At 33.0% G+C, this 72089-nt stretch overlaps 1 protein-coding gene across 1 annotated transcript; it reads left to right on the top strand.

Moving 5' to 3' along the window:
• Positions 1-26280: 26280 nt before the first annotated feature.
• Positions 26281-37742, top strand: LOC123559806 (uncharacterized). Its single transcript, XM_053516701.1, has 2 exons — positions 26281-26848; positions 35273-37742. The coding sequence occupies exons 1-2, from the start codon at positions 26654-26656 to the stop codon at positions 36035-36037; spliced, it is 960 nt and encodes a 319-aa protein (XP_053372676.1). The 5' UTR covers positions 26281-26653; the 3' UTR covers positions 36038-37742.
• Positions 37743-72089: the final 34347 nt, after the last annotated feature.

Below are 72089 nucleotides of genomic sequence, written 5' to 3'. Positions count from 1 at the left end.
TTCAGTTGACAACCAAGTCGCTTACAACAAATTAAACTATTATTCATTGAAATGTTGTTCGTATTATATTATGATACTTAACATTATGGTAACGTTATATTGTGATAGCTCATGTCCGTTGGGTACGATTTGAGGGGACATGACATTCTCTTGTATATTTGTCCTTGTTCAACTTTCCCCTTCGGATTCCTCCTCCACCCCGACCTATTTAGCCCATTACCATTTCCTTCCCCTTAATCAATATTTAGCTTATATTGACATGTACTTGTTGGATGTTTGAAGCAACCCGTTTGAAATATTTTTCCATTACAGCTTCTTTTTGTTGCGTGCCTATTATGTAAATTCGTGGCTCTGGGGCTGTGTTTTTGGTGCTCTGTTCTTCCGAGAAATCTACCCTTATCTATTATCTTTTGTACATTCCGATGCTATATGCCCATCTTCAAGGCACTTTTTGCAAGTGATATTTTTGCCAGTTTTGTTTGTGTCTTGTCCTCAGTGGAATACCCGACCCGTATAGTGACCGAAATGCATAAATTTTGGAAGAGGGTCCTTGAGGGTACTTGCTTTTACAACACATAATCTATCACCTGTATCACAATTTGTTAACTTTCCTTTAAAACGTAATTTCTCTCTAAAGTATACAGTTGCTCTATTTCTAATCAGTCCATTGTTGAAAAAAGGAAATTTGTTGATTTAGTAGAAGGTGGCGATGATATAATGGCAGACAGAGGATTTATCATAAGGCACGTGTTGTTACCTAAAAAGGCAACTCTTAATATAGGCATTTTCGCATTGTAAGAACCTGTCCGCAAAAATCAAGGAAGATATCCAGTGTTAGAATTCACGTTGAATGGGCAATTAAACGTATTAAAATTTTTAAATTCTCAATGGAATAATTCCATTGAAATTGTAATACCTATTAAATCAGATACTGAAAATAATAGTTGTACTCTGTAATCTGCAGGGCAGGTTGGTCAAGGATTGATATTGTTTATTTACCTGTCCAGTGCAACTGATAAGATGGCAACAGATCAAAGATGATAACGCACAAGTGCTATCTGATTATTTATTCATTGACCTACATTTACTGTTATGTATTTACAACTTGTTCTCGGAAACCTGTTCTTTCAACACCGAATAAAAGTCATTGATGTAGAATTATTGAGTTTTGGTAATTCACCTGGCAAAAGTCTGAATCAAAGGGTATGTCTATTGTGTAAATCCCTTTGTTTGTGAATGTACCTCTAAGTTGATCTCTACAGCTGTTTCACAAAGTTTGATCAAATCATGTTTTCTAGTATTTGCTGTAATAACTTCCCTGTCTTTTAAAAAATCCTGTAAATATTTTACTTTCCAAGAATTAAAGTTATGATCCATTTTCAATACTTTCAATACACAGTGTTGATATTTCTCTATGTAATGCAAGCTCACTGAGCGGTCAAGATGACCCTTATTTGAACTCGGTCTAGATTTTATTAAAACAAACATTCTAATCTAATTTTATGATGATTCAGTGAAAACTGCAGCTCCTACTGCAAAAACAAGATTTGACCAGGTGAACTAGTTTTTGACCCAACATGATTCATATTTAAACTTGACCTAGATTTCATCAAAGCAAAAATTTTCATCAAATTTAATGACATCCTGCCTAAAATGTAGTCCCTGTTGCATTCACAAGGGTTTTCTTTTATTTTACTGGGTGGCCTATTGTTTGGCCCCAGATAACCCATATTCGAATTTGACCTAGATTTCATGCCGACACACATTTTGATCAAATTTTATAAAGAGCCAGTATAAAATGCAGTCCTTATTGCCTACACAATATGTTTATTTGATTTGACCTAGCGACCTAAATTTTGGCCTCAGATAACTCATATTTGAACTTGGCCTATACTTTATCAAGGCAACCATTCTGACTAAATCTTATAAATGTCCAGTGTAAAATGCAGCCCCAATTACATACACAAGGTTTTTCTTTGATTTCAACGGATGACCTAGTTTTTGACCCCAGATAACCCATGTTTGTACTCCAAATAGACCTCAAGACAAACATTCTGATCAAAGTTCATGAATATCAAGTGTAAAATTTAGCCACTATTGCATACACAAGGTTTTATTTTTATTTGCCCAGGTGACCTAGTTTTTGACTCCAGATAACCCATATTCGAACACAACCTAGATTTCATCCAGACAAACACTTTGATTAAATTTCATGAAGATCCAGTGTAAAATGCAGTCCCTATTGCTAACACAAGGTGTTTTTTTATTTGACCTAGTGACCTAAATTTTCCACAAAGATTTTGAATCAGTTTTGTTCTGTTCAAGAGCTTTAGAGAAATAGGATGTCTTTGCATTGTGAACTAGAAACTGCACTTTATTTCTAAAAGACTTAAACTGTTCCATATTTCTGTCTCGTGTATATAATTTAAAAGCTTTATCTCTTTGATTGATTGCCTGAAGAATGTCTGAGTCCATCCATGGTTCTGATATCTGCTTAAATCTTGTTTGTTTAACAGGTGAAATATTGTCTATTACAGATATAGATAACTTCTTGAAAATGTTCCATGCTTCATTCATATTATCATTCAATAACTCTGGATTCCAGTCTACTGATAACAGATTTGTTTAAAAATCTTCCTTATTATAATTTTTCAAAGATCTTAAAGCAATATTGTTATGAGAACCAATAAAAGATTTAGTACTTTCCCTGGTGCAGTAATCATGTTGTGGTCACTAAAAGATGTATGTATAACACCTGACTGTGATTTTTTTACGATCTGATCCCAAAATTAAAACAATAGTGGTTGAATTAGTAGAACAAATTGTAGTAGGTACTCTGGTCCACTGACTAAAATGAAACATATCAATAAATGACTTAAACACTGTAAAAGAGGATAAGATTTGGTAATAGACCCATCTGTATTAAAATCTTCAAGCATTAAAGTCTAATATTCTACAATGTTACTGTTACCGGAACAAACTGAATAATCTAAAATAGAGTAAAGGTTTTGCTGTGTTGATGGTCTATAGATGGCACCACACATAATAGGTTCGGATTTTGGTTATAACAGTTTAATCCAAGTAGCTTCCAGATCATCATGATTTAGGTCACTGCGGTTGTTGTCAGATTTTTCTGTATGTAAATACACACTCCACCGCCTTGTCTGTGACGATTCTTTCCCTGTATACAGTAATTTCAAATAAGAATTACAGAATCTGGAACAGAGTTATATAACCAAGTTTCAGTTACACATATGCTGGCTGTTCTAGATTTTCGTGCTACAAGATTAATTTCATGGAGTTTAGGTAAAAGACTTCGCACGTTTATATGTAAAAAGTGTAAACCACGTTTCTGGAAATGTTTATAATCACTTTCGCTGACAGTTGAATATTCAGTAAAAGAAACAGGTCCTAGGCAAGGATGAACGCCGCCACATAACAACAAGCAAATTGGCAATAAATCGTTCTTTTCTCTTTATCATGTAGCAAGTTGATTCTTTCCATTATGTACAGATTCACAAATCTGTTAAAATAAACAACATGTCCATAACTGACTGGTAAACATGTGACAATTTCCTAAATAAAGCTGTCCGAGCACAGGTCAACTATAAAAAACTGACAACCATATTCTTCAGAGAAACGCCTGGATATAACAACTGACAGCAGGATGGTCTTATGGCTTATTTGAATACTTGTCAATAGACATTTTCCCACTGTGTTTCTCTAATATAAAACATGTTTCCACTTGGCTTCATTTTATTTATTTGTTTTTCATTTGTAAATTATACAAAAATCTGTAAAAAGATCCTTTGGAAGCAAAGAATGCAACCAAGAAGAATAATAGCAGACTTGGTTTGATTGGGTCTGTTCATGAGAGGTAATGAAATGTGCAACACCTCTCACGCCCCCTAGCACTGGCTTAAGCGGAACTCTATTACACATATGTTGAATGGACTACATGATCCCAAAGGACCAGAAAATATAACAACAACACTTAATCCAAGTACGGGGAGACTTTTTACAACCGCCACACGGCACTTAAAGATTGCTGTTGTGATAGTTAAAAAGATCTGTAAAAAGATCCTTTGGAAGCAAGAAATGAAACCAAAAAGAACAATAGCAGACTCAGTTTGATTGAGTCTGTTCATGAGAGGTAATGAAATGTGCAACACCTCTCACCCCACTAGCACCGGCTTAAGCGGAACTCTATTACACATCAGTTGAATGGACTCAATGATCCCAAAAGACCAGAAAATATATACTTATTTGATGATTTCGTTTTGGATACAGCAAACAGTTTTCGGTGCTTCTCGGCCTAGAGTCCCTACCTAAATTTCAAAACCTCACACAAGTCTGTAACCACACACCTGAAATAAAGATATTGCAATATTAACATGACTGTGTGTCTTTCGTTACAAACCATCTGCAATACATCTCTAATATCTAGTCTTCCGTTTACAAGACCTGAATTTTGTGCTCTCCCGGTCGCAGAAACTGATGACAAAGAAAGCTAAATTTGCCAATTTTCAAATCGCTGCAGGAAATTCCCTGCAAATGATAGCCCCAACTGCTACACGGTTTCATACTGCGGTAACACATTAAAATCTGAAAATAAGCTCAAATATATGTGCCACCCTGACCGTTTTTTCACTTTTCCAGTTTTCCTGACGCCCCATCTAAAATGACAACTCCACTTTAAGCAAGTTAGCGGAGGCATGTATTTGCATCTGCAAGTCTTTACGTCATAATTTCAAGATCAAGGCTACTCAACTAATTTCTTTAAATAAGTGAATCTCAATTCTAGCTACTGAAACTTCGATTCTAGCAATTATTTTTATTTTAAAGTTCAAATATGCAACGTAAACTGCCGGCCAATTCGACACTAACAGCTGAGTTGTAAGTAATGATTCGTTTCTATCCTATACTATGTCTTGAATTTGAGCCTATGTATTTTTTATATTTAAATAGCTGATGATACTTAAATAATCTATATTTTTCATATAATAAATACACTTGAAGTTTCGGAAGGAACAGTAACTATTTCTCAAAAAAATGTTGTATATAATTACAGTCCCTGGTTCGTGGATTTTACTTTTTCCGCGTTACCACCGGCACAAATATTTGCCTTGAGTGGAGAATTGCGATGATTTTTTCACATTGAACGACTGTTGACAAGAGCGAAAAATCGCGATGATTATATAATACACCGCAATGAAAGGGTCACTAAATGCCCGCGGCGAGTCACGAGGAATAATCTCAGCGGGTCGCAGTGAATTGCGATGGATCGCGGTGAACCACCGGCAATCACCGCGAAATCCAGGTAAATTTTGTAGGTTAAATACATATAAACTGTCTACTGTTGCTACATGTATAATTGCATTCGTTTCTTTTTCTGTTAAAATGGGCAAATAATAGGGTTTAAGAACAAGTAAATAAAATTAATGTTGATACGTAATCATTCCATTAGTTTAATAATTTATCTATAATATTTAATAAGTTAAAATTTATTCCTATCTTACCTTTTGGATAAATTTCAAAATTTACACGTCGGGCTTGGTGTCGTAATTTTGTAGTTTTGAAGTTAAAATTTATTGATTTCCTGTAGAGGATAAATGTTTATATTCATTCGCAAAATAAAACAGAAATATAAGTTATATATAGCATTTCAAAAAAACTTTCTCATGTCATTGTGGAGTACCGAGGTTGGAGAAACAAAAATTGACCCGTTTCACACTTGCAGGAAGTGTCACTTTTCATACTGGTGATTGTCATTAATATTGTAAGAATAGTCAAATACTGTATGAGACACGTACTTGACACTTGACACTTTTCTATTTTTGTAAAGAAACAATTGCACAATGTGATATGTATTATCAATAGACATTATATCAGGCATTTTTTATAGAATATTATATAAAATATATAAAGAAATCGTTGTTTAAGTACTTTCTAAGTAAACCACTTTACATTTCGGCAAGGATGGTCACCTGTTTTTACAAAATTAGTTTTAAATATAATTTTATTATAAAGTTTTATTAAATCTTTAGGCACAATAAAAATCAGAAATAAGAGTCTTTGTGTTTTCGTTTTCGGCAAAAAGACCGACTCTTATTTTATCCAATTTTAGCTAGTTTTAACCAAATTTTACACAATTTTTACATGTTTTACATAGAATAAAAACAAAGGTAATAAAACTTTAATAAGAAATAACTTTAAGAAATTCAGTAGGAATCACAGGCAGTAAATATTATTTAAAGTAAACTTAGGCCAGCATTTGTAGTTAGATGTTAGGGACCTAAGGTGGCATAAACAACATACAGAGCAGGGTAATAGGTATAAGAAAGAAGTCACCAAAGGAAAATCCAGTAGTGAGGAAGTACAGTAAACAAGCAGACGACGACAGGCAACCGAAAGCAGGCAACAGGTAAACAGGTAAATTTTAGTTAAGAATTATACCGCGAAATTTAGGTGTCCCGTACACAGGAAATGCGTGTAGAGCTTTTATTATCCATTAGATTTGCTTCAGATTTTCCACTTCGATATAAAGATAGATACAGCTAGATTGCCAGGGCATTTTCATTAAGATATAAACATTAAACTAAACAAAATTACATAAAAACGGCCGATTTTCAGTAAAATTACCGGTAAAATTTCATACAGAGCGGTCGTAAATAGCTATTATGTCTTAAAAGTAAATAAATTGAAATTAATGCGAACATTAAATCTGGACTTTCGGCTAGAAAAGGCAAAAAAAACAGAATTAAAAAATCTTTAATAATAGAAAAATGCCGTCAATTTAAAAACATACAGTAAAGCGAAATTGTTAACCATAATGCGAATAGGAGTAACATATTTATCGATACGACATATAGGCATGGCGTGTAATCTAAAAATAAACCTGTGTGGACGTAAATGCATTGCTGTTATAAAGGTGTTTTTAAAGTTTTAATATATTTTAAAGGTTTTAAAGTAACGGGTGAAACACAATATAGGGAGCATTTAGAATATCACATTGTTATACATGGTTTTCATAAATTTCCTAACCCTTTATTGCAGTTTAACATTTACACTTCATAACACTAAATAATTTTCAAGCAGTGGCAAAAAACGCATCTAAAAAAAAGTCATTTTTGAAGCGTTATGTTGTTGCACTTAGAATTTTCCATATTTTTCAAATAAAATAATGGTTTTATATTATATATTTCCATGTAAATGTGTGTTATCAGCATAAAGACAATTTTTTAAGGATTATTTTGGTGTTTGATTTGTCATGATCGGATGAAAATTGTTGAAGCTGTCGAGAAAAATGTGAAATGGGTAAGATGTTATGCAGTTTTTCACTGAAATTCCTTCCTTTTGTTATAATGAATAACTGCAATGTTAACATTATTCTTTCTTTAATGTTTTGGTCTAGAATCATTTCTCTGTTGTAATAGTACTTAAAGAAAAAAAATCAAAATCATGTATTTCTGAAATTTAATTGTACGAATTTTTAAAATTGAAAATCAGGTTTTTATGAAAAGATGTAGAGTCCGTAACCAATTGTATTTTGTAGATTTGTAAGATATTATGAGAGTCTTTATTGATTTTTTCTTATCAAATTAAACTGTTGACATTAAATTTGTATGCTATTTCCTTTATTGTTAACTACATTTTTGCTGTAGCACCACTAATATGGTTACGGACACTACAAAACCCCTGTAGTGTCCGTAACCTGTCTTTCAATAGTGTAAATAAACATTTATAAAAATTTTATTTATAGTTATTCTTATGAAAGTAATAAATGATTTCACAAGTTAATTAATCAACTTTATTTTTCATCAACTTGTTGATGTTGCAACCACATTGGAAAACCCTTATTGTGGCATCTTTATATACAGCATCATTTTCTTTTGCTGCAGCATGAAATTGAAAGATGTCATAGCAAACATGGAAGCGACGAGAGATAAAGAATCACTACTTTTTTCAATATGGAAGGTTCACTGATGACAAATTTAACAAAGTCTATTAATAATTTCACTACAAAGGTAAAGTTTGTCTATTTAATAATGTTACTCGAAACTGTAGTGTCCGTAACCAGAGCTGAAAAAATTAAAACTTGCATCTTTTTACAGAAATATGAAAAATTATCATTTCAAAGTTTCTTATTATTGAGAAAAAACAAATATATGTATTTATTGACAAATATTTTCAGATATAAAAATATAGATACAGTTCAAAAGTGCTAAAAATCACGTTTATCATCTAAATTGCACAGATTTATATTAAAAATGTAAAGATGTGAAAATGATAATTAACAGTTATTCACTAAGACATTTTTCTTCAGGAGCATCATTGTTAAGATAATTCAAATTCATGTAGCTTACAATAATGTTTCTTTTCAAAATGTTTCAGAGTGGCGGTGTTATCTGGTTACGGACACTACAGAAATTAAAACAATGTAAAAAAACAACCAGTATTACTTAAATTTCTGTTTAAATTATTATACATCTTACAGTTCAAGTGAATAAATCTTTATGAGTATTAATGATTAAAAGTTATACCTAAAAACTTGCAAATGAAAGAAAAATCTTTTCAAGAAGTACAAAGTACAAACCATGTGATGACAGGTACATGTATATTCATTTAGATTAGATTTTATATTTATGTTATGGGCATATAGTGTTGCTGCTCTATGTATGTGTGTCCGTCAGTTCGTTCAAAATCTTGTGTGTCCAACTCCTCCCACCATTAGATTGCTCTGCTTCAAACTTTCATAGATGAACAACCTTGATGTGTAGATAACCATAAAAGAAGGAATTTCTCAGTGACTATTTTAACCACAGTTATGATACTATGATATTTTTATATAGAAATACAGAATATATCTAGAAAACTCTTGTGTGTCCGACTCCTTCCACACTATTAGCCTCATTTGATTCAAACTTTTCACAGATGAACAAGCTCAAGATGTCTATATTACAATAAAGCAAGGATTTTTTTCTGTGACTATTTTACTACAGTTATGGCCCTTTGATAGTTTCTGTTTTAATCATAAGGAATATAGAGAAACATTTTTATGTGTCCAACTCCTCCAACACTAGTAGCCTGATTTGTTTCAGAGTTTCACAGATGAACAAGCTTGATGTGCAGATGACCGTAAAGGGAGAAATTCTTTCTGTGACTGGTTTTACTTTAGTTATGGCCCTTTGATAAATTTTGCTATATGGAATATAGTACGATAGGGGAAATCCTGTGTGTCCAACGATTCCCAGACTTTTAGCTGATTTGCTTCTAACTTTAACAGATGAACAAGCTTTATGTGCAGATGACCATAGGGGAAGGAATCGTCTCTGAGTATATTTTACTGGTGGCAGTTATAATCATTTTTACTTTATAGAGAATGGCACAGTATGTCTGCGGATCTGTGTCGTATGGTTATAAAATCTAGTTTTATATTGCAATTTAATTGCTTTATACGTAGAAGCATGTCTGATTTCATTGTGCTTTTGTGATTCAGATATAGAGTTTTGATCTGATGAGGCAGCTGCAATGCTGAAACTTAATAGGCACAAAAATGCTGAATAGGTTAGAAGAGGTTAAATGGCAAGAAAGGCAGAAACTCAATCCAGGCCAAGGTGAAAATTAAAAGAAAAATGAAAGAGAAAGAAAGAAGGATTGTAGAATGAGACAGCGACAAGAAGTAGAGAAGAGTAACTCAAAACTAGATTAGTTAAAAAATCAGAACTAATATCAAAATCATATGATGAAGGAAAAAGAGTGGAAAGAAATTTATGTGTCTGCACAAACAGGATCTGTCATAGGAGATAAGAGACAATGTTGTTGCATTTATAGATGAATCTACTATGACTGATAATAGGGGTACATTTTCAACACCAAGACATCTGAAAATTTGAAACAAAAAGTTACAAAAAGATTATAGATATGTGAACTTTCGTTAGAAAATTCATAGTGTAGTGTCCATAACCATGAACTTAATTTCTTTTTTCTGGTTAGTGACATTCTTGAGTAAAAAAGTGTAAGTGTTAGTTGTTTGATATGAATACAAAGTATTGATAATAATGTATCACTTAGAGAACTTAATATTGCTTATTAAGTTACAAGATTTCATGAAAACAGGAAGTTTTCAGATTTTGTTGTTCTGTTTTCTTTTTCATTGGTTTTAATTTGCCAAGTTGTATATTTTTGTTTAAAGAATATCAAATTTAAATACACTTCCCATTCAGATATCATTTTAACATTATACCAAATAATTCATGAGTGGGTTTAATGTTTTTAACATAATCTAATGCAAAACCATTCTTGAGGTTTTTTGTAGTGTCCGTAACCAATTACTGGTATCTACCAATATTTAGGATTTTCTTGAAAATTAATCACTTTCCCTTTGATTTAAGTCATTTTGTTTAAACAAAGACAGAATTTGTGTTGATTTTTCATTAAGTTTTTATCATTAACACTTAAACTGAAGATGTCAGATGATTTGAAATATACATGTTTTTTAGCAACAAAGTAATATCCAACAATATGTTTCTTTTTTCAGTATCTGTACCTTTCCCAGTCCTATTTTTGCCTTGCATTATGTATTTCCATGTGTTTGTCCTACAAAACAGTAAAAATAGTTCAAGTTTATCAGAAATTTGAAGCTTTATTTTACAAAATGTACCACTTGTAGTGTCCGTAACCAGCAAAAATATGCACTTAATCAGCCTTTAAAAATTACATTTCCGATGCAAGTACCAGCAAACCACTTAAGTTGCTTATACTTCAAGCACTCTACTATGTAGAAAAATACTTTTTTTGCCAAAATCAAGAACTTATTTTTTCACCTCCAAGTGCAACACTACTGTTCCCTATATTGTGTTTCACCCGTAAGTAAATAAAGTAGTAGTGCATAGACTTAGTTCATTAGCAGTGGCAGTCTTTTTCTTGCGTCACGTAACAAATTTCACCAAACTGTTTCCAAAAAAAATATAACTAAACAATGATGCGAAAAAGTAAAATGACATTATAATTAGGCCTATGTTCAAGGTGCATCTATAGCTTATCAGTGTTGTATATCTCTGTGTTGTTTAAACGCTCCTTATTTAGTGGCAATTTTTATGATATTTATTTTGCATCCATGGAAAATTTATCTGTTATCATGATATATATTTCTAGTTTTCATTAAATCAATCATTATTATTGCAAATGTTCCATGAACATTATCGGGTGGGTGGAAAATCAATTCCGTTTTAAATGCAGATACTTTATATACATTATAAAATCATTTTCGATATTTTTAAATTTCACTATGTAACACCTTCTACGCTTTATTAACATGTAGCAAACTTGATCACTAAAATATTACAGAAAGCTGTAAATGTATGATTTTTAAACTCGTAATCTGATAATATCTGGAAAAAAATCACTATATAATTGAGCCGTGCCATGAGAAAATCAACATAGTGGCTTTGTGACCGCGCAGTCTAGACAGGATCCAAGCTGTTCGCTTTCATAACCTACTGCAGTAAGAGAAACAGTTAGCGGACAACACAGATCCTGATCAGACCGTGCGGATGCGCAGGGTAGGCAGGATCCACGCTGGTCGCAAAGCTACTTTGTTGGTTTTCTCAAGGCGAGGCTCATATTATGCAAAACTCCCGGAAAATAATAAAATATAAGATAACAAAGTGAAAATTTCAATTACCTCATCGTTAGTTCTAATAAGTCCTTAAATTCCTGATCTGTTTCTTGTCGTCACACAAGTATTTTACAAGAAAATGCGAAATTTGATTCGTCCGTTGACGAAGTGCCATTATAGGTTACTTTTTAATTCCAGCGTAATTCTATAACTTTTAAGTTAAAACACAATATCACAACTATGTTGAACAATGACTGTTTTCAAGTTTTTAATTTTCACGTGTACGTAATGCTTGACTAGTAACATTTTTATTGGTTAACGAACTGATCAGTGGAAATTTTAGAACATGGCATGAAACACTCAGATAAGTAATCAACTATAATTAAATTCATATCTCGGAATTAAAACAAATAGGCATCATTAAACTTGGGGCAATTATCGACCACAATACGTTGATGAATAAAATCGAATTTTCGATGTGTGATGTATTTTCGCAACTCATCCATCAACATCAATTACTTCAAAATAAATAGTGTTTTATTAAATATTGTTGCAATATTATTCAAAACCAAAATCATCTGGTTAAAAATGAATTAGCTAATTATAGTATACGAGTTCAATGAAATTACATAACGCCGAAATTTAAAAAGCAATGACAGTCTTTTGTGCATTTATGAAATGATACAATTTAATGGGAATAGTTAGAAGATATAAATGCTTGAAAAATACAAAATACTATTTATTTTCATCTTGTCTAAATGAATTAACAAATTATACAGTAGTACATGTATATATACAAGTTCTAAGACATAATGATATTAAATTTCATAATCCTGATGTTTTAAAAAATATAATCCTTGCATTTATTAAATCATATGAATTAATGAAAACAACACCTGAAATAGAAAAGTAAGAAGAAATAAATGATTCAAAAATATAAAACATTGTTTAATTTCTTCATTTCTTATCCCATCGTAGTGTTGAAATTCTAAATTAACTGTATACATAACAACAAGACACTGCATTTACCTGTAAATCGCGGCGATTCATCGCAATTCATCGCGAACCACCGGCACTTCATCGCGATGCGCCGCGACCATCATCGCGGGACAACGCAATCGACTTTATTGCATTTGGTCGCGGCGGACGCTGTTAAATGTATTGCGGAGATGCATGGAAAAACGCGCATCCCCGCGGCTCAGGAAATTGTCCGCGCTAGGGTCCAATCGCGGGGAAGCGCGGACTTTGAAAAATCCGCGAGCCAGGGACTGTAATATTTTTTTCATACTTCTCTATTGAAAAATGATTCTGATTTCATTTCGATATCTGAGTTGATTCATATGATTTGATGACTTACTTCTGTTCTATTTTAATTGTCTTTTACAGATTTCCATGCTGAAAATATATATTTCAATATTATTTTTGATATGATTACTTTAACATATTAAAGCTCCTCCCATTTTACATGTAATGTTTTCATAAAACATTTTCCATGCTCCTTCGTTTAATTCAATATTCTTTTAATACATTCGGGAATACTTAAAATCAATCAGTTTTAAACCTCCTTCATCATAATTGGGTAATAATATATCTTTTTTGATCTTCTTTGGTTTATCATACCATATAAATTTAAACATTACTTTTATCATTTCATTAATTTTGCTCTCTAGGGGTATTGGTAGAACTGTAAGCGTGTAGAACAAAGGTCTCTATAGCAGTAGCCATATATTACTTTGCCGAGAAGTTTTACTTTTCTTATGTTGCCATTGTTTAAGACAGTTTTCAAAACTATTTATCTTATGTTCCAGATTATTATCAAGGTATTTTTCAAAGTCATTCGAAGAGATCATTCCTCGCGTTTTTGCTGATTTCGGTGTATATTTCTGTTTAATTATAACATTTATGTTTTTTAACAATTCAACTTTTAAAACAGTAGAATTATCCATGTTTAACTGTAAGCTCGACACCTTTGTAAAATATGTTAATTAATCGTTCAAAGGAATTTTCTTTTTTAATCTCTTGTCCATTTATTTCCATGCCTTTTATTAATTTGTCTTTCGCAATTTAGTTGCTTAATGTTTTTATACAAATTATAAATAGCAGAGGTGACAGTCAGTTGACATTCTTGTCTTACGCCTCTTTTGATTTGTAAATAACATATCTAACGTGCAGATGCCCACTTCTTTTTTCCATTTTACAGATTATTTTCTCATCATTTCGTAATGATTTAACCCGTGGTAAGGTAATTGTTTTGCGATTAACTTAAGGCCTGAAAAATCTCAAATATAATAAATGACGTATAAAAGATTATGTTTTCTCAGTTCCGTTAGTTAAGAACGTTGCATTATCTGCAAAGAACGAGTCTTTAAATTCAGTTCCATTGATTATTATGCCTGTTATATTATTTTTACATCTGTTATTGCTATGGAAAGTATCTCGATAGTAATTATAAATAGATAAGAAGACCAGAGACACCATTGACGAACTCTACATTTTATCTAAACTAAAAATACGCAAGGTAGCCGTTGTTGGTAACTTTGTATATCAATGTAAAATGATTTAAGGAGGTAGGTTAACTTGTTACCAGGGTAAATTCAAATCAGTTGAACCGCAGAGTTTTTTTGTTTTTTTTTGTATTTTGTGTAATTTAATGTTTTAATTGCTACAATCTCAATTTCTTTATCTCTGTCCCTTTCAATTTCACCAATAGATGTTCTAATTTTTTGATGATATTCATCATCGGCTTAAAATGAGTTGTTTAGCTCAAAGAAGCCTGGTCCCCTACTTAGATTGTTTATGTCTACGTTTATATGTACCACGGAGTGATCCGAGAGTAAACCAGCTGTTATGTTCCACTTTGTTTTATAAACTTAGAAGACATAAGGAATGAGACAAAATATTGTAGGTTTCGAGTAAGAATGCTTCGTGAATTATCTCTTTTTAGGATATATTAAAGACATATCTTGAGTACAAAAGGGAGGTAATAGCGGAGCGGGTTGTCTCCTTTTGTATTTTTCAAATTATGTTTTGGACAGAAAATTTAAAACATTGAAGAAAATACCTATTAAAATGGCTTGGAAATGTTTATGCTTATATATGCCTGTCATACAAATAGAGAAAAGTGGAAACTTCACAGGTCGATCAACACGAATACAAGGCCTATTTAATATGAATTAAGTGTTAATTGCTATTACTATGGGGGTATGATTTTTCAGAAAAATATTCGAAAACATTTTTAAATTTGAATTTGCACGAGGAGCTACATATGTATGAGATCACATGACGTTCTGTTTATGAACAATGGTTCATTCATGCACATGTTAAATGAATGGATGTTACATGAGTTACTTTTCAGAATCCCTACCTTGTAAATGATGTAAATATTTCCAAAATTTACATTTGTCACTAAAGATTGTGAAACCATCTATTTAGAATCAAATTTTGGTAACATATTTGTTTAAATAAGAAATTATAATTTATATAGTAATTGATGGTATATATGTTGAGCGCAAATAACCAATCTGCGCTATTTACCAAACGCGCAGCGCATATAACAAATATTTGTACGTTGGTTATATGCGCAACGATTTACCAATCGTTGCGCAGGATAAATTTAACCTGCGCGATTTACCAAATGCGCAGCGCAAATAACAAATGTAACTTTATATATCAGAAATTTGCATTTCGTGTTTGATAAATCTTGCAGTTGGTCAATTTATTAATAATTATAGATGTCAAATGCTGAATATCTTGGTACTTAAATTATGTGTCATAAATTTGTTTCTACATCAGTAATTTCACGACAGTCAGTCACCAGGTTTCAATACCTCCGATCTTATACAAGATGCAATAAAACCCAAACATGCGTGAAGGTGTGATTTCCTCCAGCTTGCACAGGTCGTCCTCTGGTATGTTTTAGGCTATTTTTATAATTTACTACTTCACCCGAGCAAACACTTAGCAAAATATCGTTTTTATTATATTGAAATATCTTGAAATTTCACAATAATATTCTTTTTACCAACTGGAGCATATCTCTCAACATGTCTAAGATATAAGATGAAATAAAAAAGTCACAGAATTAAAAGGAAATTCTTACAGATCTTGTCTATATTATTATTATCATCATTTTATAGTACAAAATCGATTGAATAAAGAGTAGACCTAATTTTCATCAAAACGTAAACGAAATTTTATATTTTGTAGCTGCACAAGATATGTGTTCGGTGCCCTGCGCTAAATGAAAATCTGGAAATTACTCTGATAACTTGAATATCTTTTATAAATCATATTAACTTTTACTTTGATTTACGATTACAGACTAAAACTATAGTTTTTTTTTACAAATCTAAATGGATCTATAATGTTACACCAGTAACTTGCGTCGGAGGTCGGTCCTGCGCTAATAGCAAAGTTTGAAATTACACTGTATTTCAAATATATTTCATTCATAAAACATACTATTTATGTAACTTTCAAATGAATACTGTAAAAAATGAATAGAAAAAGAGTGATTTCTGTCATAACGAGAACGAAATATTACATTTTCTATCTGCGCAAATCATATCAACTTTTACTTTGATTTACGATTACAGACAAAACTATAATTTTTCTAAATGTATCTATAATGTTACACCTGTAACTTGCTTGGGAGGTCGGTCCTCCGCTAATAGCAAAGTTTGAAATTTCATTGTATTTCAAATATATTTCATTCATAAAACATACTATTTATGTAACTTTCAAATAAATACTGTAAAAAATGAATAGAAAAAGAGTGATTTCTGTCATAACGAGAACGAAATATTGCATTTGTTATCTGCGCAAGATGTGTGTCTGCGCTAATAATAAACCTGGAAATTACTCTGATAACTTGAATATCTTTTATAAATCATATTAACTTTTACTTTGTTTTACGATTACAGACTAACACTGTAGTTTTTCTTTACAAATCTAAATGGATCTATAATGTTACACCTGTAACTTGCGTGGGAGGTCGGTCCTGCGCTAATAGTAAAGTTTGAAATTACACTGTATTTCAAATATATTTCATTCATAAAACATACTATTTATTTAACTTTCAAATGAATACTGTAAAAAATGAATAGAAAAAGAGTGATTTCTGTCATAACGAGAACGAAATATTACATTTTTTATCTGCGCAAGATGTGTGTCTGCGCTAATAATAAATCTGGAAATTACTCTGATAACTTGAATATCTTTTATAAATCATATTAACTTTTACTTTGATTTACGATTACAGACTAAAACTATAGTTGTTTTTACAAATCTAAATGGATCTATAATGTTACACCTGTAACTTGCGTGGGAGGTCGGTCCTGCGCTAATAGCAAAGTTTGAAATTACACTGTATTTCAAATATATTTCATTCATAAAACACACTATTTATGTAACTTTCAAATGAGTACTGTAAAATGAATAGAAAAAGAGTGATTTCTGTCATAACGAGAACGAAATTTTACATTTGTTATCTGCGCAGATGTATGTCTATGTATGTTTATGCACGACGGGCGGTTATACGTCGGGCGTAATAATATGAGGGCGCATCCCGAGTGATTTTTTTTTTGTACGACGTATGAACGCCCGAGTGTATAAAGAGTGTTAAAACATGGTTTTGCTATAAATTATTTCGAGTCCAATACTAGTATGCCCTTAATCTAAAACAGTAGATAAATATACAAGCGCTTTTTCTTTGTCGCAGCAAAATCTTTGTCGTCAACGCACGTTAACGTGACGTCATTCTATCGTGAGAGTGTTTTAACAGAGGCAGGCATATTAGAATGAAACATATAAAGTGACAAAAATTTGCACAAGTAACACACCCTGATATAGTACAGTTGATTTCCATGTTTACTTGTTTACTATCACTGCTTGAAAATATTAAACTTAATTACATCAGACTTAAGCATACCAGTATTGCATTTAGAAGCAACTTTCATCTGGATTGTAATGAGATGCATTATCAGTTGTACAGGTTACTGAATAAATTCAACAAAACAGGAATATTTCTTTGCTATCTGGTCATTTGGACGTACGGGGCTACAATAGAAAAATGTAAAAGGGATCTTTTCTAAACTTTATTCTATTTACTATCTTTCACAACTATCAAATGTATTGCTTAATGCTTTGAAAGGTTAAGGAAATAAACACTATTTTCTAATACTGAACATTCACAGGAATTCGCTACAGACGATTTATCATCAAAGCAAGATAATATATACATTTTCATAGATCACCTGTCCATATAGTTTGCGCTTTATATGATCATCCTTTTCATAATCTGTAAATTTATTATAATTTTATCATATAGTCAGACCTGATGTAATACTATATGTTATGCAAATGTCAATTCTATATTTTTGATGTATTATGTACAAAGCTAATATAAGATATGTTCTGTTCTCTTCTGTTTATCAAGAGTTTATAGCCAACAAATGTAAACTTTGGTGCACGTTTTGATGGAATTTACTCGTTTTTCTATTTATTTTGCATTATAAAAGCATAAAAAAAATAATATCAATTAGAATTGTAAGAAATGACATATATTTGGTATATTGTTGACATTTCAGGAATTGCGATTAGTGCAGGACCGTCATCCCGCGAATTATGTAGAAGTAACTTTATATTCTAGCTACAATTTTAGTCTGTAATTGTAATAACAAAATTAAAGTTGACATAGCGTATGAAATTATCGGAGTAATGTTAAAACTTTGTATTAGCGCAGGACATACGTCTTGCACAGATAAAACATATAATTTTTCGTTCTCGTTATGACGTTTCTATCTATTTCTATTACATTTTTAAAAGGTACATAAATGATATGTTTTATAAATTAAATATATTTAAATTCAGGATTTGCTATTAGCGCAGAACTCACATCCCGCGCGGGTTACAGAATTAAAATTACATTTGTCTTTGCAAAAGCTACAACTTTAGTCTGTAACCATAAAACAAAGTTAAATTTAGCATGGTTTATGAAAGATATTCAAGTAATCAGGATCATTTCCAGATTTTTTATTAGCGCAGGGCAGACATCCCGCGCAAGATACAGATGTAACAAAATATTAATGTGGCAAAAGCTACAATTACAGCCTGTAATCACAAAACAATGATAAAGTTAGCATGGTTTATGGAAGATATCCAAGTTATCAGGATTATTTCCAGATTTTTTATTAGCGCAGGGCAAACACATCTTGCGCAGATAACAAATGTAATATTTCGTTCTCGTTATGACGGAAATCACGCTTCTTTCTATTTTTTTTTTTCTACTCCGAAAACATTTTTTATGAAGTTAACATTTTTTATGAAGTTACATAAATAGTATCTTTTAGAATTGAAATATGTTTGAAATATCGGCGTCAGTTCAGAATTTGCTATTAGCGCAGGAACAACATCCCGCACAGGCTACGGATGAAACATTATATTCAGATTTTCAAAAGCTACATTTTTAGATTGTAATCGAAAAACGAAGTAAAAGTTAAAATAGTTTATAAAAGATATTCAAGTTATTAATAATTTTCAGAGTTCTCATTAACGCAGGACACACATCTTGCGCACCTACAAAATGTAAAATTTCGTTCACATTTTGCCGAAACTTATTAGTTATTCTATCTGTCTCACTATAAAACATTAAAAAAGGATATAAGTATAAAAGATCTGTAAGAATCGTCTTTTAATTCTGCTTATTTTTGTTTTATTTTTAATCTTGGCCATGTCAAGAGATATGCTCACGTTGGTAAAAAAGAATTGCGTTTTTTTAATATGATGAAAAAAAAAAGCGATATGGTGAATTGTGGTAAGTGTGTGGCAATTCAGTCTTTTATGTAAGTCTCCTTTATGTTCTATATCCGGTATAAAATGACTGCGTGTGATCGAATGAAGTAAAAATACTTTAGTTATAAAAAGGACGATATGGCTATCCGAGGGAAATCACACCTTCACGCATGTTTGAGTTTTATTGCATATTGTATCATACTGCAGATATTGAAACCTAGTGACCGACTCCCATGAATTTACTGATGTTGAAATAAATTTATGACACATTTTTAAAACCAAGATTTGCAATATCAGTCTGTAATTGTTAAACAATGTAAAAGTTAGCATGGTTTATGGCAGTTATTCATGTTATCAGAGTAATTTCCAGATTTTCTATTAGCGCAGGACACATCTTGCGCAGCAACAAAAATTCGTTCACGTTCTGGCGAAAATTACTCTTTTGTACTACAAAACATTAAAAAATATCAATACGATCTGTAAGAAACGATCAATATATATTTGAAATATCGGTTTCATTTCAGGATTTGATATTAGCGCTGGATCAACATCCCGCACAGGCTACGGCGTTTAAAAGTTAAAAAAAAATAATAAAAAAATAAATAAAAAAACTTGTGTTATTAAATATACTTTGGCTATTTTGTATCATTTTAAAGTTTTTTAACACCTATGACAAATGACTCTTAATACCGTCGTCAACATAAATTTTTAGTCCATAAACTACCAGGGACGTGAGCATCTCATTGAAATTACCGCATAAATACGCTCATTTACTAAAATGTGCTTTACAAATTAAGCACAGTCAATTCACACCTTTACGCGTGCCTGATCACCGTCAGTTTTAAAATTAAACAGTTTTATGTAGGCCTACAAGTCTAACCCTCTAATGATATTCAATTTTATCGGGAGATATCATCCATATGTTAAAAGCGCAGACTCATTTACCAAACGCGCAAGACAGTTACCCTGCGCATATAAGAAATATATAAGGTTGCCCGATTTACAAATCGTTGCGCTGATAACAAATTGGTTATTTGCGCTGCGCGATTTACCAATTGCACAGATTGGCTATATGCGCGTAACATTTACACTACGTCTTATATGATCATCCTTTTCATAATCTGTAAATTTATTATAATTTTATCATATAGTCAGACCTGATGTAATACTATATGTTATGCAAATGTCAATTCTATATTTTTGATGTATTATGTACAAAGCTAATATAAGATATGTTCTGTTCTCTTCTGTTTATCAAGAGTTTATAGCCAACAAATGTAAACTTTGGTGCACGTTTTGATGGAATTTACTCGTTTTTCTATTTATTTTGCATTATAAAAGCATGAAAAAAATAATATCAATTAGAATTGTAAGAAATGACATATATTTGGTATATTGTTGACATTTCAGGAATTGCGATTAGTGCAGGACCGTCATCCCGCGTCATCAATATATATTTGAAATATCGGTTTCATTTCAGGATTTGATATTAGCGCTGGATCGACATCCCGCACAGGCTACGGCGTTTAAAAGTTAAAAAAAAATAATAAAAAAATAAATAAAAAGACTTGTGTTATTAAATATACTTTGGCTATTTTGTATCATTTTAAAGTTTTTTTAACACCTATGACAAATGACTCTTAATACTGTCGTCAACATAAATTTTTAGTCCATAAACTACCAGGGACGTGAGCATCTCATTGAAATTACCGCATAAATACGCTCATTTACTAAAATGTGCTTTACAAATCAAGCACAGTCAATTCACACCTTTACGCGTGCCTGATCACCGTCAGTTTTAAAATTAAACAGTTTTATGTAGGCCTACAAGTCTAACCCTCTAATGATATTCAATTTTATCGGGAGACATCATCCATATGTTAAAAGCGCAGACTCATTTACCAAACGCGCAAGACAGTTACCCTGCGCATATAAGAAATATATAAGGTTGCCCGATTTACAAATCGTTGCGCTGATAACAAATTGGTTATTTGCGCTGCGCGATTTACCAAATGCGCAGATTGGCTATATGCGCGTAACATATATTCTGTATGTTTGATTTACGAAATCACAAAGACAGAACATACAACTTTGTAATTGAACACTGTTTTACTTTAATTTAATCTTTACCAACAGTGTTCAACATGACCCAAAATTTCTTGTTGCGTGTTCATCAAGAGATTCTGTTTTTAGGTCTCAGGTTCGAGTCTTTCCCCATCCAATATTTTTCTTCACTAGTTCCACATGGTGCAATAACAACATCCACAATAATTATCACTGATTTTCTGGCTCTGTATCTCCGTTCGAATCATCACTTGTTGATGACGCATCACAAGGCTGATCTGTCACTGATACATGTAGAACAGTTGACACATTTTCCTCTCTTGTATATACAGAATTACTTTAACACACAGCAGAATTATGTGAATTATTGATATCTTCAAGATTAACCTTATCAAAATCCCAATTTGAATGATTAAAGGATGATTCAATCGCAAGCTTTTGTTCCAGATTTATTAAAATTGTAAAAACAAATTTCTGGTCAAACATTTTACTTTCCGCAAGCTTTGATAATATATATGGCGGGAATTATAATGTCACGCAATTTTATACCAAATGGGAGATCTGGTAAAATTACATTTCACATTGTTTTAATAATTTTGATAAAACAACAACACTGATCAATTAGAATCACAAACAAATGGAGTTTCATTTAATACGAGCACATTTTCCTCACCTGTATTTAATAGGGTAGTTGTAAATCAGGTACTGAAAATAACCTCCACATATAAAAAATGAGCTAGTCCAAATGTTGTCTGTTGTGATTGTTTCAGTGTCGTTACCGTGTTGTTCATAAAGGAACGCTTTGTGAGAACATCATAATTCTCATGGATATAATATTTTAACAGTTTTAACTGACAGAATGGGAAATATTGAAATTGCAATCCTGAAGTTGTAAAAAATGTAACAAAAAAAGTTAAGTCGGTTTGTTCTGGTCAAAAATACAATGAATGAACTACGTGGCATGGCAAGCTACAGGATGTATCAAGGCCAATATATACTGGAGGATGCAATAACTGCAACCAGATTGCAGCCATACTAAGATCAAACATCTTGAATATAACAGAATATTATAAAGATAATAATGAACATTGTAATGCTGATTCAAGATATAAAACTGGTGAACATAACGAATGTAAAAAAAAAACAATCACGGACCCAAAAGCTGAGAAGTCTTCAATGATGCCTTACGAAGAACACGAGATAACGTAAATGCAGAAAACTATATCTATCGCATGGATACCTTTTATATAGAGAGTTTTAACAATGCCTTGCTACAGTATCATGACAAACGTATCAACTTTACAGATGACACATATATCTTTAGAACAAATCTCACTATTATTTATTAGAATGAACATGACAACAGTCCTGCAACCTCCGTAAAAGAACCCTCGTATGTTTTTGCCAGGAAAAGAAAAGCTGGAAAGGTTTTAAAGAAAAAAAAAACATATGGATGGTTGAGTGCAATATTGTTGCATTACATTGATAAAGTCTTTGAATAAAGTGAAAGTGATATACTATTGTTGGTGGACCACTGTTACAAAGAGCAAATCATAGAGTTATTACATTTTCAAAGACTTTTAATACTTGTATACATGTATATAAATAAGACTTCAATTTGAAGAGTTCTCTGTATGAATGAAGTTGGTATATGCTGTGGGGAAAGGTATTTAGAACAAATTTTGTTGCTGATACAATGTATCATGTTTCAGCTCTATTGTTTATACAATTTGTTCTATCAACAAAACTGTCTATTATCAAATTAACCCTCCACCCCACCCCCACCCCGAAGTTCATTCGACATTGTTGGATCGGAATTTGCTGCTTTAATCGTCATATGTCTACAAGTTCTTAATTATTGATTACTGTTTTTAATTTACCTGTACATTTTTGTCTGTTTCGAGACAACTATTTTTCTTGTCGATTTTCAACGTCATCGCCAGATTACATTAGATATTGTATTTTGCCCTAAACCTAATTTACTTCGAGCTGTCTTTAATAAATGCAATTGGTTATCGTGTGGGTAAATCACTGGAAAGTTGTAGTATGTTATCGGAGAAAAGGCTCTGAACTGAATATTTGAACAAAATGAGACGACTGCATTCATCAAGAACAGTACATCTATCTTGCATTTTAATATTATGTTTCTGTTCCTTTCTCTTAGGATCATGGATTAACACGGCAAAATACAACCTATTTAACTTTCTCAAACCGATATTCTACCTGCGGGTAGATGAAGGTAAAAATGATTGGATAAAAAAAATTGAAAAGAATACGACATGTAATGAGAGAAACGTGAGTTTGTCTAAAACCGCACTACCTTTGACAGGTCTAGTCAGTTTTCCAGGGTCAGAGAATACCTGGACGCGGCACCTTATACAGCAAATGACAGGTAAATATTGCATGAAGTATCTATGCTTATCTGTCACTGTTTAAATATTTCATAAAATATGCCGAGTTGAGCAGGACAGTAGAATGCAACTGTATTATGTCAACTGTCCTATGCGACTGGTTCAATTTGTGCTTGCCGACATCACATGTTACTGATTTGTCCTTGCGCGATCCCATGTGACTCGTTTAATTTGTCCTTGCGGCCGTCCTATGTTTAATTCTGTCCTTGCCGCCGTCCTTAGTGACTAGTTTAATTATCCCTTGCCGCCGTCCGATGTAACTGGTTTAAATTGTGCTTATCGCCATCTCGTGTGACTCATTGAATTAGTGCTTGTTGCCGTCATAAGGAACTGGTTTAATTTGTGCTTGTCGCCATTCCTTATGCCTGGTTTAATTTGTCCTTGTCACAATCCAATGTGACTGGTTTTATTTGTCGATGGATTAGCTTAATTTGTCCTTGCTGCCATCCTTGCCGTCCCTTATGACTTGTTTCATTTTGCTTGTCACTGTCCCATGTGATTGGTTAAATTTGCCTTGCCGCTATCCCAAATGACTAGTTAAATTTGTGCTTTCCGCCGTCATGTTTTTTGGACAAGTTTTGAAACCTTTGCACGAACATAAAGTCTGAATACTTGCTTTTGCTGTATCTCTGTGATTGAATATATCTTAATTATGTCTCCCCCAGGAGACATATTGTTTTTGCCCTGTCCGTCCGTCCGTCCGTCCGTCCGTGCGTACGTCACACTTCATTTCCGAGCAATAACTGGAGAACTACTTGACCTAGAACCTTCAAACTTCATAGGGTTGTAGGGCTGCTGGAGTAGACGACCCCTATTGTTTTTGGGGTCATTCCGTCAAAGGTCAAGGTCACAGGGGCCTGAACATTGAAAACCATTTCCGATCAATAACTAGAGAACCACTTGACCCAGAATGTTGAAACTTCATAAGATGATTGATCATGAAGAGTAGATGACCCCTATTGATTTTGGGGTCACTCCATCAAAGGTCAAGGTCACAGGGGCCTGAACATTGAAAACCATTTCCGATCAATAACTAGAGAACCACTTGACCCAGAATGTTGAAACTTTATAGGATGATTGTACATGCAAAGTAGATGACCCCTATCGATTTTGGGGTCACTCCATTAAAGGTCAAGGTCACAGGGGCCTGAACATTGAAAATTATTTCCAATCAGTAACTTGAGAACCACTTGACCCAGAATGTTGAAACTTCATAGGATGATTGGTCATGCAGAGTAGATGACCCCTAACGATTTTGGGTTCACTCTGTGAAAGGTCAAAGTCACAGGGGCCCGAACATTGAAAACCATTTCCAGTCAGAAACTTGAGAACCACTTCCAGAATGATAAAACTTCATAGGATGATTGCTCATGCAGAGTAGATGACTCCTAACGATTTTAGGGTCACTCTGTTAAAGGTCAAGGCCACAGGGGCCTGAACATGGAAAACCATTTCCAATCAATAACTTGAGAACCTCTCGACCCAGAATGTTGAAACTTCACAGGATGATTGTTCATGCAGAGTAAATGACCCCTATTGTTTTTGGGGTCACTCCGTTAAAGGTCAAGGTCACAGGGGCCTGAACATTGATAACCAGTTCCGATGAATAACTTGAGAACCACTTGACCCAGAATGTTGAAACTTCATAGGATGATTGAACATGCAGAGTAGATGATCCATCTTTTTACATTTTTGTACAAGAAATCAAAAATAATTCTTGCAAAAAGTAAAAACTTACTAGAAAAAGGAAAATAAGGAGAAAAAAAAATGGTCCCAGTAGGGCTTGAACCTACGCCCCCAACCCCCTAAGAATTGCAGTAAAAGTTGGTTTATGGTAGGATTTGAATACTCTTCAAAAAGGAGGTTCTCTCTTAGTGATCTAATACCTTAAGTTATTATTACAGCGAAAATAAAGCGAGATCAGTCCTGTACTTGACACAAATCTTTACTTCTAAATACCGATCTAGCTTATTAGCAATGTGCATAATGTTTTAATATATTGCCCCGTACCCACTAGATTTGCTGATTTAACGAATTTGCTACATACAGAACGAGTTATATATATTTCCGCTCTGCTACTTGCCTTGTTGTTGTGCAGTGAGCAATCAACTGTTATGACAGAAAATCTAGTAATCAGCCATCTTCGTTACAATTATACAAGCAACTTAAGACCGGTCGTGAATATACTAGACATCTAAGATATTTATGCTAAAACTTCTTTAAAAACACGCAAAATTCTTAATTTTGCGTGATATATATCTTTTCGTAAAAATGTTGTTTTATTGTTAAACACTTCCATTGATTGTAAAATCATGCTGTCCGAATGGCTATATAATGCTTTATAAACTTTACATGATTTTTTTCATTTCATTTATCCTTGAAACGACTCTTAAATACATAAATATTTAAAGATTTTAGTGATACGGCTGAAAATGGATCATATGTAATAAATTTTGTGTCTTCTGTTAAAAGGAAACATTTCAACCAAATAAGGAATGTTCTGTATAGTGTTTGAAAGAATGAACTTGATTTGTAATGCTTTTATATATTTTTTTATTGTTTCATAATATACTGTGAACCTTGACTTATCGGCTTGTTAATCATCAATCATCTGTTTAAAGAAAATGGATAATATAACAAAAATACACTGCATGGGAATACTTAAAAGGAATACAAACTGCATCATTCCTCATGTTTGTTATTTAGTTGTTCAGTCTATTTATACAAAATGTATTTAGACGATGCTATTTGGAAAGGAGGTTAAATCATGAAACTTTTTGTTAAAAGACTTTGCTTGTTTATGTTTGCACTGTTATTAACTCTTTATATGTTAATTGCATTGAAGAAAAAATCTCACAGCAGATATCTTATTTTTGGCGACTCTTATCAGCTCGAGGCAGATAGAAATATTACTTTATTAACAGGTTCAGAGCATGGTGACAATGGAGAAACTTTTCGCAAGGTAAATGTACGTTTTAATTAAAAATTAAATGATATTTTTGAAATGTCACAACGACAATCATCATTTTCTGTCGGAAGGAACTGAGTAGAAAGCCGCTTAATAATCCTTTTTTTTAAATGAGCTCGAATCCGTATGGGTAATTTTTACGACTACCCATGCTAAAAGAAACAGAATAGGACGTTAAGAACGTGTTGCTGTCCTCTTTGATTCTTTTGGAATCATGGAGAATTAGAATTCATCTTATGCCGGAGCTAGGGCGTGACGGGTGTTGCACATTTCGTAACCTCTCATGAACAGATTTTATCAAATCGAGTCTGCTTTTATGCTGCATGGATGCGTTATATGTTTCGTAATGATCTGTTTCCAAAGATTCTAATATCGTACAATTGTAATTGAGATCTTATAGATGATTATTCCAATTGCTTATATCATACACTTCTCTGAATTTCTTCAAGTTCATGTGAACAAATTTAATATCGAAATATTTTTTTTCTTATTATTTCAGGACATACGTCTTTGAATGGATATGATTAGTAGTCATTTCTGTCTGATATAAAACAATGTTTTGATTATTTAGAGCTTTATTTCAAACCCAGTAATCTAAAACAAACGGCATGGTGTTTACCAATGGACATGAAATGATTAATTTTCTTAATGTAGCAATAAATTGAGAATATATTGTCCGAAGTGCATAATCCTTCAAACTTTTTTTTTGAGAAACATAGACCTTAGTGTATTTTCTGCAACCTTCCATCTCATGTCGGTAAATGCAGGCTGCTCTGGATTGGAAACAGTTGCTTGGTTCCATACCAGAGCTTGATACTGAGCTCTTTCAATGTGAAATGAATATGCATCACTGGTTATGGGTATGTGTTCAGGACTTGTTGACCTGCCAACATATCATTTCGAGCACTGACAGTACTTACAGTATCTTGGCCATATATTTTATAAATAAAATATTCAGAGTTTTTCATTACTTCATCTGCAGTTGTCCATATCCAAGACCTTCTATCAGTTATGCTTTGGCTGTAAAAACTTCAAATTTGTTAGAGATTCCACTGAAATAAGATTCTGAGTAAATGTTTTTTTTGGATTTAATTATAGGTAATATGGCGACTTTCCAGTCTTAATGGTGGAGGAAGACCCCAGGTGCCCCTCCGTGCATTATTTCATCACGAGCGTGCACCTGGGTAGAACCATCGATCTTCCGTAAGCCAGCTGGATGGCTTCCTCACATGAAGAATTCAACGCCCTGAGTGAGGCTTGAACCAACATCGATGAAGGGAAAGTGATTTGAAGTCAGCGACCTTAAATATCTGGCCACGGAGGCCCCTAGATTTTGTGTCACAACCAGTGAGTGCATGAAATGCAAGTAAATTTATACGCAACTCTTTATTTACTGATGATTTATCTAACGCTGTCTTGACATGAATGTATTTTGTTTCGCTGTTCCAGCCATCATCTATACTGTTGTATTCATTCCTACAGGTGGCATAGTAAGGGCAAGAAATCCTCAGTATCTCTGGCAGAAACAAAATATGTGTTACACTTCTATCGTTTGCTGCATTGAACAGCATGGATAATGGTTTTAATGTCAGCTGCCTCGTGTTTAGCCTTTAATTCATCCAAAATAGGTTCACTGGCATTGCTTTCAACAGCTTCTTCTTCCTGAAAGCCATCACCAACAACCAACGTCTTTCCTCTAGGGGCATGCATGATCAGCTCTTCTGATGAAAATCTACCTAGTCAATTCTATTTGCAGGAATTGCTAAAATATTACACCAGGTTTTTGGTAATGGTACATTCCTAATTTCAATTAGTCTTCTGACTGGTTGATATGCCCTTTTGTGTTGTTTCGTGATGTTTGATTTTACTAAATGATGTCTATACCGGTCAAACACTAATTCGATTATTTTTTTCCTTTGTTTAAAACTGCAGCAACAAATAAATCATCATACTGACCAAACGTTGTTTCGCCTTCTACTTTCAGACTTTGTTCTAACGCTTGACAATCGATAATATTTCAGACTATCCTTGTACTGGTCACTAATCTCAATATCCTTGTCATGCTCATCGAACAATATGGAATGTTTTGCCCGTTTTGAAAGTTACACTGGTTAGAAAATATAAACTGGAACTCGTTTTCTAAAAGCCCTTGGCCACAATACATTAAATTCAAAAACATGAACAGTCTCAACGGAACGCAGCTTATTGCATCATTTTTACTCGCACTCAATCCAGAATGTCCTTCCAGAGATAATCAGCCCTTAGTTTAAGTGCTACGTGTACTAATGGCAAGAAATCATTACAGGAATTAAATTTCGAAAGTTACACTGGTTTCGAAAAAATAAACTGGAACTCGTTTTCTAAAAGTCCTTGGCCACAATACATTAATTTCAAAAACATGAACAGACTCAAAGGAACACAGCTTATTGCATCATTTTCACTCGCACTCAATCCAGAATGTCCTTCCAGAGATAATCAGCCCTTAATTTAAGTGCTACGTGTACTAATGGCAAGAAATCATTACAGGAATTAAATTTCTGTATTGTCAGCCGTTTATCAATATTGTCAGTAATATCATCATGGACAAGACTAAGCATAGACTCATCACATTGATATGGAACAAGAAGTGTATTTCTTTCATCAGAAAATCTATGTAGTGGAGTTACAGTATGAAACTTGTTTCTCAGTTTACGTTGTAAGGCTTCTTTAAATGATGACCTTCTAGAACTAAATGACAAAGATATTATTGAAGAAGTCTTTCAGTAAGTATGCGGTATCTAGTCCAAATGTTTTGCGACTTCGTTGCAGCATACTCGAGTTCATATATAAGAATAATCATGACAAGGTTTATATTTGAATTGTCCGACTTGATTTTGCCAACTCCGAATCTAAAATAATTTAAACATTTGTTAAGACATTTGCCCTCTGCAACTATGGGGGCGTTGACATCAAAGAATCGCTTTTGCATTGTGTTGTGAAGTTTAGGGTCCTTCATGCTTTTCTACTATCTCGAACGAACATATATATCTCCTAATATATAGAGAATATTAGGTTACTGTCTTTCTTAACTTAAGTTTATCCACCGAGTTGGAGAAAGGTTTATCCACCCGAGGCTTGCCGAGGGGGATAAATCTTTCGGAGACGAGGTGGATAAACTTAAGTTAAGAAAGACAGTAACCTAATATTCTATTTATCATGCAGTCAATAAAATCTGTGTATAACATATATTTACTTTCAAAATGTTTTTCTCTACAAAAATAATCCAGAATTTCACTCACTTATGAATTCCTACGCCCTTCAACCCTTGTCTGCTTGATCCAGTTACACACGATTCCTTACAATAAAACGTTATTTCATGCCTCATACTTTGCCTTCTGAAGTTCTGTGTATTATAAATCATCGGTCATAACAGGGCATTCGCGTACAAAACAAGCAGAATGGTTTTGACTCGGATAAAATACAGCCGAAAACCACGCTTGAGATGAATTCAAATGCCCGCAGTCTTAAATTTACTCCATTTCCGTACAAGACGATGTGAGATAATGAAATTCCTTCCACCATGAATAGTTTAGATCCAATAATTACAACAAACGACTGCTTAAATCTGGTTATTTGTGTAAATTTCTACCTAAAAATGAGTGAACGCCAGATAAACAAAGTCAATGTCGATTCACACAGACTTTAAAAACCGTCACCGTACCATTCCGTATGGAGGTTTACAAGGACAGAGTGAACCAATTATTTATTTTTTTACCGTGGCTGTCCTCATAAAATGATGAAATGTTCGAGCTTCGAACTCTTGGCCCAGTTTACATTGCCTATAGCACATATACTTGAAAAAGTAGTCCGTCAGTTGCATTGACGGTATAAACCTGCATTGACTGAATAAACCTCAAGTTTACACGGCAGGCAGATATCGGCCTGATAAATGCATAGTGGTAGGATAAAACGGTTTAACAGATCACATTGTAGGAGTATATGATAACATTGATAAGGATGCAGTTTAATCTTTGTCTCGAGGCCTGGGGCCGTATTCATAAAGCATCTTAAGTATAAGTATAAGAAATTGATTATTTGCTTAAGTATTACTTAGGTAAGAAATTTATTTTACTTAAGTATATTTGTTATTCGTAAAACAACTTAATAAGAAATTCTTGGCTTCTATTGTGGACGAAAACATTAAAAAACAACATTAATTTCAGACAGCTACAACATGCACAATTATGTTTAAAGTGCTTTTATCTGAAAAAAAAACAACCCAAAAACAAAACAACACTTTAATCGTACTCACGATGCCAATTTGTTTTCTGACTTAAGTCGTTTCTTACGTATCTTAAGTTTAAGCTGTTTATGAATAGGACTTAAGTTTTTTACTTAAACTTAAGCTGAAATCACCACAAACTTAAGTAAAATCTTCAACTTAAGTCAAAACTTATACTTAAGATGCTTTATGAATACGGCCCCAGTTCTATAGTTAACACTTAACTTTGACTGAAAAGTTTGTAACAAATTTAGAAAAAAACAAACAATTCCTATGGCAAAGTATTGCGTCACTTACTAATGGCTCATCATAGTTAGAATTATCCTTTTTTTTTTATTCAGCACACTGTTTTAGACATGTTATGCCTTTAAAGTTTGTCAGGTTTTGCCTACTGACAAATGAAATGGTCACTTGAGATGCAAAGTCTTGTCCATTTTTACTTTGGAATATTTTAACACCTATGAAGACCAAAAACTATTTACTACTTATCATTCACAAGCAATTATAGTACATGTATATATAAAAGCTTAACATATACTTATAAATGAAAACAGGTAGTGAAAGTAAAAAAACAAATACAAATAAATAAATTCACAAAATCTTAAGATATAACCGAGTATATAAAACATCTCTAAAATATTTTATAAATAAAATGCATGAAGTTTTTTCAAACCTGTAAAAACTGCAAAAAGTGCTGGTTCCATGAAGTATTCTTGACACTCTTAAACCTTAATGATCATAATCATTGTACATTAATTAACATTTAAAGCATTCCAAAGTGTCTAGATAAGGATTTTAACAAAAAAAATGTCACACACAGATTGTGAGTATAAAAGATACCTGGATTGTTTATATTAATTAAGTTCATATAAGCTTTAATCTAAATCACTGTCACACTTAATTTTAACCAATTATTATAATGCTTAGGTATAAACAAGTTGATTATTCAATAAAATTATCTTACCAGGATAAAAAATGTTTCACGTGGTATTAAGTTCATTATAGACAATGTCATGTTAATCAAGTTTTAACTTTTCCAGTTGCTTTTGTCTTAAACGACAATTTTAAGACTGCAAAAACATTTCATGAAAAATATTGCTTTCTTTTTGACATTAAAATTCCAGCAGAAATTTTCAGTCCTACTAATACTTAGTCTCATTTTTCTATTCTATGAATGACATAGGATTTTTTGGTATTGCATAGTATAATTAAGTAAAGTTACAAGTTAAAACTCGCAACCGGTTTCGCCATTAACATGGATCTTTAACATTAATATGATCTCCAATGAGATTCATTCTGTTATTGCCGGGTCTGATTCCATTTATTGAGTCTTTATTTGTCGTTTTTTGGGTCTTTTATGACAATACATGCATAAATAAACAACATTACATGAGTTACATAATATTTGCCTCCCGGGAATCGTTTATTACTCATCAGGGCAAATAAACAATATTGCGTCATAAATTGTAAAATTGTAATGCTGTTTATTTTTTCAGTATAATTTACTTGATCAAACACAGACTTTTGCATATTTATATCTTTAAATTGTCTTAAAATTCCCCCTTTTTAACCGTAAGGTACAAATTTTTTGCTTGCAATATATTTTATCGATAAATATTTACTTAATCATACTAATGATATGGAATAATTTGTTCAAACATATCTATCGATAAACATTTGTGGCATAAAGTTATATCAATGGAAATATTATTTTAGAAATAGTTATATTTTTTGCCCCCATTTTGACCCTTTCACTGGCATTTGTCAGATGTCAACATCATTCAGCATACCTAGAATATGTTAAAACAAAACATGGACCAAAAACTAACAAATATTTCTAAGTTCTTTTATAAGTTTTTATCTGCAAAATCGGACCAATCTGTAAGTTATAATGATGTTTGTTTTATTAATTTGCGTTATACTATGAACAATCAAATATATGTATTGTATAAGAAGAGGGCCAGGATTGCCCTTGGTCTCTCACCTGAGAAACACACCATAGCAGTGTAAACATGTTGGACCTATTGATTTCATGAAAACAAATATTCTGACCAATTTTCTTTAAGATTAGACCAAAAATGTTGAGTATTTTCCCTGATATGACCTAATGACCAAGCTACTGACCCCACATGACCTTCATTTGTGCTTGTCCAAGCTTTCATAAAAAAATATTCTGTAAACGTTTCAGAAAGAAATGAGCATAAAAGTGACCTCTATAGTGTTTACAAGCTTTGCCTTTGATTTGACCTAGTGACATAGTTTTCGGCCTTAACTGACCCGCATTCGAAATCATCCAAAGACTTTAAACATCAATAAAAACATTTTGATCGAACTTCATGACGATATGGTCATAAATCTGGCCTCTAAATTGTTATCAAGCTTCACCTTTGACTTGACTGGATGACCTAGTTTTTGACCCAACATAACACAGATTCAAACAAGAATGAATATCTAGTGTAAAATGCAGTCCCTACTGCAAACACAAAATTATGCTTTAATTTGACATTGCAACCTAGTTTTTGACCACAAATTATCCATATTCATTCATCAAGGCAGCCATTCTGACTAAATTTTATAAATATCCAGTGTAAATTGCAGCTCCTATTGCGTACAAAATGTGTTTATTTGTTTTGACAAGGTGACCTAGTTTCTTGATCCCAGTTAAGCCATATTTGAATTTTATCTAGATTGCATCCAAACAAATATTCTAGTCAAATTTCATGAAGATCGGGTGTAAAATGCAGTTCTTGTTGCTTACACAAGGTTTGTCTTTGATTTGTCCTAGTGACCTAATTTTTGCCCCAGATGACCCATATTCAGTCTATATCTATATTTCATCAAGGAAATTATTCTGATAAAATCTAATGAATATCCAGTGTAAAATGCAGCCCCTATTGCGTGCGAAATGTTTTCATTTGATTTGACCAGGTGAATTAGTTTTTGACCCCATACGACCTATATTCGAACTTGACCTAGATTGCTTCCAGACAAACATTCTAAGATCCGGGGGAAAATGCAGACCCAATTGCATACAAAATGTTTTTCTTTGGTTTGACGTAGTGACCTAGTTATTGGCCCCAATTAATACATATTCGAACTTGACCTAGATTTTATCAAGGCAATCATTCTGACCAAATTTAATGAATTTCATTTAATAAAATACAGCCCTTATCGCATACACAAGGTTTTTCTTTGATTTGACCTAATGACCTTGGTTTTTGACCCAACATGACCCATATTGTGAACTGACCTTAATTTTATCAAGGCAATCAATCTGACAACATTTTAGGAATATCAAGTGTGAAATGCACCCCCTATTTCGTAGACAAGGTTTTTCTATAATTTAACTTGGTCACCTAGTTTTAAACCCTAGATGACCCATATTCAAACTCGACCTAGGTTTTATCAAGACAAAACATTCTGATCAAATTTCATGAAGGTCCGGTGTAAAATGCAGTCCCTATTGCATACACAAATTTATTCTTTGATTTGACATAGTGACCTAGTTTTTGACCAAAGATGACCCATATTCGAACTTGATCTAGATTTTATCAAGGCAATTATTCTGACCAAATTCATGAAAAGCAATGGAAAAATACAGTCTCCATCGCATACACAAGGTTTTTCTTTGATTTACTCTAGTGACCTAAATTTAAACCCCAGATGACCCATATTCGAACTTGGCCTAGATACTATAAAGGCAATCATCCTGACCAAGTCTGATGAAGGTCAATTGAAAAATACAGCTTCTATCGCATACACAAGCTAAATGTTGACAGACAGACAGACAGACAGACAGACGATAGACAAACAGACGCCGGACGCCAGACATCGAGCAATCAAAATAACTCACCCGAGCTTTGCTCAGGTGAGCTAAAACACATCTTAACTTAACACGTTCCTGTAATATTTCTAACATGTGTCTGTAAGTTTCGTCTTAATATATTACAAGTAGGACAGAGTATCATTGTCGACAGAAATTTGTTATCTGCCAACAGGTTTAGCTTGACGTCAACAGCCGTCTGAATAACAACCCTCGATAGAAACACAACGTAAAGTATGAAAGCGCTCGCTCAACTTTGATTAAGTATAGTTCAATAAGTTTATTGTAATAAATTTATTGTAATTCTTTTTTCTGTCTTTAACGTTTATTTCAGTCTGGTATCAGTTCACACGACCGTGTTCCAAACATTATCATACAATATGGAGTCGGAGGAACTGCCACAACGTTACAGTTTCAGATTTTATGTGTGTTTATGGCCATTCTACATGAATCAGAAATAAACTCCTTAGGCTGTTTCTTTGGAAAAAAAACATTTTATAAGTATACTGTTATTAAAACACATGAAATTAAATACAATGAACTGCGACTTTTGCCATTAGATACTTGGATTTTCATGACTTCAAGTAGTAATCTGTCTGCCGAAAAGCAACTGAAGTTTGATTATAATAAGCGTAAAGTTCAAATGATGAAGATGCATTGTCCATACATAGCAGACATAGAAACTGTTTCGAAACGTGGCCATTTCATTGTCCATGAATACCGCTCAATTTTTGGAGTTTCTGAAGAACAGATACAACAGGCAGTGGAATATTTACGCTTTTGGGACATACTTCGTTTGTGTTGTGGAAAACAAATGTCAGCAGATTGGCGTAATTATTTATCGCCGACCAAAAACTATAAGCCACATCATAGTCTGCATAGTTCAACATATCCTGCTTGCGAAATGTACAATATAAGTAAAGTTGAACAACTTCTGATGAACACGTATGTATTTCAGCGTTTTGCACATATACCGTCTCTTCGTGACGTAATAGGGAAGCCATCAAATGTTGACGGTAACATCGATGGTCAGTACTGTGAGCGATGTAATAGAAATATTTCTAAAAACCATTTACGGTTTAATGATAATTGTGTATAATACTTAAATGTACTTGTTTTGATATTAGTTTTCTGCCCGCTCAGAAAGATACTAAAACTAGCATATATATATATACATAAGTGCAAACATATACAAAAGAAATGCCTCATTCAAAGTAAATTAGCACTAATGATCAATACGGAACGCTCCATTTTCAAAAATATGCTACCGATGGAACCGATATAAGTCTTTCGGAATGGGCTTTTTTCAAGTAACAATATACGTATATTTTTAACTTCTTTGAAAAGTACCAACATTGGATTAGTTATAACTTAACGTTTCATTAAATGGGAATCCATGATCATATTCCTAATTTTACTTGATACCCCTAATTTATACGCTCATTTTTTGTATCGATTCTGTTTAAAAAAAACAGCGTAAAGATTTAAAACAGGAAATAAAAATACATTTAAAAGTTCATTTAGTGCGAAAATTTACAAATTTATTAGCATTTATCTCATTCAATGTTCGTAAATTCATGAACAAGCTGAAAAACTGAAACTTAACAAATGACAAGAAATGTAAATCTTACACAGTTCGTAAACAGAAAAAAGGTGAAAAAAGGATAAACATGTTTTTCATACCAAAATATGAATTTCTACACCACAATAATGATGCATATTTTATAAATACTAAATGAAATAGTAGGTCTAATTTTACATATTTTTCTACTGCAACAAATGTATTAATGTTGTGTCACAATCCAGTTTTCCCATTGGTCACATCCAGTAACATACACATTTACCATACCGCAATTGTTCCGCCTTTACGCAGCGTCATAGCAATGGTACATAGGTTTATCGTTTATAATGCAGAATCAATATTAAGATATACTAATGAGGTAGCTAGTCCAAATAGTAATGTACTATGTTGACTTTTAAACATATGTAAACGTTCATTTGTAAATAATTTGCTACAGTCATACGACAGACTAGCACAGTATATCATCTAACTGGAGAAATACATTTTGATATAAATATGTTAAGTCAAAGTCGCCACACTATAAGAAAAACATCAAAGCAATCATACATATTTTTTTTCATTAAATCATATGATAAATAATGTATCTCTGGCAGGAAAAAATACCTCCCAAAAATGAAGTTTAGTAAGGATATTGTTTCAAACGTACGCAAAATGTTCATACATTCTTTTCAAATATTTTACATTATCGGGATCAATTTGCATTAGTTCATGTCAAAACATTATCTCACATGCCACTTTTAAAAATGGAGATCTAAACAAATGTTTTTAAATGACTTCAATAAAAAATAAAAATATTAAAACATGAGCTAGGTACTTAAATAAATATAAGTTCTTTATTGAGTCGCTTCTAAATGGGTGGGGGCATTGATGTGAAAAAAGTATATGATATTGCGTATTTCAGTTAGCTGTAATTTTGACATTTTATTAACAATATACTTTTCTAAATGAGTAAAAAATATGTACATGTAGTAATTTGAAAGGTATTTATAAAAGTCTAAGTATAACGTTAGAAGATTCGGTAAGTGCATGTTGTCATACAGTTTACAGCTATATGCATTATCGTGGTTCAAATAAATTTCTTTGACATATCCGTACAAATATTCTTTAAGGAAATATTTCTTCTTTCAGTTTTATATACCTTTCCTGATTTTTTAACAATTAGAAAGCGTCTGTTTTTCTTAATACTTTATATGCGATCCCTTAGCCTAGCTCTGCTGTGAAATATTCATGAAATTAAATACTCTATATTGTTCTTCCACATATTTTATCAAGTAATATATAACTGCAAAAGTATAGAGAAATAGTTAATTCGAATTAAGATCTTCATATATATTAATTATTACATAAATAAGAGCTTTTGTTCGTATCCACAGGAAAGAAATATAAAACATTTAGAATGAGCAAAATATGAGGCATGTCTCCCGTATGTGTGGACAAGTTTAAAATGACCCGAAAAAGGAATTTATAGTTGGCAGAATTCTAAATAGATACAATCTAATTATAAACGCATGCTTTCCCTTTTTCATAACACTTTTTTATTAAAAGTTTGTCTTTGTTTGAAAACAGGATGTAAAGTTTACAATTTGTCATACGTCGTTTTAGATTATTTATCCTCTTTCATACAAACTATTCAAAAGGTACCTATTTTTCAACATTTCTTAGAATAATGTAATTTTGAGACGCTCTACATAGCCCAGTTTTGTCACAAGATTATCGGGAATTTAGAAGAGGGCAATAAAATGTTATGCTTTGCTGACTATGATCAAATTATTTTTACGAATTCAATTGTCCTATTGGTGACATCATAAAACTGTTTGCCCAGGCTTTCATGGTGGACTGATTCGAGTGTTCCATATCCAGACATTATCTTCTGGTATTGTTCTTTAAAGGTCCACTACTAACACCCGAGCAAGTATTATATGAAAATGAGAGTTTGTAGCTGAGACTTCCTATTTACTGAAAATATGACCCACTGCATCGGATCTGACCAAGTAGTCATGAATATGTTCAAGAATAACCAACAAATAAACAAACAAAAATGCCAATTTCAAACCGAAAGTATGTTTTCCGACTGCTTAAGAACCCGTCGCACATCTTCGGATTTTTTCGGAAGAATCCTTCGAAACGAGACTATAATTTATAAATAGATGCAACATATATTATATGCCAAAACGATAACGTGATTTTTACAAACTTAGCACAGGGAATTCAAAATTTTTGTAACTCAAGAAATCTTCATGAAAATCATTCTTATGAAACAGGTATTATACAGCTATACTACAAGTTTTCGGGAGAATAATTTAGGCCCTTCCCGAATAAAAGTTTTTCACAACTTCGTCTGCAAACATTTTCAGTTAATCTCTTTTCAGCATAGTTTTAATAATATAAATGAATAACTATCTTACACTGTAGAAACAAAATGTGATTGAAATTTACCTAAATACACTGATTTATGTACATATGGCTACATTAATTCAATAAAATTTTAGACATTAAACACATTGTCTTGGCCTAATATATATCTCTGTCAATTTGAAACTAAAAATTTGCACATCTCATATTTTTCATGCAAATCGTGTATAATTACAATCATGGAAATACAGTTATTTTGTCGCGCGTCTTTAAACGAATATTCGTTTGAATTAATTTTAAAATCACGTGATCCCGAAGAATTTCCGACCGATTACGGAAAAGTGATAAACACGAAAGTAGGACAAAATGACCACCCATGTCAGTCTAAGAAAATACAGAAACAATCGTTTGTTTCTCTGTACATGTGTTGAATTCAAGGGAATATTGCACAGCTATCGTAATGTCTAGTAGTATATTTCAAAATGTGTAGTCTTGTTTTAAGATTTATGTCTATTCATTTGTCTTTATTTTGCACCTGTAAGGAATATAATATCTTAGGTCTCTACTAAAATTTGCAAATTTTTGCCAAATTTCAGGATTTATAAGCTACTGAATAAAAAGTTATCAAAGATTGTAAAAATACACACTGAAGCATTCTTTATCAATTAGTGTAAATATTTTGGTAAACATTACATTGTGAAATAGAGTTTAAAAAACAATTTAAACTAACTGCAAAACTTTGAATCTGTCGGGAGGAGCTAACGAGATCAGGGACTCTGGAGAAATAGGGAATGTAAATAATTCCCACGTGGTTAATTGTATCAAAAAATTGATAAGCAGAAGACTTCACTACATGTACAAATGGAATTAATTCATAGAGCTATTGTAAAGCTTTACCAGAAAAATAAGTTTGAATTTTTAAACTGACTTAAATATTATAATCATTTCTGCACTTCCGTTTTTAATTAATATTCAGAAAATCAAGCTTTCAATCAAGATGTAGAGAACTAAACTACAGACATACAGTGATAATTTTTTTAAATAGCTTATCATTTACAAGACCTTATCACAGCAACACTTGCTTAATTGTGTGTATTGTTCGAAATCCAAGACTTGAATAGTTTATTATTTCTACATTTATTGCTAGATGATCTCAATTAATAGGGAATTCCTATAGTTTTTTATGCGCATCTTTCTGCGCAGCCGACACTTTCTATGGAAAACTGAACTGAAGGCAACATTTGTTGAAACATGTGACAGACAATCTTAAATATGAGGAATCTTGAATGCAAAAACATTCTTTATAAGTTTTATCAGTAATCAAATGTTGATACTGGTTTATGTTGTATTGACAAGTATCATGCCTGACAGGTATCTTGCTATTTTTGCAGTTGTGTTTTCACATCGCATTTTAGTACAAAGACAGTGTTGTTCATATAATGTAAGATAATTGGCTTAGTACTCACCTTTCAGACTATTTAGTATTCAATTAAAACTTTTATCAGACATACATGTAATCAATTTAGTCAGGTTCGCTCAATTTCCGTCCGAACAGGTGTTGTATTCTAGCGGTCTTAACATAAAATTTAGCCTGGTGACCCATACATTTTTAGCCATTTTTATGCTAACAATACAATTATCTTTACACAAGAAAAACAGGAACAAATTCTATGAAAGAGTTTTTTTCAAACTTTAAAAAAAAAATATTCTTCACTATGGATATTTTTATTGAAAAAAGTTCACAAAAGTAAATATGAAACATTTTTTTTTTCATTTGTACCCATTATTGTAAGGATAGAGTATTACAAATATGACTATGATATCAAATAAATATATAATAAAATCTGTAAAAAGAAAAAAATAACACATATTGTGCTGTCTTGATGTATATTTTGGTTGGTATTTATAAAAAAGCAGAAAATTATGAAAATGTTGAAAAATCGCTGGCAGTTTCAGCAACAGTGGGTGTGTTCAAAACAATTTTTCACAAAAACAAGCCAGGTGACCTATTGATTTTATTGGCTCATTGTTTTCAGCGCAAATTTTCCTATCATATATGTGAATTAAAAAAAAAATCTATGAAAGGAAAAAAAACTATAGGAATTCTCTTTAAGAAGTTTAAATATCAGGAATGCTAGTCTCAACTTTGAGTTTTTCATAAGATTGATTCTGTTATATAGTAATATGGATGAACAAACTATGGATAATATTAACTTGTAACCATCAAACCATGTTAGTTAATATTTCTTCTTCAACTACCCATTGTTTACATCTGCTTGTGAATCAATGAAGGAGAGATATTTTAGCTGAAAGACAGCCTATGGCAACGTTGTTATTTGATAGGTTCCTCCTACAAGCGCAGTAAAAGTTGGGGCTTAAAACTGATACAAGTATATATTATTTTAAACATCTGAAAACCTTCACAGGCCTACGTAAATTTACGAACATTTTTAATACTTTTAACCATATATCTATCTAAGGTTCGTAAATCTACTAAGTTGTCTAAGAATATAGGGAGCAGAGAATAAATTGATAAAAACTGTGACACACTTGACTTCATAAATTTACGAACACATTGTATATGCTTTCAAAATACACATACTTTAGAAATTCGTAAAGTTTACGAAGTTGTTTTAGAATAAAGACAGTAAAGGAAAAACCTTGACTTCGTGAATTTTTTAATACAAAAAAAGAAAAAGAAATCAGAGTCAGTGCTTTCTTCACATGGGACATTCATTGTTCCGCTTCATAATTTAAGAACAAGTTCATTTTTATAAATCTATTATTTCAAACACTTAAAATTGTTTATTTTGTAAGAACACATTTTTCAGAAGTTCGAAAATTTACGAAATTGTCCAAGGGTATAGAAAATAGAGAAACAAGAGGGTAATTGACCCTACAGCGCTCACCTGTGTACAAGGCTCCAAGTGTGTTTTTATAAGTATTGAGAGAGTGTTCACATTTTCCATATATATATATATATATATATATATATATATATATATATATATATATATATATATATATGGAAAATGTGACCACTCTCTCTGGCGGCCAGGTTTTTCGACGAATCAAAATGATTTGAACAATTTTGGAAGAAGGTTACACGAGGACCATTTGCGTATAATTGTTTTAAAATCGGGCCATTAGTTCAACATAAAATGATTTTTAATGTTTCCATTATGTACATATAGGTAAAAATGACAACACCCTCTGGCAGTCATGTTTTTATAAATCAAATTGATTTGAACAACCTTGGTAGAGGATCACACAAGGATCATTTGTGTAAAAATATTCTAAAATCAGACAAGCAGTTTCATACAAGATTTTCTTTTTGAGTTTCCACAATATACATATAGGGAAAAGTTACCACGCCCTCTAGAGGCAATTTTTTGACGAATCGGTATAATTTGAACAATTTTGGTAGATGAAGACATGAGGACCAGTTGTGTGAAATTATTTTAACATCAGACTATCGGTTAAGAAGATTTCGTTTAAAGATTATTATATTTTTAGCTCTGGAAGCCTCTATGTGCAAACAAGCGGAACCGTTTGAACAACATTGATAGAGAACTACCCAAGAAACATCATGGCCAAGTTTCATCAAAATTCATCCATTGGTTTTGGAGGAGATATCGTTTCAACACAAATGTTGACGACGGATTGACGACTTGAAGGAAGAACACAAGGACGGGCACACGACGGTCGACGGACACAGCGTAAACACAATAGCTCATCATGAGCACTTTGTGCTCAGGTGAGCTGAAAAGCTGGTCTTCGTTATTGACTAACACAAAAAGTCAAAGTCAGTACTTTCTAAACATGAAAAACTCATTTTAAAGATTCGTAAATTTACGAACCAGCTCATATTGATAAAAATCCATTTTTTCGAACAATTGAAAAATTTCAAATACTTTAAAGAAACACATTTTTAGAAGGTCGTAAATGTACAAAGATGTCTAAGAATAAAGAGAATTGAGAAAAAAAAATATTGAAAACCTTAAGAAACCTAAACATATGACTCCGTAAATTTACAAGCATAACTCAATTGAGCATGTACTTTAATACATTATAAAACCATACTCACCCTTCGAAAATATACGATCTAGCTCAAATGGATGAACATTTTCACATACTTGACTTCGTAAATTTTTGAACAAAATTAAATATACATAGAAAACACATGTTTTCCTAATTTGTCGAAGAGTATGAAAAACTGAAATAAAGCTGGGCTCTGTAAATCTTAGAACAAAATATAACTTGATATAAAAATAAGTCCTTTTTTAAACCCATGTCTAGACTAGGAACTAAGAAAAACCGATCCGAATTTTCTATTCAATACGTTCAAAAACCTTCACAGACCTAAAATCGTAATTTTAGGAATAAAATTGTATTTAGAAACCACACAGTTTTGAACTTGTCTAAGAACAAAGAAAGTAGAGAAAAAAACTGGACGTCGAAAGTTTACGAACATTCCTAAAATTAAACTGGAATGTTGAAGCCCAAAGGTCAACAATGTAAAGTCCCACTATTTATTGACATACCGCATGAGTAACCTAAACATTTCAGCAAATTAACTAAACTATAGTTATTTAATAGACATTGTCATCCCAAAACAGAAAAAAAAAACAAGTCCACAAAAAACAATCTTTACCAGGTAGCGATAGGTAAAAAACATGTTGTACCGAAGGAAAACGGTTTTGTATTTTTTGTATAGCTATTCTAAAAAGTTACAAATAAGCTATTTATAGTAACAATAAAGGGAAGTAATTCTTAAAGAACAAGAGAGTTGTCCGTAAGAAAGACAATGTTTTTCGAATTGTTTGTCCTAAAGCAGGAAATTTATCCTAAATGTTAAAATATCTGTTTGTTGTGTTTGTTTTCGGTTAAATGCCGTTTTCAACAGTATTTCAGTCATGTAACGGCGGGCAGTTAACCGAATCAATGTTCCGGGATTCTGTACCAGTACAAAACTTTTCTCCGCAAGTAACTGCATCCCCATATGTATTATCAAACGTGGAGGACGATTGATTTCCGACACAATGTCTTTATCAAGTTTGGCTAAAGTACATGCCATAGTTATGGGACTTGATATTATCAGCTAGTTTTATAGCCATTTAAGGTATAGGCCCATGTTTCGGAGAAAAAAAAGTTCGAACGTTATCAAATCATAGAAAGAAAGCATGCATATAACAGCATATAAAACATTTATATTATTGTACAAAACAATTGTCAATTTATTCATATATGTTTTGAATTCCGGAAAGGGACTACATGAAGGGGCCACACTTCTGGACAGTTCAGTGCCTCTAAAAACTCACCATTTTTTAAAAACTGTTACATGTCTTCGTTTTGATGCATTTGCAACATCGTGCGAGTGTTTAAACTTTATATAACTAGGTAAAACATCGTTTTGACAATTGTTTACATCTATTTCTTTACAAATGGCATTCTTATTTAAAGGGGGACAACTCATTTAGAATATTTTAAGTATCCAACTCCGTGGGACAGAACAGTAAAACATGTATTGGACAGATAAGATGTGTGTCAAGGTGCTGTTCATTCGCTAAAATAATCTGTTGTTTTGTGATATACAGCTAAACCTTAAACAAACTTGATAGAGGTCCATGCTAGGATGCTACTGACCAAGTTTGGTTTAAATTAAGGGCAGAAAATGTTTAAGTGAAGAATGTTGATGCCTGTTGATAGACGCCGACTCATCCGTTTTTGCTAATAGCACATCCTTAACACTGCGGTTCAAATAAGCTAAAATGCTTCATAAGTTACGAACTAGATATCTAAAATTGATATAAATTGTCGACTACCAAAAAAATGTTAAAATACTCATAGGCTAGTCTTTGTAAATTGTACAGACAAAAATTTATACATTTAAAATATTAGTAGATTTATGAACTTGTGTGAGAATATAAAATGAATTAAACACGTTTGTGATGTAATTCTTTGTTAGTTTTGTCCATTGTACTGGTTATTGTACCGATACCGTCATGTACATACAATTATTCTACTATACCTGTCCATTATTAGCCTGTAACTGAAGATTCTTAAGATAAAAGATTCTTTAAGAATGAACAGATACAGGTTAATAATGGACAGGTATAGTACCAACCTTGTACGTTGAGAGGTGTGAGTACATTAACCTACGAAACTCGAAAGGTTCGAAATATAAACTACAACGTTTTACAGAACCTGTAACTGCATTTAAAAAAGACTGAAGAGGAACGTATGACTTTAACCCAAATCGCCCCACAAATTATCAGCCAAATGAAAATTAAACAATGTTAAAAAGTAATTACAGAACGTTAGTTTAAATCGTCAACCGTAAGAAAGTAGTAAAGTCCTCTTTATGCACTCATAAATTGCAATAGAAAAGGATCGCAGATATACACCTGGTATGGCATTTTCAGTCAAAAATAGATTAAAATTGGCAACGTAATGTAAAAACAAGAGCTGTCGGAGGACAGCAACGAATATTCAACAGCCTTATCAGTCGAAACGGGGGCATCATTTTATCAAATTGCAAAAGGGGTTATGGAACCAGTACAATGCATATGGGCATATGACAATGGATAGTTGTGCTTACATACAAAAATTCAACCAACAACTGCTTAGTCGAAAAAATGGAATACTTTTATAAAAATGCAAATTAGAGTTATAGAACATGAGCACTGCATGTCAGATTATCACAATGGACAGGTGTGTGACGTTTCAATCCATTTCCATTAGTAGGTACTGATCATGAAATACCAGCTTAATAAAAATTTAGAAAATAGAGTTATGGATCCTGTGCAGTGTAAGTCAATTTATCACAATAAAAAGGTGTGTGTAGTTTCGATCCATTTCCACAAGTGCTTACTTAGATACCAGATTACGTACAAAGATTTAACCAAATCGGGATGCCGACACGGACGCAGGCGCATGGATGAAATAAAAAAGTGAAATACTTTGTGTTGTTTTTTTTATTTAGTACAGAGACACAAATCAACAAATTATTGTCTTTGCCTCAAAGGGGCCAATTTTAGAGACATTATATAATATCACGACAATTTTGACTGAAAGCCTCAAACTATCAATTATGTTGCGCCTTGATTTGTCCATTCTTTCACACAATTGACAGTTTTTTGCTTTTCTCCTTTACATTCAGAAAAACCTGGACTAACTTTTAGAACCAGTACATCTTAACATGAAAGAAGCCATTTTAGACTTTGTAAATTTATGAACTAGATCAAATTGATGAACAGCTTTCATGTTACAAAATGAAATAAAGTTCCTACACTTTGAAAAATCTTAAAAATTAGCTATAATTTAAAGAAGTTTTTATCGATAAAACGATTAGTATTTTTAACACTGATTGAATTGAAGGTTTCATTTAATATTTCCATTTTAAATTTATCGTATCTGTACCGTGACAAAAACCTATAATACAATATGTTCACTGCCTTACTATTGTATCGTAATACAATGAATTTCATCAAATGTTAACCCTATTACTCGGTGTAATCTCATCATGATGAAAAAAGGCCTCAGTGACCATCTGATTAAATTGTCTTGTGTCCCCAATAATAAATCACATGTTTAACGTTGTTCGTAAAAATAAAATTTTGAATGAAAATGACATTTTCATAGGTCATAATATATTTTGAAAAAATGTTTCATCTGAATATTCTGATTGTTCTTCTTGAAGATGAGATCTGTGTCTGGCCAAACGTCATAATGTGTCCCTGTACAAATGTACATCTCTAAACTATGGTGCAGGAAAACTACTATAGTCCATTTGTAATACAAATTTAACGGAAAGGTATTAAAAAGCATTTACAAGTGTCTTTGCTGAGCTTTCAGGATCTTTTGAGCAGTGCATTATCTATATAGTTTACGTTATGCAGTCTTTTATCTCAAAACATCTCTTTATTACGGAATCTTGTTGCGCTCGTGATGAAATAATGCACGGAGAGACACCTGGGGTAATCCTCCACCATTAAAGCTGGAAAGTCGCCATATGACCTATCATGTGTCGGTGGGACGTTAAGTCCAACAACAACAACAAAAAAGTCATCTGATCCTCATATATCTTTATTCTTTGAGCTTCAAAGTATCAGTCCAATTAGATCTGGCTAACTAAAATAAATATTCTTTCTTTCTGATGGTCCCGTCCGTGACAGCATATAAATATCTCTGAGCTGAAATATTTAAGTTATATTCGAGTTTCAAACAATCAAGAACCTGAATAAAAACATAAAATGTTTAAAAGATGTCTTAAAGTTAAAACAAGAAAAAGATATTTGCCACCCCTGGATACATTTAGAATGATATCACTATGAATCTAGCGCAACAAAGCAGGCTGCAATTCACAAATTGAACTATAATCTGTTATGGAAAAACAGCAAAATAAAAAAAGAAGAGAAACGTTAAACAACAACTGTAATTGTCAATGTAACTTACGATTTCACTTTTTTGAGATATTACGAAATTTCGTGTGCCAGCTTACACTTTGCACCTTTATTCGCTTTAATATATATATATATATATATATATATATATATATATATATATATATATATATATATATATATATATATATATATATATATATACTTTTCTTCATTTTTAGCCCCACTATTCGGAGAATAGGGGGGCTATACTACTCGCCCCGGCGTGACCCTTCTTGGTTAAAGTTTTTCGGCAAACTTCGTTTTTCTGTCATATCTTTGTCACAATACTTATATCTTACTGTAATTTCACATAAACATTATCCAGTATACAAGCAATGTATATGTAGGAACTGAGTTCATTATACCCAAGTTCAAGGTCACCAAGCTGTTATACTTAGGTAATTTTTAAGGTTAAAGTTTTTCGGCAACCTTAGTTTTTCTGTCATATCTTTGTCACTATTGCTTATATCTTATTGTTACTTTATATAAACATTATCCAGTATACAAACAATGTATATGTAGGGACTGAGCTGATTATACTCAAGGTCAAGGTCACCAAGCTGTTATACTTAGGTAATTTATAAGATTAAAGTTTTTCGGCAACCTTTGTTTTTCTATCATATCTTTGTTAATATTGCTTATATCTTATTTTAACTTCCTTCACATAAACATTGTGCAGTATGCAACCAAAGTATTTGTAGGGGCTGAGCCCAATATACTCAAGGTCAAGGTCACCAAGCTGATATACTTAGGTCATTTTTGAGGTTAAAGTTTTACGGCAACCTTTGTTTTTCTGTCATATCTTTGTTACTATTGCTTATATCTTACTGTTACTTTACATAAACATTGTCCAGTATGAAAACAAAGTATGTACAGGGATTGGGCCCATTTTATCCAAGGCCCAGGTCACCAAGGTCTTATACTTAGGTTATTTTTAAGGTTAAAATTTTTCGGCAACCTTTGTTTTTCTGTCATAACTTTCTTAGTTTTGCTTATATCTTACTGTAAGTTCTCATACACATTGTCCAGCATACAAACATAGTATGTGCAGGGTCATAAAAGAGTTATACTTGGAATTATTTTTATGTTAATTTCTTTCGAAAACCTTATGAATAGACAGTCATATCTTTGGTACTTTAAAAGAGAATGACTTGAAATTAAAAATATTTGTTTATAATCATCATCTGCACGTGTGGTTACATACCCCATAAATCTATTTGTATTTTTGACAGAATTGTGCCCCTTTTGTACTTAAACTTTTTTGCAATCTTTGCTTTCTGGATATAACATTAATGCTATATAAGATAAAGACTTGAAACTTAAAATATATCTTTATCACCATCATCTGCATGTGTGGTATCCATCCCCATAAACCTGATTTGTATTTTTGACCAAATTATGCCCCTTTTATACTTATTTTTTTTTACAAACTTCGTTTTCTGGACATAACTTTGATACTCTATAAGATAATGACTTAAAACTCAAAATATATCGTTACCATCATCATCTGTTGTAACAACCCTAATAACTCTAATTTGTGTATTTTATTGATCATGCCCCTTTCTGTATCTTCCTTTTATAGTAGAGGTCTCTTATTCAGACATATATTCATTTTACTGTCAAATCCCCGAAGATTGCTATTTCTGTTTCATACTTTCCTTTTCAGGTTTGTCTTTTATGTTAAAGTGTAGAGGCATATGTAATATACACATATACAGACAATGTCAGGCATATCTTTATGACTTGATTTTGAACGATCTTTTGTAGAGCAGTACCAGAGAGATAACTGAGTGCCCTTTTTAAACAGATGTGTTTGCTAAGACGCGGATAAAGGTGATTGTAACTTAGTTAATTGGAAATATCACTCTCTAAAACGAGGTTCTAGATCTCCAGAGAACGTAATACTCTTATGCATAGACAGAGAATAGGAACATATTCCACATGGAATGCTTTATTAAAACATAAGAATTCTATCAAAAGATAATTAATGCATAGGAAGTGTTGTACTAAAACTGAACTATTAAAGGAGAACATACGCCCCGCCTGATAATCAAGCTCGAGATAAATAAATATTCTCTCCCTCTCCTTGGCTGAAGAAAGAAAGAAAAACATAAGGGTCGTGACTGATTCTTGAATTTACTCATCCGCGGGCGAATGTCATACATGAGTATGTAGTTCTATGATGTCTGCATGGGCGACTCATAACTTTGTACAGAGCACCGGTGGCTCAAACCTGCAAGCCCTATGTACGTACTTTCGAGATACTTAGGGTTCACATATGTAAGATTTCATTTAAATAAATGTAAGATTTCAGTTATTATCTGGATAAGCGTCTAAGGTATGAAACTGCCAATGAACTCAAATGATCTTGGTTAGTTGGCGGCTTAATGGCCTGAAAGTTTCAGAAACGCTTCAATTGAACAAAAGTTTATGTGAAATGATCCGATACACTCACGCCTACATGTTTAAACAAGTTTCTACGGAACTTGTTTAGCTTTATGATTATTCCAAATAGAGACTTTAATTTCAAGATACTGTTATTTTAACATTAGCAAGGAAAACCTAATTTCAAAATCAAAATATGTGTTTATTTGCGTGGAGAGATTTATAAACAAGCCCCTGAATTTAAAGTTTTGACAATACAAGACTAAGTGAACTTTTAATTTATATTCATTGTAAAGCATGTATGGCTTGAAGATCTGTGTGAAGTAAGCAGAATAGCAGAATGGCAGAATAACTCCAGCAGAATAGCAGAATAGCAGAACAGCAGAATAACTCCAGCAGAATAGCAGAATGGCAGAATAACTCCAGCAGAATAGCAGAATGGCAGAATAACTCCAGCAGAATAGCAGAACAGCAGAATAACTCCAGCAGAATAGCAGATAAGTTGTAAGGGGGGCAATACTGGTTTCAGGTTGTCTGTCTGTCCGTAGACACAATCTTGTGCGCACCATCTCACCTCATCCCCTTGACACAATTTAATGAAACTTCACACAAGTGATCAGTAACAACAGTAGTTGTGCATGGGGCATGTTAGGTTCTTTCAAAAAAAAAATGCAAAAACCAACTGGTTGTTTTTATTCCCCCCCTGGTTGTTTTTTTTTTCGCCCTAGTTTTTGTGCTTAAACGAGGGAGAAAAAAAAAGTTTAAATTTTTCTCCCCTCCTGGTTGTTTTTCCCCCCTAATAACTAAGGTTTTGTGCATTAACATGGGACAAAAACCAACTGGTTGTTTTTATTCTCCCGCCGGTTGTTTTTTCCCCCTAGTTTTTGTGCATAAATGAGGGAGAAAAAACGGTTGAATTTTTCTCCCCTCCTGGTTGTTTTTTCCCCCTAATAACTAAGTTTTTGTGCATTAACAAGAGACAAAAAAACAAATGGTTGTTGTTATTCTCCCCCTGGTTGTTTCCACACCCCCCCCCCCCTAAGTTTTTGTGCATAAACGAGGGAGAAAAAAACAACCGGTTGATTTTTTCTCCCCTTTAGTAGTTTTTTTTGTGCATAAAAAAAAACCCAACTGGTTAAAAAAAACCAACTGGTTAGTTTTATCTCCCCCTGGTTGGTTTAATACAAAGTGAAGGGGGAACAAACTGACTAGTTGATTCTTTTCCCCCTTTAATATGTATATCTGCATGTCTGAATAATACACAGTGAAAGGGAAATTTAGAAACTGTCTAGTTGGTTCTTTCACCCATGGTATTTGTATATCTGCATGTCTGAATAATATACGTTGAAGGGGGAAAAACTGACTAGTTGTTTTTCACCCCTGGTATGTGCATATCTGCATATCTAAATAATACACGGTGAAGGGGGATGAAATTGACCCGTTGGTTCTTTTCCCCCTGGTATTTGTATATTTGCCTTTCTGAATAATATACGGTGAAGGGGGAAGAAACTGACTAGTTGGTTTTCCCCCACCCTGGTCATTGTTTATCTGCATGTCTGAATAATATACGGTGAAGGGGGAAGCAGCTGACTAGTTGGGCTTTCCCCCTGGTATGTGTATATCTGCATGTCTGAATAATACATGGTGAATGGGGAAGAAATTGACCAGTTGGTTCTTTCCCCCTGGTATTTGTATATCTGCATGTCTGAATAATACATTGAGAAGGGGGAAGAAATTGACCAGTTGGTTCTTTCCCCTCTGGTATGTGTATATCTGCCTGTCTGAATAATAGACGGTGAAGGGGGACGAAATTGACCAGTTGTTTTTCCCCCTGGTATTTGTATATCTGCATGTCTGAATAATATACGTTGAAGGGGGAAAACTGACTAGTTGGTTTTCCCCCCTGGTTTGTGCATATCTGCATGTCTGAATAATACACGGTGAAGGGGGATGACATTGACCAGTTGGTTTTTTCCCTCCTGGTATTTGTATATCTGCATGTCTGAATAATATACGTTGTCAGAAGGGGGAAGAAATTGACCAGTTGGTTTTTCCCCCTGGTAATTGTTTATCTTCATGTCTGAATAATATACGGTGAAGGGGGAAGACATTGACCAGTTGGTTCCCCCCACCCCTGGTATTTGTATATCTGCCTCTCTGAATAATATACGGTGAAGGGGGAAGAAACTAACTAGTTGGTTTTTCCCCCCTGGTATGTGTATATCTGCCTGTCTGAATAATATATGGTGTAGGGGAAAGAAACAGACTAGTTGGTTCTTTTCCACCTTGTATGTATGTATATGCATGTCTGAAAAATACAATATGAAGGGGTGGGGGGGGGGGGGGGCGGTGGAGAAACTGAATAATTGATTATTTCTTCCAATTAATAATGTATATCTCTACTTGCTTTAATGATAAATTTGGAAGTGGTAAATAACTGAGAGGCTGGTTCTTTGGCCCTTATGTATAACTATTTACAAAATGAATAATACACTTTGTCCTGTATTTACAGGCAGGTTTGGGTGAGTGATCATCTTAATTCTTTTTCTATTCTGCAGCAAGATGACACAGTGTTTTGTGCATTATATGATTTTATTCTATATCTACTTTATTTATCCAGTCGTGAACGTTTATTTGCAACACGTGTCCGTACAATATATAACCGTATGGTACAGAACAATGTTTAAAAAATAACCTAATACTATTTTCACAAAAGTTAATTTGAGTTGACCTTTAAATCTGCTTTGTGATTCTTGGTAAAATATGCATTAATTTTATCATCTGCAAGAGATTTATGTTTTGAAAGCACCATTTAACACCATTTCCACGTGTCACTCTGTTAATTACAGGTAATTGTCCATAGACAATAAAATTGCAATTAGTGGGTTCATGTTTAGGGGTCAAAATTGCAAAACAGGGTCAAATTAATACAGAACCAGTCACATATGTACCATAATCGCCTATTATGCACACATGCAGGCACATACATACTAGGGGGAAAGAACCAACAAGTCAGTTTCTTTCCCTTTCACCGTCTATTATTCACACATACAGTCCCTGGCTCGCAGGTTTTGCTTTTTCCGCGTTACCACCGGCACAAATATTTACCCCGAGTGGAAAATCGCGATGATTTTTCTCATTGAATCACTACAAAAGACTGTGATAAATCGCGATGATTTTGTAAGACCCCGCGATCAATTATAGATAAAGTGTCCACGGCGACTCGCGATGAAAAATCTAAGCGGGTCGCGCTGAATTGCGATGGATCGCGGCGAATCACCGGCAGTCACCGCGAAATCCAGGTAAGGCCGGCTACGGGGCATACATGTATTTATACACTTAACGAATGATTTTACGAATTATTTGCAACCGCGTTTATTGCAAATGGCTTAAAAACTAATGAATGTATCTTAAAGTTTAATACTTTTATCAAATAGTCTTTTAATAACTTAAATGCAATATTATTTAAAATGATAATTTTACATTAATAATAAAAACGTTGACTATAATAGGAATTAAAATAAAGCGGCACGGTTAATCTGAATCTAGTTTATTTCCTTTTAATTAGTTTGCTTGTATACTTGATATATAAAAGTAGTATTTTATTTATTTTCATACAAGATAGATGATAAAGTTGAAAACATTCAGATGGATTTGTCTGGAAAAGAGCACGAGATTGATAAACTTTTGCACGAAAATTCGAAACTAAAGGAAGAAATGTTGTATATGCAGTCACAGTCAATGAGGAACAACTTAATTTTTGGCGGTGTTACTGAACAAAAGGACGAGAGACCAGACGTAACTGAGAGCCTCATACGTGCGCACCTGAAAGAGAAATTCAAAATGGCCGAAGATATAGACAAAAGTATTAAAATCGAGCGCGCACATAGGATGGGCCATCAAAACGATGATCCTAATAAGTTAATTAACAGAAAAATTGTGTGTAAGTTTGCGTACTTCAAAGATAAAGAGCTAGTTAAGAGGGGGGGGGGGGGGGGGGGGGGGGGGGGGAGGGGTGTATATGTGAGGTGATGAGTCACCGGCTTCAAGCATAATTATTTGAAATTGTTGCAAATGACATTTTTCATTTTGGAAATTTAGGTACCGTACTGGAATGCTCGTGTGGGCACCAGATCTGATTTTTTTGCTTGTGACCGGCAAAATTCTGATTTAGACTCAGTTGATTATCTTCCAGATGTACCATTATTACGGGCCTCATATGATAAGGTGTGTAATGGAAGGGGAGTTAAAATGTTAGATTTATGTAAGACTACTTCAATGCGATTAGCTAACGGTCGGCTACACAATGACTATAATAATGGTTTTTTCACTTACTACAATAGACAGTGTAGTAGTACAATAGATTATCTATTATTGAATGAACGGTATTTCAATATAATTGACTCGTATGAAATCGGTCAATTTAACGAATTCAGTGATCATGCACCAATATTGTTTGCATTAAATTGTAAAGCTTACATGCAAAATAGTGATGTGACTAGTGATGTAGACAATATGTATAATATAAAATAGTCTGAGGATCACAAAGATGAATTTAGGCGTGGCCTAATAGGGAATTTACCAACATTTAATAGAATTGTATATGACACTGTTGTACATGACACTGTAGATGTAGACAATTTGATTTTGAATTTTTCAAAAGTTACTTGTGAAGTAGCAGATCCACTTTTTAAACGTTGTAATAATTTTAAACGAAAACAATTTTTCAATAACTTCTGGTTTGATGCCGACTGTATCACGGCTAAACGTAAATACAAACAGGCTCTGCATGTTTTTGATCAAAATAAATCACAGGAAGATAGAAATAGTTTATGTAATGCAAAAAAGGAATACAAATGTATTATTAAATTAAAGAAACGAGCACACAAAATCCAAAAATCTAAGGAGTTGGCTGAACTAAAGAAAATAAGCCTAAGGACTTTTGGAAACACTTCAAAAAGAAAACTTCAGAGTCGGGTGCTGATATAAAAGTAAATGAATTTCATGAGTATTTTTCTAAAATGTTTGATGATATAAGGACAACAGTAGTCAATGAAGCAGAAGATTTTAATTCTAAAGATGATTGTAATGTAAATGACCCTATTTTTGATGAGTTAAACATTCCTATTACCTCTGTTGAAGTAAGAGATGCTGTTAAACGCCTAAACAGAAATAAGGCATCATGTCCTAGTGATAATTTACTGAACGAATATTTTATTGTTTCTATTGGCATATTAGTTGGCCATTTAACAGATATGTTTAATATAGTTTTAGATTTGGGACATTTTCCCGAATCATGGTCATATGGTTATATTGTACCAATATACAAAAAAGGAGATGTCAGAGCTCCAGACAATTACAGGGGCATAACCCTATTAAGTAATTTTGGTAAATTATTTACTAGTATATTGACGCATAGAATGGAGAGATGGTTTGATAAGTACAATATTTTGTCAGATGCCCAGTTTGGTTTCCGCAAAGGCTGTAGTACAGTAGATGCGACCTTTGTCTTACATAGTATAGTTGAACATGTTTTGTCACAAAAATTAAGGTTACCTTGTGCATTTATTGACCTGAAAAAGGCATTTGATTCAGTTTACCGTAATGGTCTGTGGTATAAACTTTTCAAATTAGGCATTGATGGCAAACTGCTGAGGATTTTTAAAGCCATGTACCATGTTGTCAAATCTTGTGTAAGACATTGTAATAGTTTATCTGATTTTTTTAACATATCAGTGGGCTTACGTCAAGGTCAAAATAACTCTCCAGCTTTGTTTGATCTATTCTTAGAAGATTTAGAACTGTATTTACAGAACGATATAAATTCTGGATTATCTTTATATGAAAGTTGTGTTATTTTACTATTATTTGCAGATGACATGGTAATATTGGGCCATTCCCATGAAGATTTGCAAACTAGTCTTAATAGTTTATATGAATACTGTCAATTATGGGGACTTGAAGTCAATACTACAAAGACCAAAATAGTTGTTTTTCGCAAAAGGGGTAATGTCTATCCCCATGAAACTTGGTTTTATAATAATGAACAAATTGAAGTTGTTGATGACTTCAATTATTTAGGTGTTTTGTCATATAATGTAAATAAGTACGAATTATCACCACATGTTGTATTGCAATTGTTTGACTCATTTGTTGGGTCTATTTTAAATTATGCTTGTCCAGTTTGGGGATTTACCAAAAGTAAGGATCTAGAAAGGATCCACTTAAAATTCTGTAAATCTATTTTGGGTGTTAAACTTAGTACCAGTAATGCGGCAGTTTATGGCGAATTGGGAAGATACCCTTTATACATAAATAGATATGTTCAAATAATCAAGTACTGGTTTAAATTATTGCATACAAACAATATTTTACTAAATGTAGTGTATGACAATGCTTTAAATGAATGTAAGAAAGGTGTTAAAAACTGGGTTTCCAAAGTAAAATGTTTGCTTGAAGAATATGGTTTTTCAGATATATGGAATAACCCACTTGCTTATCAGTCAAATGTGTTTTTACTAACATTTAAAGAAAGGGCTATAGATTGTTTTAAGCAAAAGTGGTTTTCTGATATTGCAAACAACAATGTATTAAATACTTTGTATATGTATATTAAACCTGTATTTGGTATGGAAAGTTATCTAGAAAAAATTGTTTGTAAAAAAACTAGACAATATTTAACCCGTATTAGGGTATCTGCACATAGTTTGCGCATAGAAACTGGAAGATATGGTAGAGATAGATTGGAGAGAAACCAAAGAATTTGTCAACTCTGTAATGACCACGATATTGAGGACGAGTTTCATTTTATTTTGAAATGTAACTTTTATAATGAATATCGTAGCAAATGTATACAAAAGTACTTCTATGAAAGACCAAATATGCATAAATTTGTCGAACTATTGCAATGTACTAAAAAATCTGTTCAGTTAGGGTTATGTAGATATATCAGATTGGCAAGCGATAAAAGGAATACTATGTTACTTAGATAATAAGGCAACATGTTCATTATGTCTCAATTGATCTTCTCTAAACTTGAAAAATATGTTTGACCATAAGACCTCGGCCAAGTACGATAACTAGCTAAATCGGTACAGACATATTGGAGTAACGGCCATTGATTTACCGAAAAATCGGCCTTGTTGCTCTTGTCCGCAATTTAAGCCAAACATTTCTTATCCGATTTTCACCAAATTTGAACAAAATGTGTTTGACCATAAAGGGCCAAGTTGGATACCTAGCCAAATCGGTTCAGGCATTTTGGAGTTACGGCCCGTGAATGACCGAATATCAGCTCTATTGCTGTTGTCCGCACTCCAAGCTGAACATTTCCAACATGATCTTCGCCAAATTTGTATAAAATGTGTTTGACCGTAAGACCTCGGAGAAGTTCGATAATGAGCCAAAGCGGAGTTTGGGCCCTTGAATTGTTGTGAGTAATCTGTATATAAAGGCTTGACTTGCAATCTAGATGTATAGGCAGTTGTGAGAGGCATTCCCTTTTTTTAAAAGCAGCTCTATTTGTAGTGTTGATATGATTGTTTCATGTGTATACGAAATTATTAATTGTGCTCATCCCACATTGCATAAAAGCATTGACAATTATACCTGCATGGAAACATAAATACCAGTAGTATTAAAAACTAGTTATTTTTTTGTCATAGTGAATTAAACATACTAGTAGTTCATTCTTTCAGACAGCTTATGTTACCATATCAATATTGAATAGCAATCACTGATGTTGTTATTGTAACGTTTTTTGTGTTCCTTCGCAACATCATCATCTTTATTTTTAAGACCGTTACGATTCGCGGATCTTTTTGCCCCGGGACCTCCCAGTTTACATTTTTATGTTTGTCTGTCAAACTCGCACCAATTGAAAGGGAAATAACTGCTACATCTTTATTTACAGTTAAGCGGTTTTGGTTTGTTCCCCTTGAGTTATCATGTTATATAGTTACCCACTTGCAGTATCAAATAAGTGATTATTTTGATGCTGGGTGTCATGGTGGTTGCTGTGTTTTGGGGTGTTCTGGGGTGTCTTGGGGTAAAAAGACCAGCCCGTTACGGCTTGTTACGATCCGATCTCCATTTATAAATTTTCAACAACTTTGTCACATGATCATATCTTATATGCCAATGTATATTATGTAATGAGGTACTATATGTACAAATACTGAATAAACTTCTGTTCTGTTCTGTTCTGTTTATTTTCATATAAGTATACAGAACGGACTACGATGTTAATTAAACAAAACACACATTACGAATTAATTAATAAAAGTTATAAATCTGTAGTTTATCTAGACTTAATATTAAATAGATTCTTATGTATACTAATTTAACCAATATTAAATAACTATTAATTAAATATGATATCAAGCTTAATTTGAACACAATTTAAACTTCACACTGGTAATATATAAGATCCAGTTTATAAAATATATAGCGTATGAGTCATTATTGTTGATGATATTTAAAAAAAAAAAAAAAAAAACATACTTCAAATGTTTAACAAATACAATATAAGGAAAAAATGTGCATTTCATACCACGTGTAACATTTTTCTTAAACGTGATCAGATATCGCAAAAGTTGTCAATTAATATAATCTGGAAAGTAGATCCCTCGGAAGCACCGAGAACAATGCAAACAGTGAAAATTGCAGAGTCGGTTTGATCGAGTCTGTTCATGAGCAGTAATGGAAAATGCAACACTGCCCACGCCCGTTCTATTGACACGCGTTAAAACATCACACTGCGAAGGCGAAGGGTGAAACACGTATAATAATGTACAATGTAACAGTACCCTGACAAACTTGCAGACTTTACCGTTACTTAAATATTATCTATCTGCCACATATTCGGCTAAAACTTGATAATTTAACGCCTGCATGTAGCTTACATTTTAATTTGAAAGCAATACCTGGTACATAAAGACACTTTTCGTTTTCTTATAATTTTGTTTATTATTTCAAGTACTTCATTATAAAAAAAACAAAGAGTTCATGCGCCAAATTTAAGGGTTATCTTTTTAATCTTTTTATTGCAGTAACCAGAAAAGAAAAAATGTTAGGCATGTTTTTGTATTTTACATCCCTTTATTTCAAAACTGTCTTTATCTTTTAAATTTTTAAAGATTATTTCATCTTTTAATATTTATGTACTGCCTTATCATTTAGTTAGTAATAATTTCTTATTTGTGAAATGTAAATTTAGAAATGATTTTTTGATTTGCTTTTGCACAACTTTTGTGAATTTAAATATAGATTTTATACATGTATCTAGCGGAATGTCGTATTACATTCACCGATTTAATTTTAAAATCGCGTAGACCGTTCGTTTTGCAGTATAAAGCAACTGCATACATATCATTAATCTAAGAGAGGTTCTTTGATATATATGCGATTTATCTTCCATTTTCATTCATATTTGCTATCATGAGTTTTGACATTTCTTGCACAGGTGAAACTCAGTAATCTGATTTCATTCTGTTGTGTTATATTTCTGTAGCTATGCATGATTGTAAGTTTATGATAAAAAAACATTCTTCTGTAAAAAAAAATATATATAAATACAAAAAATCAATTACTCAGATATGACATTTTTTCATTATTTATTATTATGATACTGGAAAAATTAAGTTTTCATTATATGTAGATATTTATCTTTTACATAACACGGCCACATTGAAAAACAAACTTAACATAATACATGTATTATAAATAATGCATTCGTTATATAAAGATAATTGTTATCAAATCTTGTTAGCGGAAAACATTTACATTATAAAAATACGTATAACTGAAATAATCTAAGCAAAAGATGATGAAAAGCCATTTACTTTTTTTTTATTTTTTCCTCTAAATAATTCATGTTAAATTTCCTGTCAGTTTATATGCATTCTACACTGTATATTGTCATTTATAACGTCATTCCCTTACCTGTAAATCATGGCGATCCACCGCAATTCACCGCGAACCACCGGCACTTCACCGCGATACGCTGCGATTTGTCTTCGCAATACACCGCAATCGATTTATTGCTTTTGGTCGCGGTGGAAGCTGTAAAACATATTTCGGGAATGCAGGAAAAAACGCGCATCCTCGCGGCTCATAAAAGTGTCCGCGCTAGGGTCGAATCGCGGGGAAACGCGTACTTTGAAAAATCCGCGAGCCAGGGACTGTACTTGCTAGGGGGGAAAGAACCAACCAGTCAGTTTTTACCCCTAATGTTTTTTGCATAAACAAGGGGGAAAAAACAACCAGTTGTTTTTTTCTCCCTCGTTTATGCACAACAACTTAGTTATTAGGGGAAAACATCAACCAGGGATGAGAAAAAACCAACTGGTTGTTTTTTCTCCCTTGTTTATGCACAAAAACTAGGGGAAAAAAACAACTAGGGGGAGAAAAAACCAACTGGTTGTTTTTTTCTACCTTGTTTATGCACGAAAACTAGGGGGGGGGGGGGGAGGGGGGGGGAAAACAACTAGGAGGGAGAAAAAACAAACCGGTTGTTTTTTCTCCCTTGTTTATGTATGAAAACTAGGGGGGAAAAACAACGAGGGGGAGAAAAAACCAACCGGTTGTGTATATCTTGTTTATGCACAAAACTAGGGGGGAAAAACAACCAGGGGGAGAAAAAACCAACCGGTTGTTTTTCTCCCTTGTTTATGTACAAAAACTGGGGGGAAAAACCAATCAGGGGGGGAGAAAAAACCAACCAGTTGGTTTTTTCTATCTTGTTTATGCACAAAAACTAGGGGTAGGGGTGGGGGGCAAACCAACCAGGGAGGGGGGGGGACCCCGAGGAAAAAACTGAATGAGGGAAAAGCTGGGCCGTTACACCGGTACGAGATCATCAGCCCGTAGCACCGGTACCTCGGGTAGATGATCCCAGGAAAAAAACATGGCACCGGTGTAGCGTGATTATCACACGGTCGTGACCAGGTCCATGGTTTATATATGATTTTCAAAACCCACCCACATGCTTATTCTTTGTCCCAGAGTTTCAAAATTTTGCATTTTAAATTCTTAAAGATAGCTTTTGAAACTTATATAATTTGATTTTGATTTTATATTCCTAAAATTTAAATATATTTATTTGAATAAGCCCAATTTGAAGTATTTTACTGGCTTTAATGGTGCTTCTGAAAAAACCTACAGAACACAGTAACTTATCTTTTCGACGAATCAGATTGTCTTAAAACTTGCTAAAGGTGTTAAATATCTGGGACTGTTGTTTGTTAATAGCTACTCAAAATAATAAGATTTACACGCTCTGAAAATTACATTTTTGTCTAAAAATCTGCGAAAAACATGGCCGCGATGTGCAAATAATGACAGAGGTGCTTATTTCAAAACTGTCCCATTATTCTGCAGTAAAACTTCTTGTCAATTTAAGACTTTAATAACTTGCTTGACATATAGTAGTCGCAACTTGACCGCGATGGTTGACCTTAGTCTGATTATTCATATCGATTATTTCATTAGTATGAATAAGGTGTGCTTAGGGTATCCATGTATATTTATATGCAGTAAGTTTGTATACAATGCACTCCTTTTCAATAATAGGTTGTGCCTCATTATGTATTATAATACAAAGGTCAACCGTCGGGGTCAAATTGCGTCCACTATACCCGTGGGAAAATATGTGTTATCGGTGTAATTACACCTTTGGAGAAAAGCATGATTCGCACGTTTTAAATTCATCATTCACTGCCTAGGGACAAGATGGAGGAGATCACGGCTTGCGAAATTGAAAGTAAGTAGATCTAGGTTTCTTACTTTAAATTTGCACTTTTGAAATAAAATATTGTAGATTCTACAGGCATTGTAAATGAAAATACAAACTTCAAGTAGGAGCTATCTATATCAAATATATGTCTAGTTAACTGCATCAAAATACAGGGACTGAAAAAATATATTAAAACATCATTTCCTGAAAAAAAGTTATTTGAACTGAAAACAAAAATGATCCCGGATGAATATTTGGAAAAACTGGGGACAACTCCGCAAAGACTTTATGATAAGCTTAGGTGACTATTGACCTAGAACCTCATGCAAACTATGCACATTTTACCTCTAACCATGAAAAAAGCACGCATACTTGCCACATGGATTAGCAACCTGAATACTAAACTTTGTAAAGATCAAATAATTGATTGCCCTGGGGAAAATAGGACATTTTTTGTGGTGAAATTTGTCAGACGAATTTTTAAAAAAAAGTTAAAACCCACAGAATTTCACAAGGTTGAATATGTTGAAAAGACTACTGCTGGAAAGAGAACAATCTCAACTACCTATACATATGCGTAAAAGTATGGAAAAATATCAAGAAATATGAAAAAAGGAAGAAAACAATTTCAAGACTGTTAGATGCATAACTGTGTAATCATACATGGTATTTATTATAGATAGGCTACTTTTCCCTTGCACTGATATAACATGGGCAGGATTAGGATTAAGAAACAGTGTTCACTCAACAATTTCACTAAATAAACGGATTGTTTCCCTTGTGTAAAGAAGGCTTAGGGTAAGTATCTATCATTCTAAATATTTCCGATTGACAGTCAATTGTTTATCTTATTTATCTGTTTCCACATATAATTAAATCTAGTAGACTACATATAACCTAGTATGGATGCTCTTCAGCCAGAGACTGGCCAGAGTGACATCATTTTTCAATATTGATCTAGGTCTACTAAATAGATCTAGCTGTAATTGTGATAAGTAAGCTGTTTTCAGCTACAATATTGAAATTCGAAAAAAGTGACCCGTAATTTGATGTTGAGTTGGAATGTATTCCAAATAATTTTAAACGGGATCCTAGAAATAGAGGAAATATTGAGATATTTTTTGATATGATATCTGCTGGCCCTTAGGAAAAAGGAAGGCAGTAAAACTGTAATTGTTCAGCATTATATTTCAGGTCAAAATGCAGTTTTAGCAGTTATTTGTCTTCCTGAAGTATAATGATGTCACAAAAAACTGCAGGATCAGTTTTATGCAGTTAAATGTCATTACAAAATACTGCAAAAATACTACAATTCTTGCTTCAACCATTTACATGACATCACAAAACAAAGAGTGCTAGAATGTCACAATGTACGCCCGTCACAGCGAATGTCTTTACACTAGCACCTGTATTTGCAAATGGAATTTAAATTTTGTGGTTATTTAATAATTATTGTAATTCTTTTGTTTTTCTAAATCCACATAAAAACTCCTTACCAGGTAGAGATACCTTGAAATACACCTACAATTTGAAAGTAACATCAATGTTGTACCATAGAAAAGTGGTCTTGGTTTTCCCTATGGTCAATTATAAATAAGTTATTTATAGTAAGAACTAAGCGAAGTTAATCTTAAAAAAATCCAAATATTTTTTTTTACGTCAACACAAAAATCCTTACCAGGTAGAGATAGGTCAAAATACACCTCAAAATTGGATGTAATATGCATGTTGTACTACAGAAAAGTGGTCTCGATTTAGTCCCCTATGACTAGTAATGAAAAAGTTACAATATAAGCTATTTATAGTAACAACAAATGGAAGTAATTCTAAAGAAGGGACCTGCGCATGACACTTCGTCTCATGATGGTGTACAATTGTGCCAAGTTACATCAAAATCCCTCCATGCATGAGGAAGAAATGCTTCGGACAGAGTCATTCTTGTATCTGACCTTTGGTCTCTAAGTGTGACCTTGACCTAAGACCTAGGGACCTGGTTCTTGCGCATGACACACCATCTCGTGGTGGTAAACATTTGTGCTAAGTTATATTAAAATCCCTCCGTGAATGAAGAAGATATGCTTCGGACAAAGTCATTCTTGAATCTGACTTTTGATCTCTAAGTGTGACCTTGACCTACGACCTAAGGACCTGGTTCTTGTGCATGACACTCCATCTCATGATGGTGAACAATTGTGCCAAGTTTCATCAAAATCCCTCCATGAATGAAGAAGATATGTTTCCCTAATACGTTCAGTTTTTCAAACGGGCGTATAAAAGAAAACTGCAAAAGAACTGGCATCAACTTGTCTATTGGGAGTAATTCATCCTATACTTTCTTTTGAATATTAAACTGTCTGTGATGATTTAACCAGCCATAAAATATACAATGAGCTGACTTTCTATTTAAATAAAAAACCTCAGATTCATTTATACAAGTAATGAATTGGTTTGTCCTTTATCTTGTAAATCATTTGAATTTGCATATTTTCACAAGTTTCCACCAAATGACTATAAATCCAATCCGTCTGTGCATGAGTTACAAACTTAAATCCTGCCTTATTAGTTAACTCCATTAAAAGACTTGTTTTCAATTATTTAAATATTTGTGCATCATTTTGTGTTAAACATTGCATTTGAGCAGTTATAATTCATTTTTACCTTTCACATGCTCTAGTTTTCACTGTGAGCCGCCATCTTTCGCACTGCATTATGAGACATCAGGAAGCAGTATTTAGCAGTTTTTTAGGACTGCTGTTCATAAAAGATGCTAAAATACTGCTCTTGTAAAACTGCTTTTTGTGAAAACGTTTGCAAAAACTTCAAAATAAGTACAGAAAACTGGCCGCCACCAGTTTTTCAATCCTCCAGTCATACGCAGTTTCTAAAAAAACTGCTGCTTTTTACTGGTCATTTTATGCTGGAAACAGTTTTAAAAATCTAGCACAGAAGGCAGTTTTTCTGAAAAACACTGCTGTTTAACTGCAAGAAGACTGCAAAATTGAGCTGTTTTTCCATAAGGGGGCAATATCCCAAGTTGCGTTAAAAACTCTAAAGACAAAAATAATGGAAGCAGCTTCTGATGAACTTTTCATCGTTGCTGACACTTTACATAGGTTTAAATGCCGATTGTGTAATAAATTTGAAATAAATTCAAGTATAACTTACTTTTATCAAAAGGGGATTCAGTTAATTCCTCATTGATTAATGTTAAAATTATGAAAAAATATAAAAAAATACGAATTCTTTGGTGATTTAAAAATATGTATGTACAGTGAAACAATTAACATCAGCTCATTTTTAAGAACATGCAGTTAAAACCAACTATGCCTTACACAGAGCTGACTTAATTTTGTTTTACTGTTACAGTAAGTAACACTTATCGATTCATAAACCCAGCGAGTTTGACATATCTCATTACATCAAGTTTTGTACATACTATATGTAAACAGATATATTGACAAATCTGTAAGTTACGCCCGAGTGCAGCCCAAACCACCATAACCACTAAGCCACAGAGGCCCCTCACATTAAAATGAAGGTAATTACCATGCTACTATCTTAATAGCAATTTGTGCATAATTTTTCTTCTAAGATTATATACAAAATATGTTAAAGTTACTTTAGTCTATGGTTATCTTTAAACATGCAGGTTCAAATCTCTCATTAGTACTTCAAATGAGCCAAAATTTTGTGTGCAGTATGAGAGGTCCATAAACTATCTCTAGATAGTTAACCAATTTTCTCTTAAGTGCCAGAAATAAAGAGTTACAGGCAATTCAATTTGTTTGGGTACCTGTTCCTTCTCCAATGAATTAAAAGTGATATAATTCAATGATGGGTTCATTTACTGAAACACTGTAAACAGTTTTACAGAACATCCTTCAGAGGAAGTCTACCAACTTTTATGCAATTTCCTTCATAAATAAAGGAAAATAAAGGAACTGAATCAGATCAAGAACTTCACCAAGCTGTGAATTTCTGTTTTGAGGAAAAGAAGAAAATGTAACCATGAGAACTAGCTAAATCCTTAGGCACTGGCTTCGTTAAAGCATGAACTTTCTTTTTTCTACTGATGAATCAGACTACTTCATTCTTCCATTCCATATATTTATAGGTCCACAATTTGAACATTATTAATAATTATTGTGAAAAAGAAAAAGTATTTCCTTTAAAGGAAGGTTAAAGTGGATATTAAACACTATAAATAAAACTTTTTTATGCAAAGTCTCATCACCTTAAGGCTTCTGATAGCGAGTATAATTATACCTAATTCTGTAATTTTCGGCAACCTTTGTTTTTCTGTCATAACTTTGTTACTTCTGTTTATATCTTACTGTGAGTTCTCATAAACATTGTCCAGTATATAAACATAGTATATGCAGGGGCTGGGCCCATTATACCCAAGGTCAAGGTCAAGGAGTTATACTTGGAATTATTTTCATGTTAATTTTTTCGAAAGCTTTATTAATAGACATATCTTTGGTATTTTAAAAGATAATGACTTGAAATTAAAAACATCTGTTTATAATCATCATCTGCATGTGTGGTTGCATACCCTATAACTCTAATTGTATTTTTGATAGAATTATGCCCCTTTTGTACTTAAACTTTTTTTTGCAATCTTCGCTTTTTGGATATTACTTTAATGCAATATAAGATAAAATCTTGAAACTTAAAGTGTATCTTTATCACAATCATCTGCATGTGTGGTAACAATCCCCATAACTCTGATTTATATTTTTGATCAAATTATGCCCCTTTAATACTTAATGTTTTTAACACACTTTGTTTTCTGGACATAACTTTGGTACTATATAAGATAATGACTTGAAACTCAAAATATATCTTTACCATCATCATCTGCATTTGCTGTAACAATCCTTATAACTCTAATTTGTGTATTTGATGGAATTATGCCCCTTGGTGTATCTTCCTCTTATAGTAGAGGTCTCTTATTTAGACATATATTCATTTTACTGTCAAATCCCCGAATAGTGGAGCGCGCTGTCTTACGGACAGCCCTTGTTTTATTACTCTGCACACATTTCTAAGTAACTATACTAAATTTAATAAAATTGAATGCATTTTAGAAAGATATGCAAATCTTTTTAGTGGTTTATTGAAATTTAAAACAAGATGGTTGGTGTTAATAGGCAAATTCCCTTTCTTAGAAACTTACTTATTCTATGCATGTCAGATTTCACTGGTATTTTTTCAGTTTTCTTTTTCAAACATTATTACAAAAATTCTTACATTAAATGCATTTTTGCCAGAGGGCAAGGCCACTTTTCCCCATATGTATATATATATGAAACTGCTGTTCCAGTTGTTAAATAATTTCAGACAAATGGGCCTTTTGTGACCTTCTACAAAGATTGTTCAAGTTGTTTTTATTTTTTTGTTAAAAACATGGCTTCTTGGGGTAGTTGTCACTTTTTCCATATTTGTAATATTGGAAGCTTTAAAAAGGGCCATTTAAAACAATTTTACACACATTTTCCTATGTGTATTTTGCCTGTGATAAATAAGGGTTTAACTGTCTACCATTAACTTTCAACTTATTCCTTTCGGTTCAAAAATGGTCATGCCATGTGTGTCATAACTTGATATTCATCAGTCCTAGTATTACATTTTCTACATAAATATTTTTTTCAGAAGGGCTCTCATATTATTACTAATACATTTTAATTCAATAAAGCAGAACATTTGACTTAGGAGTTTTAGTGCATATATACCTGAATTAAAAGTTTATTACAAATACAAACTAAAAAAAATCTTTCATCATTATACACTATGTTATCTACAGTGGAACTTTATATAACAAAGAAAATGACATTTATACTTTCCCATCTATTGATATTCAGTTAAGCTAATATAAACTAGTATATTCCAAATGGTGATTTTTTCATCAAATAAAGTTGTTATCTGTATTTCAGATATTTTCTCATAGCTGATCCCTCCACAGTTACAAACCTATATTATCAACACATATAAATGCGTATTTCAGATTGGTACTTGAAAGTCAATGGTTGATCATGATGACCAGCGTTAAAGTTATTTAATGGAAAAAGAAACCTATATTTGCAGCTGGACAGGTTTTCGGCACAGTTGAATTCTTCAGGTATGGATGGACATTTTTACAGATCTATATATGAACATGGTAAATGGTTCTTTTATATCAAAGTATTTGTGATTTATACTATATAAGTTACAAATCTCAAAGACTAGCCACTAGACCGATAATAAAAAATAGTAAAACATTAAACCTTTTTCATTTTTCTTACTTTGATGTATTAGTGTCAGATGTCAGTCTAGTTTAGTGATTTGTTTCAGAGAATTTAATGTAATCACAGTATGTAGACTAGCTATATTCACAATTTTAGAAAATTTATAAAAAAATTAAAATATATCATAATCAAGGAGCTAGTCTACAGATATCAATCTTTTTACTGACAAACATGCCATTAATGCATTATACAGACATCATATTGAATTGTAGAGTAAGTATTACATACATTTTGAAAGGAAAAGTGTGACAGTAGGATTTGGAAAAAAAGCCTTTGCCCGTATTCATCAAAGTTCTTGGACTTAAAAAAAATCTTATGTCAAGATTTAACCCTAGTTGACATAAAATAGTTTTGATATAGCTAAATTTCTCTTTTATGGAAATCTGGAGAACTTTTATAAATATTGAAACCTTTGTCTTTGAAACTGGAGTACCTACCAAAAATTTTGGTAATGTGTCTGTAGAAATTGAGTTAATATTTTGCTTTTAAAATATGTTGTTGCTTTTTTACCTCTGTGATTTATATTATCTTTTTGCTATAGATTTTTCTCTTAAAAGTAATCTAAAAATATACTTCCAGTTAAGACAAAGAAATAGAAGAACTTCATGCTAACACTTGCATCAGTGGAAGTAGTTCATATAAGATAGAGCATTTTGCAAGCTCAGTGATAAGTTATATAAATATTTAGTTTTTCCCTTTATATACGCCCGTTTGAAAAACGGGACGTATTATGGGAACGCCCCTGGCGGGCGGGCGGTTGGGCGGGCGTTGTCCATAGACTTTGTCCGGAGCATATCTTCTTCATGCATAGAGGGATTTTGGGGTAATTTGGCACAAATGTTAACCACTACAGAATGGAGTGTCTCGCGCATGAACCAGGTCCCTAGATCTAAGGTCAATGTCACAGTTAGAGGTCAAAGGTCAAATTGAAGAATGACTTTGTCCGGAGCATATCATCTTCTTCACGCATGGAGGATTTTGATATAACTTGGCATAATTGTTCACCATCATGAGACAGAATGTCATACGCAATAACAAGATCCCTAGGCCTTAGGTCAAGGTCACACTTAGAGGTCAAAGGATACAAGAATGAAATTTTGTCCGCAGCATTTCTTCTTCATGCATGGACGGAATTTGATATAATTTAGCACAAATGTTCACCACTTTAAAACGGAGTGTCCTGCGTAAAAATCAGGTCCCTAGGTCGTTGGTCAAGGTCACAGTCAGAGGCCAAAGGTCAAATTCAAGAATGACTGTCCGGAGCATATCTTTTTCATGCATGGAGGGATTTTAATGTTACTTGGCATAATTGTTCATCATTATATGACAGAGTGTCACAATCAAGAACCAGGTTCCTAGGTCTAAGGTCAAGGTCACACTTGGACGTCAAAGGATATAAGAATGAAAACATTGTCCGGATCATTCTTCTTCATACATAGAGGGATTTTGATATAACTTGGCACAAATGTTCACCGTTGCGAGGCGGAGTGTCATGCAAAAGAACAAGGTCCCCAGGTCTAAGGTCAAGATCACACTTAGAGATCAAAGGTCAAATACAAGAATGACTTTGTTCAGAACATTTTTTTCATGCATGGAGGGATTATGATGTAACATGGCACAATTGTACACCACCATGAAGGGAATGTCGGTCCCTTCTTTAGAATTATTTCCCTTTGTTGTTTCTATAAATAGCTTATATTGTAACCTTTTCATTACTAGTCGTAGGGAAAAATAGAGACCACTTTTCTGTAGTAAAACATGCACGTTACATCCAATTTTGATGTGTTTTTGTACCTATCTCTACCTGGTAAGGATTTTTATGTCGACTTTTGGGGGGATTTTTTTAAATCAAGATTATATTCCCTTAGTTGTTACTATGAATAACTTATATCTTAATTTTCTTATAATTGACTGTAGGGAAAATCTAAAACCAGTTTGGTACAACATAGATGTTCCTTTCGAAATGTAGGTGTATTTTAAGGTATCTCTACCTGGTAAGGGATATTTTTGTGGACTTAGAAAAACAAAAGACTTACAACAGTTACTCAACAGTCACAAAATTAAAATTCCATTCGCAAATATAGTTGCTAGTGTAAAGAAATACGCTGGGACGTGCGTAAAGCTTTAAAGCTTTTCTTAAGTTAAATATTTTTTAACTATCAAAGATATTCAACTGAGACTCAGAATACGTGGATGTAGTGACAGTATGCGCATGTTTGACATGGGACGTTATACACTGTCAGCAATATTTTCAGAGTTATGCCCCTTTTATATTTAGAAAATTGATTGACGTTATCCATAATGATAATTATCTCTGCAATGCATTGCATTAAGGGCCAATATACAAGGCTGGACTATTGATAGACTAGCTTCTGTTTTATCATAATAAGATACTATAAAAGATAATAGGTAAGGACAGATTTCTCGGAAGCACAGAGCACCAAAACTCAGCCCCAGAGCTACGCATTTACATAGTAGGCCCACAACAAAAAGAAGCTGTAATGTAAAAAAAAAATTTCAGACGGGTTGCTTCAAACATCCAACAAGTACATATTAATATAAGCAAACAAATATTAAAGGGGAAGGAAATGGTAAGTGACGAAATGGGGACGGGGGTGGGGGAGGAATCCGAAGGGGAAAGTTAAACAAGGAAGAATATACAAGGTAATGTCATTTTCTATAAAAACAGTCGCACTACAACGTAAACCACAACAGCGCAGACACGCATGTACCAAAGATAATCACACTACGACGATCAACTGAATAACATAGAAAAACGAACAAGCAACACATAAGAAAACAGTAGGGCACCGTTATAGACTCACAAGCGTACAAACGTACCCACACAAATAGGAAAAACAATCAAGCACTGTCTTGGGATTCGGCTGATAAAAACAAAGAGGAGCCACGAAAACTTACTAAAAGTAAGGGGAAGGGGATGCAAAAAGTAGCGTAAATGCAAGAGAAACGAGAGGGCAAAAAAGAGGAGTGGGGCGGAGGAAAACGTTTACAACAAACAAGAAAACATACGCAACACACAATACAAGACAGACAAAACAGCCTGTTGAAAATAGGGGCACCGCCTTGGAACGGTCAGTAACCTAAATTAGGAAACTGGGGGTTTAAATGCGTTTAGGGCATGCCAACTTCTCACTTACCCTATTTTCAACAAGTTAAACAACACAATGTAAATAAAATCCCCGCTGAGAAAGGGTCTAATATTAGTGCAAAAGTAACAAATAAATAAAGCAAAACATAAGATTAAGGTAAATTTAAGGTACAATTGCACCAATGTACTCAACAACTTGCCTGAAGTCAGAGCAACAAGAGCCTAACTTTTAAGGGTACGACTAAGAAAACTGTAAGACAAAAATCATTTCCCTCCGTCCGTTGTATGTAGGATTTAGGAGAAAAGCATCATGGAGTCCTACACTTTATTACTCATCGCACCATCAAATAGGAAAGCATAGCAATTAACTGTAGAGGTGTCAATCACTAAACATGCACTGTGCTTCACGATTTTCGCATTGTATCCTCTTTTGATAAACTTTTTAACCAATTTTACAAAAAATTGATTAAAATAAGGGGTATGTTTAATTTTCCGAATTTTATAAACTATATCTTCATAGTATTCCGGGTGTGTAAGTCCAAGTTTTAAAAGTGTTTTAAGGGGCGTATTGTATTTTTGTAATAGTTCAGACGATCTGTAGTAAAATTTTCTAAAAGCTTTCCATAACTTATGATAACGGTAACCTTCTTGTAACAATTTCTTGGTGATATGAAGATTTCTGTCATTAAAATCATCTAACTTTGAGCAAGCTCTTGCAAAACGAATAAGCTGTGAAATATAGACACCGTATGATGTTGCTCGAGGGACATCTCCATCAAGATGGGGAAAGTTGACAATTTCAAAATTAAAATCGTCCCTTTTATCATATATTTTCGTTTCTAGCTTATTATTAACAATATTTAAATTTAGATCCAGAAATGACGTTTCTAAATCTGAAGTATTAGCTTTGTTAAACGGTAACTCTTTAGGGTAAATATATTTCACCATTTCTGAAAAATATTGGTTGTCCATATTTGAAATATCATCAAGATACCTTGAGGTTCCATTAAAAGCTTCAATAATTTCAAATTGTGTCTCAGTGGATAAACTAAGCATGAAATCTCGTTCATAACAGTATAAGAATAAAGAATAAATCAGCAATGAGGGGGGGGGGGGGGGGGGGGGGGGGGGCGCAGTTGGTTCCCATCGGGATACCAATTACTTGTCTGTAAGTTTTATTGCCAAATTTGATAAATATATTATCTAGTAGAAACTTTAGAGCTTCACAAACCTGATAACAACTCCATAGGTTGTA

The sequence above is a fragment of the Mercenaria mercenaria genome, chromosome 10 (genome assembly GCF_021730395.1).
Source record: "Mercenaria mercenaria strain notata chromosome 10, MADL_Memer_1, whole genome shotgun sequence".
Taxonomy (NCBI): Eukaryota; Metazoa; Mollusca; class Bivalvia; order Venerida; family Veneridae; genus Mercenaria; species Mercenaria mercenaria.
This window is presented reverse-complemented; position numbering and strand designations above follow the sequence as displayed.

Coding starts and splice junctions, on each gene's coding strand:
- LOC123559806 (XM_053516701.1), top strand. CDS start 26,654: ATGAAACTTTTTGTTAAAAGACTTTGCTTGTTTATGTTTGCACTGTTA. Junction 26,849..35,272: donor ATGGAGAAACTTTTCGCAAG/GTAAATGTACGT, acceptor CGTTTATTTCAG/TCTGGTATCAGTTCACACGA.